The sequence below is a fragment of the Aegilops tauschii genome, chromosome 3, assembly GCF_002575655.3.
Source record: "Aegilops tauschii subsp. strangulata cultivar AL8/78 chromosome 3, Aet v6.0, whole genome shotgun sequence".
Lineage (NCBI taxonomy): Eukaryota > Viridiplantae > Streptophyta > Magnoliopsida > Poales > Poaceae > Aegilops > Aegilops tauschii.
Genome location: NC_053037.3, coordinates 547,623,523 through 547,695,611, shown reverse-complemented (window position 1 = coordinate 547,695,611; position 72,089 = coordinate 547,623,523).

Genomic DNA, 72,089 nt, shown 5'->3' with positions numbered 1-72,089 from the left:
CAAACTGGCCACGCCAACAGCTGCATCTGGAAGGGACCACAACGTTAATTGCCTTTGAGTAGTACATGTCTCCCATTTTTCTATTTCAAACTTTGAAATCAACTGTACTTTTCCTTTTCTTTTTGTTGTTGAGGGGGGTACTTTTCCTTTCTTGGAACTGAACATATATAAAGAATTGAAGAGCAAAAACATATAAAAAAGGGAGAGCCACCACAGAGCATATAAATTGTACTCCTATGCGCAAATGACTCCAATCCGGAAGCAGTGAAAAACCGAGTTACTGAGACGAAGGGAGAGACGCGAGAGTACTGTTTTGATCCGAATAAATAATAAAAATAAAAAAGTCTGATATTTTTAAACATTGATGAATGCTTTGACTGCATGCCCATTTTTTTGACGAAATGACATTCGTAGTGGTCTAGGCATGAAAATAAAATAAATTGATGCTTGAAAATGCTTTCAACAATAGTGTTTTGGGAGCATCAATTTTTTTTTACCCAGGCCTCCACAAATGTCATCTCATCAAAAAATATTGCACCCAGTTGAAACGTTCGCCAATGTTTACCACAAGAAAAACAGAAGTTTTTGTTTTTTTAATTTTTAATCAAGTTTACTGTTTATCAGGGAGCATGTGAGCTTGGGGTTAAGGGGGTGTTTGGTTCAGGGACTTTTTAGTCCCAGAGACTAGAAAAAGTTCTTAAAAAGTCCCTAGGAACCAAATGGGAGGGACTTTTTCTACAGGGACTAGAAAAAGACTCTACTAGAGAGTCTTTTTTGATTAGTCCCTGGGACTAGAAAAAGTCCTAGGACTTCTGAACCAAACACCCCCTAAGAAACTCCACGTCCGGAGACGGAGGTCATGTGCTTGGTTGTATAATGACCAATTCAGCTGAGGTGAAGGCACGGTTGCGTTGGGGTGCAGAGTTTGCCGGATGCAGTTGGAGTCTGGCCAACTTTTCCGCGCACAGTACTAATTATTCATGTCGCTGAACTACCAATGCCGGCTTAGTTTAGCGGTCCAGGGCTGTACCATACTGTATGTGTGGTCCAATTAGCGTACGTTGCTGAGTAATGAACCTTAATAACTTGATCTACTCCTATAGTATCTGTCTCTACTACCACCTTCGTGTGGTCCGCCCTTCCGGTAACCTAGTACGCGTGCACTCACTAACACGAGATTATTGAACGTATGTCAAGGGACCAGTAGCCCTGGCACATATGCTCGCTCCATGGACCATGGACCAGGCATGCCACCTTGCATGTTGTATATACTGTTAATCAACTTGGCGAAACGAATTAGATACTCGTGCATGGCAGTACGTACGTATACTTATCTAATTAGATACGTTGGATCCTTGTTTGTTAATTGTGTTGACGATATGTTTATGCCAGGCCTAGTGTACTTGATTATTGTACTTAGCTAGCAACGTGCGACTGAGTCCCAAAGTACAGCTGCCGTTTTGGTTTTGTTTAACTCCTGGCCGCACCTTGGTTCGCACTGATCATCTTGTTTTATACGCGTTGCTTACGAATCAAGGCTAATTTGCTCCTTGCTGGATTACTTCACTAGTAGAAAAAGGGCCTATTGTCCCGGTTCGTAAGACCCTTCTGTCTCGATTTTTGAACCGGGACTAAAGGGTCGTTACTAATATCCTAGGCCTTTAGTCCCGGTTCTTACACAAACCGGGACAGATGGGACTTCACGTGGCCGATGCAGCGAGCCCAGGCAGGAGGGCCTTTAGTCCCGGTTGGTGGCACCAACCGGGACCAATAGGCATCCACGCGTCAACAGGTGGCAGGAGCTGAGGTTTTTGTTTTTTTTTCTGAAAGGGGGTGGTTTAGGGGGTAATTTAGGGTGTGTAAGCTAGTTAACAGAGAGAAGTGTCCTCTCTTATTTCCGTGCTTGGTTTACCAACGCTACTGCTATGCCTAAACATGGCTTAGATTAAAGTGAAGGCAACATGTGGTGCATGTCGAAAGTAATATTAATCATAACTTGATCAAGTTTGGATTAGTACTACTTTCGACATGCACCACATGCTTGTTGCCTTCACTTCAATCCAATCCATGTTCATTTCACCCACTGATATATAATAACTCTTCATGCCCGCATCATGCATCATCATAATAATAAGTCCTACTAATCATCATCATACAACTTCTACTCGTTATTAATAAAAAGTCATACGATCATCATCCTCATAATCATCGAACCAACCCTACTTACTTATTCTAGGCACATGATCATCAGTATTAGGTAGGACCTAAATACTCTCTTTAAGGTAAAATAGCATAAAACAATATAGACCCTGACTCTCCATTATGAAGAATGGAGATCATTCTGTCTCCAATTCTTGCGCTTCGCTTCCTTTTGCTTCCAAGAACCTCCTTACGACTGTCCATACATTTTTTCCATTCCTTGATTTTCATGTCTCCACTTCTTTTAGAAATCCGGTATGGACAGTTGAGATTCGTAGGATGACCTGGACGTATGTTCAAAATATCAAGGCGACCACTCTGATACATCAGATGAGGCACACAATCCTCTGGGATTATCTGTTGAAAAACATAGCAATAACTTCATAGTTAGCAATGATGTACTAGTTTTAGAAGTATGCAAAAGATGCACGGATATCGTAATAGTAAAAAATCTTACAAGGGTATCTCCATAGTAGTTACCGTAGTTCAACACGTGCACTAGTGGCACGTATTGACCATAATGTGGAGGAGTTTTACAATAGATATTGTAATTCTCAAGATCAGTACAAAATCCGACCAGATGAGTTTTCCCCTTATAAGTTAACTAAGAGCCATCGGTGTAGTAGGTTCTGTCTACCATGTTCCGCACATTGTTTGAACAATCAAAATAAGCGATGAATGGAAATAAGCTGTCAACTATTTTGAAATGAACAATATAGATTAGCTAATAACTATGTTTGAGAAACTCACATAGCGATGGAATTGGAGGCGTATCAACAAGGACCCAAATGTCCATATTGTCTTGCTCGATGTCAGGATCACCAAGATCTATGGTGACAAGCATACCCTCATCAAAACCATACATCTTGCAAAATGCTTCCCAATTTTTGCAACCAAAATGGGTTACGCTCTCAGAATTATATAACTTTACTTCAAAATCCATATCATGATGGGTCCTTAGGTGAATTTTCTTTGTTTCCATACTTTCATGGTCTTCAAAACCCATCCTCTCCAAGACGTAGCGTCTTGCATGGCATGGGATAAGCTAGTCGAATTGTAAAAGATGAAAAGTACACGTTGAAATAGTGCTTAATTATGAAAAAATAACACTTGTCGTCGTTGTGTACCGTTTCAACATCGAAGGTCTCCTCCATCTTAATGCTGAAGCGCCGATCTTCGTCCAGGTGAGGCCTGTCGCACAGACCTCGGTCGTCGTGGCACCAGTCGCACTCCCCCGGGAGACTTTCATTGTCCGAGTACGACATTTCCTATGTTCATAATTCAAATATTAAACGTCTATAATTAAATATATGTACTAAAAAACCTAACTTAGATCATTATTATTCATCACGGGTCGACTATCGGTCTGTCGAGTCTTTTCTTGAAAACACTCATCTCACGTGGTGTACATATTCGACCGTCAGTGATGGTAGCTCCTCCTTTCATCCCCGAGTGCATTACACCAAGTTGTCTAGCACACGGGAATGAAGGAGAAGCTACCCCCACGACAACAGTCGGGATTCTTCGTCCTCTCATATATATATATGGTTGGAGACTCTCCCTCACTGATTCCTCTCTGACATTTGCGACTGTCGGTGATGGTAGCTCCTCCTTTCGTTCCCGAGTGCATTACACCAAATTGTCTAGCACACGGGAACGAAGGAGAAACTACCCCCACGACAACAGTCGGGATTCTTCGTCCTCTCATATATGGTGGAGACTCGACAGACTTAAAGTCAACCCGAGGACTCATATTATAGGACTCATATTGACATGGAGATTTGGCTGGTCTCACCTCGAGGTCGGAGGGGGGTCGGTGACGGGGACGACGGCGCGGATGATGGAGGGGGCTCCTAGATTTCTGTAAAAACAAAAACCCTATAAGCTATCAAGTAATCAAATGCATACGCCTTGCATAGTGCTCTCCAATTTTAGCATTCAAAGTAGGAGTACTTTTCCAATTTGAGCATTCAATAAGCAAAACCAAATCATAAAATAAAGTACTATTCATATCGTAAAACCAAATCTCTTGCGTCTGTACATCGTCGAATATTATCACTAATACTCCTCGAATACTATCATACATATAGCATCGCTAATATAGCTAGAACCATAGGGCCCGACGGGTATCGGCGCGGGCGGTGGACACCCAAAGAGAAGGAATCATCACAGGATCATAGCTCCAGTGAGATCCCTGAAGAACCTGCCAGGTATTGTCGAACCTGCCCTCCAACGCAACCCTGTAGCGACGGACGTGCTCGTCCTCCTCGCTGACACGGTGACGTACCACCTCCGCGGTGTCCGGAAGCCTCGGCACCGTCACTGGCCCACGCGACCGCCACCAAACAAGGATCGGGTCAACGACGGGCTGGCTCCTCACCAACCTACGCCCCCGGAAGGTAGCACCTCCCAATACCAGCCCGGCGGAGCCCAGTCCCGGACATGGCCCCTCTGATCAAGCCGGCCTCCTCCGCCGAGTCGACGACGAGGATGTGGGATAGGCATCGTCGACGCCGATGCGGGAATAATTGCTTGAACTAAAAAAATAAACTAGTTCTATTAATTTTCTTGCTAAAAATAAACTACTTCTATAGTAAAATAAAGTAGTTTTATTAAATCAACTAGTTCAACTACAAAGCACTTACTATAAATAAAATAAAATAGTACTTACTAAAAATAAACTACTTCTATAGTAAAATAAAGTAGTTTTTATTAAATCAACTAGTTCAACTACAAAGCACTTACTATAAATAAAATAAAATAGTACTTACTAAAAATAAACTACTTCTATAGTAAAATAAAGTAGTTTTACTAAATCAACTAGTTCAACTACTTAGCACTTATTATAAATAAAATAAAGTAGTACTTACTAAAAATAAACTACTTCTGTATATAGTAAAATAAAGTAGTTTTATTAAATCAACTAGTTCAACTACTAAGCACTTACTATAAATAAAATAAAGTAGTACTTACTAATTAAAAATAAACTAGTTTAACTAGTTCTATTATTTTTCTAACTAATTATATTAAACACTTTCTCTTCTTATTTTCCTCTCCTGCTTTTTCTTCTAAATATGAACATATACATAAATGACTTTGATCATACACAATTTTCCTATACATACACAATATGAACATATACATAAATTGACAAAGAAAATTCTATGAACAAAAAAAATCATTAAAATTCTATGAACAAAATTATAACAGAAAAAATCATTAAAATTCTATGAACAAAATAAAAATTCTATGAACAAAATTACAACAGAAAAAAACATAAAAAATCTATGAAAAAATTGACATATTCTTTGCATATATATGAACATACAAATATTTGCATATTCAACAATAATATCACCCAAAAAAAATCTATGAACAGAAAAAAATTCTAACTTTTGCATATTCATTTATGAACAAATTACAAGAACTCAATTAACTACACATCTAAACTACACATCTAAATTAGGAAAATTCATATGAGCTCACTGCGCAAGGGGGCGGCGATCGACGAGGAGGCAGGGCACGGGGGCGACGAGGGGCGCGGCGACGGTGAGGGGCGCGGCGACGGGCGACGAGGAAGCAGGGCGCGGCGACGGCGAGGAGGCAGGGCCGGCGGCGTCGGGGCAGGGGCGCGGGGCAGCGATGGCGTCTGGGCGGCGCGGGACGGCGTCGGGGCGGCGCGGGACGGCGTCGGAGGCAGGGGCGACGACGGCGACGGCGAGGCGCAGAGGGGCAGCCTGGCGGCGTCGTCGGGGCGGGGAAGACGAACTGAATGAAAAATTTCACAAGTGCTAGTTATATAGACGAAGCATTGGTCCCGGTTCGTGACAGCAACCGGGACGAATGGAACCTTTAGTACCGCTTGTTGCCAGCAACCGGTACCAAAGGCCTCTTTTCAGCAGCCCAAAGGGCGGGAAGCAGAGGCCTTTGGTACCGGTTGGCGGCAACAACCGGGACTAAAGGGTGTCATTGGTCCCGGTTGGTTCCACGAACCGGTACCAATGCACCCCTTTAGTCCCGGTTGGTACCACCAATCGGGACCAAAGGCCTTGCACAACGGCGTGGTGGTGGGAGTTTAGTCCCACCTCGCTAGTTGAGAGGGGCGCACAGTGGTTTATAAGCCCCACTGCCGCACCCCTCTCGAGCTCCTCTACATTGCAGGCTTACGGGCCTAATTGTCATTGCTATGCCAGATGGGCCTACTCGGCCTTCTGCGGGCCTGAATCCTGGCCCATGGATGGGTTTCTAGTCGTATTCAGGCAGTGGTGGCCCAGTAGGTGGCATATTTTTTATTTTTTCCTTTTTTGTTTTCTTTTTTGCTTTATTTATTTTGTTTTGTTTTTACTTACAACAAAAAACTTATTTATTTTATTTTATTTTGTTTCTAATTACTTATTTATTTTACTTTATGATAATTCTTTTTGCTATTAAAGTTTCTAACAAAAAAAGTTCTTTATGAAAATTATTTTTGCTTTTAATGATTTTGAACAGAAAATACTTTGATAATTTTAGTTGCAATTATTTTATATAATACTAGAGGTTTATCTTCAGTGTTCAAAATGCACCATTCAAAGCCATATCATCAATTTTCAACCCTTTCTGACTTCATTTGTTATTTTTCATGCATTTACTGATTTTTTTGTGCTATAAAACCCTGAAATTGAAAAACATTTCAAATGAACTCTGAAAAGGTTGAAAGTTGGCATGGTATCATCATTTCATCCACATAGCATGTGCAAGAAAGTTGAGAGGGTTACGGCAAAAACTGGATGCACTTCGTGTACAAAACGGACAATCTCTTTCGAAGTATCAGGATTTCATATGGAAACTCGTCTGTTACAAAGGGATTTCATTTTTTAAAACTTATTTGAACTCCTGACTTTTTGTGTGTTCAAAATGCACCATTCAAAGCCATATCATCAATTTTCGACCCTTTCTGACTTCATTTGTTATTTTTCATGCATTTACTGATTATTTTGAGCTATAAGACCCTGAAATTGAAAAGCATTTCAAATGAACTCTGAAAAGGTTGAAAGTTGGCATGGTATCATCATTTCATCCACATAGCATGTGCAAGAAAGTTGAGAGGGTTACGGCAAAAACTGGATACACTTCGTGTACAAAACGGACAATCTCTTTCGAAGTATCAGGATTTCATACGGAAACTTGTCTGTTACAAAGGGATTTCATTTTTTTAAACTTATTTGAACTCCTGACTTTTTGTGTGTTCAAAATGCACCATTCAAAGCCACATCATCAATTTTCAACCCTTTCTGACTTCATTTGTTATTTTTCATGCATTTACTGATTATTTTGAGCTATAAGACCCTGAAATTGAAAAGCATTTCAAATGAACTCTGAAAAGGTTGAAAGTTGGCATGGTATCGTCATTTCATCCACATAGCATGTGCAAGAAAGTTGAGAGGGTTACGGCAAAAACTGGATGCACTTCGTGTACAAAACGAACAATCTCTTTCGAAGTATCAGGATTTCATACGGAAACTTGTCTGTTACAACATGCATTTCAAATGAACTACGAAAAGGTTGAAAGTTAGCATGGTATCATTATAATGGTTGTGGAGAGAAAGTCTTCACTTTTTCTTTGCTTGTGTCCTTTCCTTATTGCGCCGTAACCATGGATAATCTTCATCATTTATCAGGATGCTTGGGTCAGCCTTGACTTTGAAGGGAGGAATTTCATGAAACTTTTCATAATCTTCGGACATGTCTGTCTTGCCCTCCACTCCCACGATGTCCCTTTTTCCTGAAAGAACTATGTGGCGCTTTGGCTCATCATATGATGTATTCGCTTCCTTATCTTTTCTTTTTCTCGGTTTGGTAGACATGTCCTTCACATAGATAACCTGTGCCACATCATTGGCTAGGACGAATAGTTCGTCAGTGTACCCAAGATAGTTCAGATCCACTGTTGTCATTCCGTACTGTGGGTCTACCTCTACCCCGCCTCCTGACAGATTGACCCATTTGCACTTAAACAAAGGGACCTTAAAATCATATCCATAGTCAAGTTCCCATATGTCCGCTATGTAACCATAATATGTGTCCTTTCCCCTCTCGGTTGCTGCATCAAAGCGGGCACCGCTGTTTTGGTTGGTGCTCTTTTGATCTTGGGCGATCGTGTAAAATGTATTCCCATTTATCTCGTATCCTTTGTAAGTCAATACAGTCGAAGATGGTCCCCTGGACAACGAGTACAGCTCATCACAAACAGTGTTGTCACCTCTGAGACGTGTTTCCAACCAACTGCTGAAAGTCCTGATGTGTTCACATGTAATCCAGTCGTCGCACTGCTCCGGGTGTTTGGAGCGCAGACTGTTCTTGTGTTCATCGACATACGGGGTCACCAAGGTAGAGTTCTGTAGAACTGTGTAGTGTGCTTGAGACCAAGAATATCCGTCCCTGCATATTATTGAGTCCCCTCCAAGCGTGCCTTTTCCAGTCAGTCTCCCCTCATACCGCGATTTAGGGAGACCTATCTTCTTAAGGCCAGCAATGAAGTCAACACAAAACCCAATGACATCCTCTGTTTGATGGCCCATGGAGATGCTTCCTTCTGGCCTAGCGCGGTTACGGACATATTTCTTTAGGACTCCCATGAACCTCTCAAAGGGGTACATATTGTGTAGAAATACGGGGCCCAGAATGACAATCTCGTCAACTAGATGAGCTAGGACATGCGTCATGATATTGAAGAAGGATGGTGGGAACACCAGCTCGAAACTGACAAGACATTGCACCACATCACTCCTTAGCCTTGGTATGATTTCTGGATCGATCACCTTCTGAGAGATTGCATTCAGGAATGCACATAGCTTCACAATGGCTAATCGGATGTTTTCCGGTAGAAGCCCCCTCAATGCAACCGGAAGCAGTTGCATCATAATCACGTGGCAGTCATGAGACTTTAGGTTCTGGAAATTTTTCTCTGGCATATTTATTATTCCCTTTATATTCGACGAGAAGCCAGTCGGGACCTTCATACTAAGCAGGCATTCAAAGAAGATTTCCTTCTCTTCTTTGGTAAGAGCGTAGCTGGCAGGACCTTCATACTGCTTTGGAGGCATGCCGTATTTTTCGTGCAAACGTTGCAGGTCCTCCCGTGCCTCAGTTGTATCTTTTGTCTTCCGATACACGCCCAAGAAGCCTAGCAGGTTCACGCAAAGGTTCTTTGTCACGTGCATCACGTCGATCGAAGAGCGGACCTCTAGGTCTTTCCAGTAGGGTAGGTCCCAAAATATAGATTTCTTCTTCCACATGGGTGCGCGTCCCTTAGCGTCATTCGGAACAGCTACTCCGCCGGGACCCTTTCCAAAGATTACATGTAAATAATTGACCATAGCAAGTACGTGATCAACGGTACGCATGGCGGGCTTCTTCCAGTGATCTGCCTCGCCTTTGAAATGCTTGCCTTTCTTTCGACATTGATGGTAGGTCGGAAGAAATCGACGATGGCCCAGGTACACATTCTTCCTGCATTTGTCCAGGTATATACTTTCGGTGTCAGCTAAACAATGCGTGCATGCGTGGTATCCCTTGTTTGTCTGTCCTAAAAGGTTACTGAGAGCGGGCCAATCGTTGATGGTTACAAACAGCAACGCGTGCAGGTTAAATTCCTCCTGTATGTGCTCATCCCACACACGTACACCGTTTCCATTCCACAGCTGTAAAAGTTCTTCAACTAATGGCCTTAGGTACACATCAATGTCGTTGCCGGGTTGCTTAGGGCCTTGGATGAGAACTGGCATTATAATGAACTTCCGCTTCATGCACATCCAAGGAGGAAGGTTATACATACATAGAGTCACGGGCCAGGTGCTGTGATTGCTGCTCTGCTCCCCGAAAGGATTAATGCCATCCGTGCTTAAAGCAAACCATACGTTCCTTGGGTCACCTGCAAACTGAGCCCAATACTTTCTCTCGATTTTTCTCCATTGCGACCCGTCAGCGGGTGCTCTCAACTTCCCGTCTTTTTTACTTCCTCACTGTGCCATCGCATCAACTTAGCATGCTCTTTGTTTCCGAACAGTCGTTTCAACCGTGGTATTATAGGAGCATACCACATCACCTTCGCAGGAACCCTCTTCCCGCGGGGCTCGCCGTCAACATCATCAGGGTCATCTCGTCTGATCTTATACCGCAATGCACCGCATACCGGGCATGCGTTCAAATCCTTGTACGCACCGCGGTAGAGGATGCAGTCATTAGGGCATGCATGTATCTTCTGCACCTCCAATCCTAGAGGGAATATGACCTTCTTTGCTGCGTATGTACTGTCGGGCAATTCGTTATCCTTTGGAAGCTTCTTCTTCAATATTTTCAGTAGCTTCTCAAATCGTTTGTCAGGCACAGCATTCTCTGCCTTCCAGTGCAGCAATTCCAATACGGTACCGAGCTTTGTGTTGCCATCTTCGCAATTGGGGTACAACCCTTTTTTGTGATCCTCTAACATGCGATCGAACTTCAGCTTCTCCTTTTGACTTTCGCATTGCGTCCTTGCATCGACAATGACCCGGCGGAGATCATCATCATCAGGCACATCGTCTGGTTCCTCTTGATCTTCAGTAGCTTCCCCCGTTGCAGCATCATCAGGCACATCGTCTAGTTCCTCTTGATCTTCAGCAGCTCCCCCCGTTGCAGCATCACCGTATTCAGGGGGCACATAGTTGTCATCGTCCTCTTCTTCTTCGCCGTCTTCCATCATAACCCCTATTTCTCCGTGCCTCGTCCAAACATTACAGTGTGGCATGAAACCCTTGTAAAGCAGGTGGGTGTGAAGGATTTTCCAGTCAGAGTAAGACTTCGTATTCCCACATTTAGGGCATGGACAACACATAAAGCCATTCTGCTTGTTTGCCTCAGCCACTTCGAGAAAATCATGCACGCCCTTAATGTACTCGGAGGTGTGTCTGTCACCGTACATCCATTGCCGGTTCATCTGCGTGCATTATATATAATTATGTGTGTCAAAAGTAAGAAAATTAGACAAGTATCTATGCAAAGTAAGATTTTTTTCTTTCAGAAAGAAGATAAGAACAAGAGGCTCACCATGGTGGTGCTGGCGACGAGATCGGCGCGGGCGATCGACGGTGGTGAAGACGGGGACGGGGCGTGACGGACCGCTAATATAAACCTAGACAAATATCGGGAAAAATGGAGCTCGGAGGTCGAGCTTCGAGAGGAGAAAGCTTAACCAGTGTGGCTCGGGCATTTCATCGAACACCTCATGTGCATAGGAGGTGAGCTAGAGCAGCCAATGCCCCCCCTCGCCGGCCAGCAAAAAGCAGAGCACTGTGGAGTGCTCTGCTGCGGCGATGGGGTATATATAGGCAACTCATTTGTCCCGGTTTGTGGCTAGAACCGGGACTAAAGCTCCCCTTTCTGTCCCGGTTCGAGCTAAGAACCGGGACCAATGGTTGTGGGCCAGGAGCGATGCCCATTGGTCCCGGTTCGTGCCTAGAACCGGGACAAATGGGTCGACACGAACCGGGACTAATGCCCACGAGGCCCCGCCCGGCCCCCTGGGCTCACGAACTGGATCGAATGCCCCCATGGGTCCCGGTTCGTGGCCGAACCGGGACTAATGGGCTGGCCAGGCCCGAACGAAAGCCCTATTTTCTACTAGTGCTTTGAGACACGCGTAATTGCCCGTCGATCCGGGACCATGCAATGCATGCATATTTTTTCATGGGCGCACGCCACACATGTATGTACAATTTATATACTGCAAAACGATGGTACTTGTAACCTGGTCTCCGACTAATTTACTTGTCTTAAAAAAGAGAGTAGACATGCAGTTGTAAACTACTCCCTCTTTTTCGGTTTACGGGCTCAAATCTGAAATCTTATCCACCAAGGCAGATGATAAGTGGAGAAATATATCTCGTAATTTACAAAACTATCCAAATTAAACTAATGCATTAATGTGGATTACTTGAGTGCATGCATGCTTGGACACTACTCCCTCCTTTCCGGTTTATAAGGCTTATCTCAAATTTTTCGTTTTCCCGATTTAAAGGGCTCATCTCCAACTCCTATTGAGATTCTGAGGCACATTAAATCTTTGCATGCAATAATTCAAAAGGAACTCACCAATGCATGCAATGTTCCTAGAGGGTGCTTGGATACGTTTTAGTCTCATGACTAAAAGTAGTGGGACTAAAACTTGCTAGCCTCACCCATGCTTGGATCCAAATACTAAAGAGACTAAAATCAAGTTAATGAGCATTTATTATCCTCCAAACCCTCCAATCCAGAACTCGCATGTGTTAAAGGAGAGGAGTTAAATGAATAGAGAGAGGACTAATTCACATTTTAGTAGGGGTATCCCTGACTAAAATTTTTTAGTCTCAAGACTGGTTTTAGCCCCTCTTTTCTCTGGGGTGCTTGGAACTTTAGCCTCTTAAAGAGACTATTTTTAGTCAGACTAAAATAAGTCCCTTGAATCCAAGCACCCTCCTACTCATCTAGTGGCCAAGCATGCATGTAATGTAATTAATCCACATTAATGCATTAGTTTAATTTGGGTAGTTTTATAAAGTATGAGATATATTCCTCCACTCATCATCTTCCTTGATAGATGAGATTTCAGATTTGAGCCCTTTAAACTGAAAAGGAGGGAGTACTCCCTCAGTAGCAGAATATTTGTCGCCGAGCCAGTTCAACATCTTTGAAGTTCATTTTTTGTTCACTTTCCAATTTTGCCCCTTTGCTCGCTCACTGTCTCCGCCCTCTCCTCTCCTCTCTGTCGCCGCCCTCCCCCTCTCCTCTCTGTCGCCGCAGCTGCCTCTCTACCTCGCCGCAGCTCCTTAGCCCCACCACGTACGGCCACCTGGATGACCTCGCTGCGCTCGAGCTCGCGACCCTCTCTTCCCGCGTCGCTGCCTATCCAAGGGGCCGCAGCCGGCCCACCGCAAGTACATCTACGCCACCACCTCCCCGGGGGCCGCAAGGTGAAGTGGACAGCCGAGGAGAAGGCGCGCGGCGGGGGCTGGGCACTCAAGTGAGAGGCGGAGCTCACCTCCCCAACGAAGACGGCTTCGACCTCAAGTGGAAGGCCAAGTCCAAGCCCGGCGCAGCTGCTACTTGTGAGCTGCGTTGGGATTTCCTCGAAGAGGATAGGATGATGTAGTACAGTAGAGATAAATATTTCCCTTAGTTAAGAACCAGGGTTATCAATCCAGTAGGAGAACCACGTGAAACCTCGTGAACAACACCTACACACAAAAGAGCAAATATATACTTGCACCCAACGCGGTCAAGGGGGTTGTCAATCCCCTCGGCGGTTATTTGCAAGGATCAAATCTGATAATGGTAGATAGATAAATAAAAACACAAAATAAAAGAATGGTAAATAAATTGTAGCACGGTATTTTTTGGATCTTAATATATGATAAAGGTAAACCCGGGGGCCATAGTTTTCACTAGAGGCTTCTCTCTTGAACAAAAAGTATACGGTGGGTAAACAAACTACTATTGGGCAAGTGAAAGAAAAATGCATAGTTATGACGATATTCAAGTCAATGATCATGTATATAGGCATCACGTGCGAGACAAGTAGACCGACTCCTGCCTGCATCTACTACTATTACTCCACACATCGACCGCTATCCAGCATGCATCTAGAGTATTGAGTTCATAAAGAACGGAGTAACGTCTTAAGCAAGATGACATGATGTAGACAAAGTAAACTCAATCAATATGAATAAACCCCGTTGTTTTCCCCTTAATTGCAACAATACAAATACGTGTCTTGTCCCTTTCTGTCACTGGGATATAGAGCACCGCAAGATTGAACCCATTACAAAGCACCTCTCCCATTGCAAGATAAATCAATCTAGTTGGCCAAACCAAACTGATAGATCGAAGAGAAATACAAAGCTATAACAATCATGCTTATAAGGATTCAGAAAAGACTATACTCATGAATAATCTGATAATAAACCCACAATTCATCGGATCCCAACAAACACACCGCAAAAGAAGATTACATTGAATAGATCTCAAAGAACATCGAGGAGAACATTGTATTGAAGATCAAAGAGAGAGAAGAAGCCATCTAGCTACTAGCTATGGACCCGTAGGTCTGTGGTAAACTACTCACACAACATCGGAAGGGCGGCAAGGTTGATGTAGAGGCTCTCCGTGATCGATTCCCCCTCTAGAAGAGTACCGGAAAAGCCTCCAGATGGGATCGCGGAAGAACAGAAACTTGCGGCGGCGGAAAAAGTATTTTGGGTGGCTATCTGTTGATTTACCGATTTTAGAGAATTTATAGAGCTGTATTTAGGTCCGACGGAGCCTCGTGGGACCCACAAGGTACTAGGGCACATCCTAGTGCCTTGTCGTCTACTCGTTCGCCTTCTGGTCTCCTCCCGAGTTTCGAGGGTCTCTTTTGTCCAGAAAAAGTTGTCAGAAAGTTTCGTGGCATTTGGGCTTCGTTTGGTACTGATTTTCCGGAATACCAAAAACTAGCAAAAAAACAGCAACTAGCACTTGGTAATAGGTTAATAGGTTTGTCCCAAAAAATGATATATAATTGCATATACTTGTAGATAAAACATCCAAGATTGAAAGTATAATAGCATGGAACAATAAAAAATCATAGATACGTTGGAGACGTATCAGTTGCCTGCAAGGCCAAGACCAAGTGGGGCGCCGAGATCAAGACCAAGCTCGAGGAAGCCAACGAGGATCACAAGAGAAGTCGGCGAGGAAGCGCGTCCAGATCGACACCATCCGCAAAAAGAACAGGGTAATTCCATCTTGTGTATCTCCATTAGTAGAAAATATGAGATTTTTGTGGGGGTTTGGCTTCTATGGCCCCCGGGGATCCATGAGTGGAAATCCTTGCTTAGTGTTGTTTTGGAATTGGGGGATTTCCAGTACATTTCAGACAAATCCCATTTTTATCTGAATGAAATGTAGTATTCTAGTAGATTTCCGACAGATCCATGAGTAGATTTAAGAGAAAGATTGCAGTAGCTTAAAATGAAACTTCACTATTTTGGAATTTCGAGTAGCTTAAAGATTCCAGTAGATTTTGACTAGTGCAGTACCAAGTTTCAGTATTAGTAGCCGAGTGTTGGTTGAAGTGACTGTTCAATTGTTCAATGTTCGTTTTGTTATCTTCATTTCAGAAATTTATCTTTCCATTCCTTCTTACCTATCCTTCATGTAGAGACTATACTTCTTTACTTCAGATAAGTTTTCTTTAAAACCAAATGAATTAAGACTTGCATTTTTTAATTTAGTGTTTATGCGCCTAATTTAAAGTTTATTTTTCCAATAGATTTTTAATGTCTTTTCTCCGCTCTCTACCAGAAAACACACTAGTTTTGTTGTTAAGCTTATCTGGTGATCACAATATATAAATCCACTATTACCAGTACCATTAGTACCAATGTCAATGGAATAGCACTCAACACTATCAATAGCACCGGTTGTGGTACATGGAAGAGGATGGGTAGCTAGCTCATGGCCCAGGCCTTATCACTTTGGAAGCTAATGACAGACAATAACTCAAATCTTTCTTGGCTGGGGAGTCCATTCAGCTTTAGCTTCACGTGGATCTTGATCAAGTAGATGTAGTAGTAACTTGTCAAGTGATCAAATCAAAATGAACAAATGGAGTACAAAACCATTTGAAAATGATCAAAATGTACTCCTTTAAGTTAATGTAGAGTACTGAAACTGAAAATGTGCATGCTGAAATTGAAAATGATCAAATGGAGTAGAAAGCCATTTAAAATGATCAAGATGATCAAAACAATCAAATGGAGTACTCCTTTTCAGTTAATGTACAATACTTACAGTAATTATCTTATCTTCTTGCCCTCTTTAATTGTCACTCAACTGTCACTAATTGAGTGTTTTTTACTCCAACAATTACCTTATCTTTAATTTTCACTCCTACAAGCACCTCTTTCTCTTCTCTATCTGGCTTATCACTCCACACAATTTAAGTGATCATTCAAGTTCCTTTTGCTCATTCAAGTTTTTGTAATGAACTTCTTATAAGATGGAGTATGTTCCTTTTGCCTCCCTTGTTTATAAGTAGTAGTTGCTCTGGGTTAATCTAGCCATGGACACGCTGGGGAACATGTAGGCTAAAACATTCACCAAGACTACAAGATCGCAGTGGTTTCATTCATTATTGGCTCCTCACTGCTCAATTCCTCATCCGTCGTGAGTACATATTTGTTTTGAGCTACTGAGAATATATCTTTATCACTGAATGTCTTGCATTCTACAGCTGAGTGCCAAAATACTCCTTTTCATGGAGCTGCTTGTAGGAGTTACAAAATTCAGTTTACAAAATTTAGCAAATTCTGCAATTTTACACATGAAGCTTTAGTAATTTAGTGTAAGTTTCAATTAATTAACTGGATTTTTTAGTTACAGTAGGACTTCTCTTCTCTTTTCTCTCTTCTTCTCTCTTCTCTTTGTCTTCTCTTTATCTTTTTGAACTGTAGTTTAGTGTAGGGTTTAGTGTAGGACTTGCAAGTACTCCCCTTGTGCCCTTCATTCTCTTATCTTCTTTTCTTTGAATGCATTCCTTTCCCCTCCACAAATGGAGCAAAATTCAAATGGAGGACTTATCAGCCTCATCACAAAATAGACATATGGAGTAAAATTCAAATGGAGTACTTATCAGCCTCATCACAAAATAGACATATGGAGTACTTATCAGTCTCATCACAAAATAAACATATGGAGTAAAATTCAAATGGAGTACTTATCAACCTCATCAAAAAATTCAAATGAACATATGGAGTAAAAATAATGAGAAAATGGAGTACAACCTCATCACAAGCATCAAAAATGGAATTATTACAGACATCACAAAATGGAGTCACAGCCTCATCACAAGCATCACAATCATCATAGCCTCATCACAATCATCATAGCCTCATCAAAAGCATCACAAGTAGCACAACCTCATCACAAGCATCACAAGCGGCACATCCTCATCACAATCATCACAAGCAGCACAACCTCATCACAAGTATCATAGCCTCATCTTTCATTATCAAACCCTCTCCATTAGCCCTATGTTGTGTAGGGCATTTGCATAAACCTCTTGATGGCATGATGGTCTTGGAGGTAGCTTCCCAGACTCTCAAGCCTTTCCTTGTTCACATGGGGTGTTTTATACTGATTGCACCCTGCATGGTTCAGGATCTCAATCATGCAAGCCAATAGAGTTAGGAAAATTACGTTCAGCTTGTATACCTCACAGCCATCAAATTCCTCCAACACACCCGTAATAAGGTCTTGTGGTGTTTTAGGGCTCAGACAATATGTCAGGGATTGCAACGAGTTGAAAAAACACAAGGTCAAGCACATTCAAATCAGGACTATTGACAGGTGGTTGTATTATTGTGATGTCAAATCCAGTTTTGGCGACAGCCGCTAAAAATTCCGGGTCATCGGGCAAGATATGGGACTTAGCTTTATCTTGTTGTATGTAGATGGTCTCCCCAGCATCACTTTCAGGCCAAATAGCTTGTATCGCTGGCAAGACCTTCTCTACCAGGAACTCCCTCATCACTTTTCAATTGACTTTGTCTCTATTGTACCTCTGGGCCTGTTGCCACTTCTCCTCTGAACAGGAACTTCTTTCACAAAGGGCGAAATACCGATGTTTCCAAAAGGTCACATTTCCTTCACTATCCCACCTAGCAGCAGCCGTCAAGGACATCACCTTACCAATACAGTTGCCATGTATAGGCCTCGTAGACTGGTCCTCCCCATCCAACAGATAATAGGTTCTATTCTTCTTGGTCATGTTAAACCACTTCTCATCAGTATGCACAACATTATTGATAGTCTTGAACTTAGGCCTTGCAGTTTTTGTTGTTGCCTCATCAAGAATTGACAAGAAAATTTTCATCCTATCCTTCTTATTCTTTTCCTTTAGAGCTGGCTTCACACAGTTTGTATGCCTCCTTATCAACTTCAGCATGAACTTTCAATGGAGTGTGGTAGACTACATCCCGATTGACAAGCTAGTGACCTAATAGTAGACCTCTTATTTAGTGGGATTGTTAGGATTTGTTCTAGGTTAATGTCCTTAGGCTTTCTTCCACAATTTCATTTTTTCTGATTGGAAACATCCACCTCCTAACCTTGTTTAATTTGCAAAATTGCTTTCTTCCAAATTCTTTGTATATTCCGAACACCTACTCCAAAAAAATTGCAATGTCTTGCTTATGAGTTCTCTTAAAATTGCCTCCTCTACTCATACAGTGTATGCAATGCTACATAAGCAACAAATCTTTGCTGGTCATTGAGGTTTTTTTAGCAACTTGCTCAACATCTGCATCAAGAAATACACCAAAAAATGATCAAGTGATGAAATGATGGAATGATCAACTGATGAAATGATCAACTGTAACCGTACCTAGATTTTGAACAATTTCATCTCCTTCCATTCCATCTCCTACATCTCCTTCAATTTCATTTTCTACATGTTCATCCATTTCATCCACATCTTCTGCAGGTGGAGTATAGTTGAGGTCTGGGAGATCCATGTTCTCCTGAAGATATGAATATGCAAGATGAAGAAGAAGAACAAGTACAAGCAGAAGTAGAATATGTGAAGAATCATACTCATTTCCTCTGGCAGAGCCTCCTTGAACTCCCCGGTACCCTAGGGTTGAAGACGAGTTGTGCATGAAAGAGTTTTTGAGCGGGCGAAAGAGATGGTGGAAGGGCTGCGGTTGAAGAGGAAAGGGCGCATGAAGGACTTCAGTTGGGTGCCAATTTTCTTATTTTTGAAGCATCTTTTTGAGAGTTTAATTACTAATTCAAAGGATTCTCATATATTATGTGAACTAAGTACTGGTATATACACGTTGCTTTTTGTCTGACTTAAGTACGACATAGTAGATTGGATCATCGATTCTGTTGACAAAGCATATCATGCCGACACAATAACCACCATATTTACAACAAAAATGTTGTACTCATAGCACTTCTTTTGAGTTACTGACACTATACAATGAAAATGTTGTATACTTCGTTGGGCGTCCATTTGTATATACTCGCGTTGTGTGTGTGCTAACCATGAAATCCTCGTCGTATAGGTTTCCACTTATGTTGCGATATATGTAGGGTTAATCATAGCAATTGAATCTTTGCATGCTGTGTCGTGCTTCAATTTATGATTTGCTGCAATTTGCTCTATTCTTTATTTCTTTTGTTTTGGCTGCATATTTGCATATTTTTAATTTTTTCATGTTATCATTTTTGTCTTTTGTGTTGACTCTATTTCTTTTGTTTTGGTTGCATATTTGCATATTTTTAATTTTTTCATGTTATCATTTTTGTCTTTTGTGTTGACTCCCTATTATCACATTTCTTCCTCCCTTGTGTGCAGTTTTTTGCAACTAGGTTGAAACTTCAATTGTTTTGTTTTGCTCATTGGCTTCACTATGCTTTTTTAATGTTTCCTATTTTTTTAGTGTTCATCCATGCATACCGCTCTCTATATTTTTTCCTTCTCAGTTACTTGGCATCCATGACTGGAGATTGCGACCCCAATTGCTTGCCTGCATTAGAATTTTGTTATGCATGTGTTGTTCATTTAACCTAATTAGATTTTGCATCATAAATAAAACATAGGAGCTACTTATAATTTACTTTAATTACGGTGAACATTAGAATTAGAATATATGTGTTTATATAGTGTCATGTTTTTCGTATATGCAATTTAGAAAATAGAAAAAGGGTATTGAAGTAAGAGTATTGGTATACACATGACGTTATTCGTCCAACTTCAGTATATCTAGGTATGTATTTTCTCCCTTGTGTGCGCTATGTATATATGTTAGTCCAACATCGTCTAATCTTTATCTTGATTGAACTATGGAGCGTGTTGGTCACAGATAAACACCAAATTCAACTTCAGTTGAAACCATCATTTTTTTCTTCTTCTTGAGACTTACAACCGGACAATGTGCAGTAACATGGAGTTTGAATTATTCCTGACGTGTATGTCTCCTTAAATTATGCAACATGCATGCATGTTTCGTTTAGTAGCTCACCATAGACTATATTTCCTTCCTTTTGGCATGGTATTACGTGTCTTATTTATATCAAAAGGATCATACTACAAGCCACGTACGAACCCACCTGACAAAACTGAAAAGACAGCGGAAAGCTTGCCTTTGCATAAAGGAATGATACGTCTCTAACGTATCTACTTTTTCTCACGCTTTTCCTGTTGTTTTGGACTCTAATTTGCATGATTTGAATGAAACTAACCCCGGACTGACACTGTTTTCCACAGAACTACCATGGTGTTGTTTTTGTGCAAAAATAAAAGTTCTCGGAATGGAACGAAACTTTGCGAGGATTTTTTATACCAATAATAAGAATTTCTGGACCCAAGACTCACCAGAGAGGGGCCCCTGGTTGGGCACAACCCACCAGGGCGCACCCCTCTCCTGGCACTCCCAGGTGGGTTGTACCCACCTAGTGGCCCCGCTGATGACCCCCCAGATACTATAAAATCACATTATTCCAGAAAAAATCAGGGAGAAAGAATTATCACGATCCACGAGACGGAGCCGCCGCCAAGCCCTGTTCTTCCTCGGGATGGCAGATCTGGAGTCCGTTTGGGGCTCCGGAGTGGGGGATCTTCGTTCTTCGTCATCACCAACCAAACTCCATTGCCAATTCCATGATGCTCCCCCACCGGGAGTGAGTAATTCCTTCGTAGGCTCGCTGGTCGGTGAGGAGTTGGATGAGATTCATCATGTAATCCAGTTAGTTTTGTTAGTGCCCGATACCTACTATCCACTATGTTCTTAGATTGATGTTGCTATGACTTTGCTATGCTTAATGCTTGTCACTTTGGGCCCGGGTGCCATGAACTCAGATCTGAACCGTTTATGAATTCATCATTATATCCATGTTTTAGATCCGATCTTGCAAGTTATAGTCACCTACTACGGTTATGATCCGACAACCTCGGAGTGACAACAACCGGGCCCACTCCCGGTGATGACCATGGTTTGAGGAGTTCATGTATTCACTATGTGTTAATGCTTTGTTCCGGTTCTCTATTAAAAGGAGGCCTTCATATCCCTTAGTTTCCAATATGGACCCCGCTGCCACGGGAGGGTAGGACAAAAGATGTCATGCAAGTTCTTTTAATAAAGCATGTATGCCTATTTATGGAATACATGCCTACATTATATCGATGAACTGGAGCTAGTGCCGTACCGCCCTAGGTTATAACTGTCACATGATGAATATCATCCAACGAGTCACCGATCCAATGCCTATGAATTTATTTATATTGTTTCTTGCCGCGTTACTATTGCTATCATCACTGTTACACTTGCTACAAAGTACTGCTATCACTGTTACCGTTAGCGTTGCTGCTGTCACCACTATCAAAACTATCATATTACTATGCTACTGATTACTTGCTGCAGATAATTAATCTCCAGGTGTGGTTGAATTGACAACTCAGCTGCTAATACGTTCAAATATTCTTTGTCTCCCCTTGTGTTGAATCTATAATTTTGGGTTGAATACTCTACCCTCGTAAACTGTTGCGATCCCCTATACTTGTGGGTTATCAAGACCTTTTTCTGGCGCCGTTGCCGGGGAGCATAGCTATATTTGTTAAGTCACTTGGGATTATTATCGTATTATCACTATGAAGAATCTGAAGGATCCAAAGACTAAGATATTTCCCTCAAAGACGAGGGGAGGTAAGGAACTGCCATCCAGCTCTGCTTTAGATTCACCTTCTGTTATGAGTAAACTTGCAACACCACCACATGCTATCAATTCTAATATGTCGCAAGTTATTGATGATGCTACTTCTGCTATGGATAATTCTTATGATGATACTAGTACCTTGCTTGATAATGATGATGTGCCACTTGGTGATTTTCTTGATAACAAACTGCTAGAGTTATACAACATGATGTTTGTCGGGTGGTTGGTGCGACATATGCCAACGGATGGCTTATCTGTGTGGGTGCCAATAAGACGTCGCCGGTGCCTGGAAACGGGATGAGGCGAAGACATGCACGCCGGCGGATCTTACCCAGGTTCGGGGCTCTTCGAGGAGATAACACCCCTAGTCCTGCTCTGCGGGGTCTCCGCATGATCACTAGATCAAGGAAAGGTAGCTACAATCGCTCCTAGAGCTGTTTTGGGGTTCAAGGGAGAAGAAGAACAAGGCTAGCTCTAACTTCTCTCTATCTATGGTGTGTGTGCTATGCTTAGAAGCCAACCCTTTGCATGGGTGCTCCGGGGGGTTTATATAGGCCTACCCCTCGGGGGTACAATGGTAATCCGACTGGGCGCTGGTCCCAGCCGTCAGTGTCTACGCTCGCCGGCTTCGCCGTCGGCTGTTGGGTCCCGCCGACTGGTGGGTCCCGCCGGCTGCCGGCTTCTTGGTCGACAGGCCGGCCCCACCGCCTAGGGTCTTGTCGGCGGCTGCTTACTATAGCCTCGCCTCTGATGACGAGGGCTTTGTCGAGGTAAGCGTGGCTACAGTGGGCCGCCTCGGGGGCTCTCACTGTAGCCTTACCTCGTCTTGTCTCCTTAATGGGGCTCCTGCTTCGAGGAAGGGAGTAGCCGGCTTCTGGGGACCGGCTACGCCCTTGGCCGACTGGGAAAGGACGGTCCGCCTTCACGCCTCTCTCTGGCTGAAGGGGCCCGCCGCCCGTGGGCCGTACGGGAGTCTGTCGTGGATGACGTTGAGGCTAGCATGGCTACAGTGCCGAGCCGCACGGGAGACGGCCGTCCCGTACGGCCTCCTGTAGCCATGCTCGCCTCGGGCTTCGGGGGTAGTGGGCCGCACTGTGGCCACACCCCGTCTTGTCACCGTTATGTGGGAGTAGCTTTGGTGGTTGTGGTCTCGGCCGGCTCCTTGGAGTCGGCGTTCTTCTTGGCCGGTTTCTTGGAGTCGGCTACCCCGTAGTCGTCCCGGGGAGAGGTTGCTGAGGCTGGGTCGCCTTCCGGGAGTCGGCTTCAGAGGTAGCCGGCCAGGGAAGGCGGCCCAATGCTTGGAGTGCTTGGAGGCCCGAAGGCCTGATAATTTTTCTGAAGAACCAGGGGTAGCCGGTTAGGCTACCCGTGGCCATTTACTCCGACAGTAGTCCCCGAAGCTGATTGGGCTTCGAGGTTGAGTAGGAGTTGAGAAGCTCGGTCAGCTTCCCATCTTAGCAAGCCGGCAGCTGGGAGCCGGCCTTGGTAAGGCGCGCCGCCTGAGTCGAAATCTTCCGGAGTCGGAGGGCGGGAGCCCGCTAGTGCGTGCACCGGGCCGCGGGCCGGCCACTGGCCGTCTGCGAACCACGTGGCCTGGCTTGGCCGGAAAGCCTGCCAGCCCACGCGCGTGACGGGACGTCGCCGCAGGGAGGGGGCCCGCCACGTCCGCGCCCTGGCCCAGGCGTGGATTGTCTACATCCCGAAACCGCCCGCACGTCCCGTGCGGCAGTTTCGGCTCGCATTTATGCGCAATAATTGCGAGGCGTGGGGGGAGTGGGTGCAGTTGATCCCATGAGTCCCCCCACGTTCGGCTTCCCCGGTCCTGCCTCGCGAAGCTATAAGTAGGGGGAGGTGGAGGGCGGCAGGCCCTCGCACGCTCCTCCTACTTCCACCATCTTTTTCGCTCGCCGTTCTTGCGACAGCGCCTCGCCGCCGCGCTCTTCCGCTACGCATTCCTCTGCCGCCGCGCTTGTTTTCGCCATGCCTCCCGCCACGGAGTAGCATGGCGGGGATTGGGATGGCTCCAACGTGCACGAAGACCACGTCGATTTCCTACGCAAAACTCGGCGGCTGCCGGCCGCGGACAAGGTGGAGGTCCGCCTTGCGCTGGCAAGGGAAATCACGCCGGAGCCGCAGGAGGGCGAGCGGGTGGTCTTCCGCTCGCACTTCTTGTACGGCATCGGCCTTCCGGTGAGCGCCTTCTTCCGCTCCTGGCTCGAATTCTATCAGGTCCAGCCGCGCCACCTCACCCCGAATGCGGTGGTGCTGCTGTCGGCCTTCGTCACCCTGTGCGAGGGCTACCTTGGCGTCCTCCCCACCCTCGAGCTCTGGGGGGAGTTCTTCCAGACCAAGCTGGGCACGCGCAGGCAGGGCGTGCCGGCTGAGACTGGCGCCTTGTAACACCCCGCATGTAACTTGCCATATTTGTAACTCCGACTCTTGCCATTTCCGGCTATGTGATATGTTTTTCCCTCCGTTGTCGGGTTTTGTCTTTCGTTTTGTATTTTGTCATGTCATGCATTTTCATATCATGTCATCATGTGCATTGCATTTGCATACGTGTTCGTCTCATGCATCCGAGCATTTTCCGCGTTGTCCGTTTCCCAATCCGGCGCTCCTATCTCCTCCGGTGCACCCCTCTTGTTTTCTTTCGTGTGCGTGTGTCAAACTTTCTCGGAATGGACCGAGGCTTGTCAAGTGGTCTTAATATACCACCCGGAGACTGCCGGTCAAGTTTCGTTCCATTCGGAAGTCGTTTGGTACTCCAACGGTTAACCGGGCATCCGCAAAGTCCATTTGAGTGTCCAGCAAAACCCCCCTCCAAAATCAGCTCAAAACCCACCAAACTCTCTCCCATGCTCTAGGTCGTTCGATCACGATCATGTGGGCGAAAACCGCACCTCATTTGGAGCCTCCTAGCTCCCTCTACCTATAAATAGGTGGGCATCCCGAATTACAACTGCAGACGAAACCCTAACCCTATCCCTCCGCGCCGCCGGACGCGTCCGTACCCCGCCGGACACGTCCGCCGCCGCGCCCCGTCCAATCCCGTGGTGACACGTGTCATCGCCGGCCTCCCACCGCCGCGGCCCGCCAGGCCCGCCGCCGACCCGCGGGCCCGCGCGCCCCCGCGCGCCCGCCGCCGTCCTCCTCCCTGCGCGCGCGCCTCCGCGCCCGTCACCGCCGGTCGCGCCGCCGCCGGTCTTCCTCGCCGCCGCCGCCGCCCTCGGGTGCTCCGCCGCCGGCCGGCCCCGCCGCCGCGCCTCCGCTGGCGCCGCCGCTCCCCCGCGCCTCTCCTCCTCCGGCCGCCTCCCCGTTGCCCCTCATCCTCATCGCCGGCCGCCGCCATCGACCGAGCACGAGCTCCGGTGAGCTTCGATCCGATCTGGATCCGTACCCGCGACCGTTGACTTCTTCCCGAGCCCCCCTCTTTTTTTCCCGCAAGTCTTGGATATTTTTCAGCATGTGCCTAAGTTCGTGATGCCATAACTTCTTGCATGTAGCTCCGATTCTCGCGTGTAATATGTCAGATTGTTCGTCTCGTGATGCTCTTCATTTTGTTCAATTGCACCATGTTCATTAGGGGTCATATTGACGCCCAAATCTTCGTTGGAAGAGGGCTAGTTGCTGTTAATCTCTGGTTCTTAGCAGAACTTGGAGATTTGTCATTTTTGTATCATTTAATCTGTGCATCTTTTGAGCATGAGCTCTACATGTGTTTTGAAGTATACCATTCCATCTTTCCATTGGTATATTCCGTGTATTTTTGTGATCTCTGTGGTGACTAGCACAAGCATGCAAAGTAGGCCCCGTAATATTTCTGATTTCAGGGACTTGGTGATTTCTCCAAGTCCTTGTCTGCTGTAATTTTGTTGCCATGTAAACTTGATGCTACAGAGAGATCCATGCATATTTTGGAGATGTTCAGTAAGGATGTTTTGTAGATATAGTTGTAGTTGATTCATTCCGGCAATTGTTTGCAATTATGGAGTGCTATAGCATGACTCAAGCTTGCTCTACTTTTGCTATAAAATATTTCTGGCAGATTCTTAACATGACATGCATTTTTGCCAAGCTTATTGTAGCTGATCCATACATGCTATGCTATTGTTCTTGCCATGGTTAGCTTCATAATGATGCCATATTGCTGTAGGTGTGCTTGGTTTGTCATGAATTGCTCTGTAGTGAGTGCTTCGAGCTCACAAAGAGGCCTACATATTAATATTTCTGCCATGCTCTGTTTTCTGCCAAGTCTGGAACCTGATAACGAAACTTGCTATGTTTACATGCTTGCCATCATATCTTCTCGTCCTTTTTGGCTTATGGTCAGTAAGGGACTTTTGTCATGTGCATTTAGTAGAACACTGCCATGCATTGTTTTGCTATGTTAAGTTCTTGTAGCATGTTGATTTCATACTCTAAACATTGCTATCTGATGCTGATTTCTGCCATGTCCAGTTTTTCACTAAGTCTGTGAACCTGTAATCTTTTGCACTTTTGCCATGCTTGTTTGAGCTTGATATGTTCTGAACTAGCCGTAGCTCAGTGTTCATCTTTTGTCAAGAATCTCCTGCAGATTACTGCCATGTGCCTTGTTGCTATGTTGGGGTGCTGTAGCATTGTTACTTGTTGCATTTTAAGTGCTATCTTGCTGTTAATCGCAGATCCGTGTCATTCTTGTTTTGCTTGCCATTTGCAAACCGTGCATCCGATTCCGGTGATCTTTATATCGATTTCGACCGAAATCATCTCATCTTTCCAGTGGTATGCTTGGTTTTCCAAGTTACTGCCATGTTCATCATTTTCCTTCCGGAGCACGCATATGCATCGCATATCATATCTTGCATATCATACATGTTTTGCTTCATGTTGCTTGCGCATTTCTCGTTGTTGATTGTGGTTCCATTTGTTTGTGTTCTTGTCTTGGGTAGAGCCGGGAGACGAGTTCGTGAATGAGGAACCTGTCGAGTACGCTTACGAGGATCAAGCTTTCGACAACTCTGAGAATCTTGCAGGCAAGATGACCACCCCTCGAAATCACTTCTATCTTTGCTATGCTAGTTGTTCGCTCTATTGCCATGCTCCGCTACCTATCACTTGCTATATCATGTCTCCCATTTTAGCCATGTCAGCCCTAACCATCCTTTCCTAGCAAACCGTTGTTTGGCTATGTTACCGCTTTTGCTCAGCCCTTCTTATAACGTTGCTAGTTGCAGGTGAAGTTGAAGTTTGTTCCATGTCGGAACATGGACATGTTGGGATATCACAATATCTCTTATTTATTTAATGCATCTATATATATTTGGTAAAGGGTGGAAGGCTCGGCCTTATGCCTGGTGTTTTGTTCCACTCTTGCCGCCCTAGTTACTGTTATACCGGGATTATGTTCCTTGAGTTTGCGTTCCTTACACGGTCGGGTGATTTATGGGACCCCCTTGACAGTTCGCCTTGAATAAAACTCCTCCAGCAAGGCCCAACTTTGGTTTTACCATTCGCCGCCTAAGCCTTTTTCCCCCGGGTTTTCGCGAGCCCGAGGGTCATCTTATTTCAACCCCCGGACCAGTGTTCCTTCGAATGCTGGACCAAACTGGGCGATGTCCGGCGCCCCCTGGGCAACCAGGGTCTATGCCAACCCGACGTCTTGCCCATCCGGTGTGCCCTGAGAACGAGATATGTGCAGCTCCTATCGGGATTTGTCGGCACATTCAGGCGGCTTTGCTGGTCTTGTTTTACCATTGTCGAGATGTCTTGTAAACCGGGATTCCGAGACTGATCGGGTTTTTCCGGGAGAAGGTTTATCCTTCGTTGACCGTGAGAGCTTATGATGGGCTAAGTTGGGACACCCCTGCAGGGTATTATCTTTCGAAAGCCGTGCCCGCGGTTATGAGGCAGATGGGAATTTGTTAATGTCCGGTTGTAGATAACTTGTCACTTGACCCAAGTAAAATACATCAACTGCGTGTGTAGCCATGATGGTCTCTTCTCGGCGGAGTCCGGGAAGTGAACACGGTCTGTGTTATGTATGACGTAAGTAGGTGTTCAGGATCACTTCTTGGTCATTGCTAGATGACGTCCGTTCCGTTGCTTCTCTTCTCGCTCTTATTTGCGCAAGTTAGCCACCATATATGCTTTTGCCGCTGCAGCTTCACCTCTTTGCGCCATCCTTTCCTATAAGCTTAAATAGTCTTGATCTCGCGGGTGTGAGATTGCTGAGTCCCCGTGACTCACAGATTCTACCCAACAGTTGCAGGTGCCGACGATGCCAGTGCAGATGATGGCGTCGATCTCAAGTGGGAGTTCGACGAGGAACGTGGCCGTTACTACGTGTCTTTTCCTGATGATCAGTAGTGGAGCCCAGTTGGGACAATCGGGGATCTAGCATTTGGGGTTATCTTATTTTCATCTGGATTTTGACCGTAGTCGGTCTATATGTTTGTATTTTGGATGATGTATGATATTTATTCATGTATTGTGTGAAGTGGCGGTTGTAAGCCAACTCTTTATCCCATTCTTGTTCATTACATGGGATTGTGTGAAGATGACCCTTCTTGCGACAAAACCACTATGCGGTTATGCCTCTAAGTCGTGCCTCGACACGTGGGAGATATAGCCGCATCGTGGGCGTTACAAGTTGGTAATCAGAGCCATCCCCGACTTAGGAGCCCCCTGCTTGATCGAATCGCTGGCGTTGTTGTGTCTAGAACAAAAATCTTTCGAGTCTTAGGATTATATATATCGGAGAGTAGGATTCTTTTTACTCCTCAGTCCCTTCGTCGCTCTGGTGAGGTCTCCTGACGTAGAAGTTTTGACTACTCTCTCCTCAAATTTCACTAAATTTTTTTTAGGATCACGCGGGTATCTTGGAATCGTTCCGATCGATTCGTGACGAGAACATTGTTCTTGGTGCCTCCTGACATTTAGGGGTTGTGGCAGTGTCCCGGGGAGTTGAGCTCCGAGGTGTTGTCGTCACAATTTTATCGTTGTAGTTCTGGAATACCTGAGTTTCGCGGACATCGAAATCTCTTTTATGCAGTTGTTGGTGAGATCACCTCGACGCCACCCAGTACTGGGGAGGGAGTTCGGGAGTATTGCCATAACTTGTATAACGGATGTTTTTCGAAGGTTGAGGTAAACGATTTCCGAAGGTTTCTTGGTTATGTGTTGACGGATGGATACAGTTGGATCTAGGGATTGTTAGTTTGGGTGATATATTTTGTGTCCCTTGTATCCCCTACACCAGATTGCATAACCAAAAGGTTTCAGGAGTTTATAAGTGGGAATTCAAGTAGCCTTAGGATTTCTTTCCGACAGACGCATGATATGAGATTGGGGTTCGACGCCTAGTGGTCCGCCTGTATATGGTTGATTTTACAGTGGTCTCGTTGTGTCTTAAAGAGTCCATGGCTTTGTCGACTCGGGGACACTTCGTATGTCATGTGCACAACCTTGTACATGATGGTGCTGTACGATTGAGCCCGTGTGGGCCCCACCACGAAAACTTCGGACGAAACCTCTATCATATGTCTGTTCCGGCTTATGCTGCAAGCCAATACTTTGTTTTATTTTGTATTGTGGTATTCGAGTTTCTTCGAATTCATATGTTCATTCCATATCTTTTTCAAGTGGCTTCTCAACTTATGGAAGTGTGATGTTTTACTACGGAATTCATTCGTTCATCTTCGTTCGAATGTTTATTGTGAAGACTATATGTTGCAATTTCTATCCATTGATTCTACTTATCTATTTGTCTATCAAGATGCTAACGGATGTCACCCTCTTCAGGATGGCTCCGCCAACGCGTCAGAATCCGGATCGCAATGAAGGGAGTCAAGCGAACCCTCCGCCACCACCTCCACCTCCGGAGGCATGGCAAGCAATCATGGCAGCCACCAAGGCCAATGCTCAGATGATTCTGCAACTCTTGCAAGAACGTACTCAAGGGCAAGGCAATCAAGGCAATCAAGGTCAAGGCAACAATCAGTTTCACTTTGCCACTCTAAGCCAGTTTCTCGCAAATCAGCCCAAGTCTTTCAGCTACTGTGCCGAGGCCACGGATACCGATGATTGGCTCGTGGACATCAACAAGCATTTTGAATGTAGCAATGTCAGGCCTGAGGACTTTGTCAAGTTCGCTTCTTTCCAGCTCAAGGACCAAGCTGCTGATTGGTTTCAGCAATACAAAGATTCCAGAGGAGGTCGTGTGATCACTTGGACTGACTTCTGTCGGGACTTCAAAGCGCACCACATTCCACAAAGTGTTGTTGAGAGCAAGCGTGAGGAGTTCCGCAATCTCAAGCAAGGCAACATGTCGGTGTATCAATACAACATTCAGTTTCAGAAACTTGCTCGCTTCGCTAAACAAGACGTTCCTGATGAGAAGAGCATGATCTATCACTTCAGAGGTGGCCTTAAAGAGGATCTGTAGTTAGCTCTCGTTCTTGTTGAGCCTACTCAGTTTGATCAATTCTACAATATGGCACTGAAGCAAGAGGCTGCTCAGCTCAAGTGTGAGGCTTCTAAGAAGAGAGTCAGAGACGCAGTTCAGTCTTCTTCTTCCTCACTTGTGACAGCTAAGCAACAGAAGTTTTGGTTGCCTCCTCCTCCTCCGTTTCGTCAGCCTTACCAGCAGAAGAACAAAGGTGGCCATAGTTCTTCCAACTCTGGCTATCAGAACAAGTCTCAGAATCAAGCTCCAAAGTCCAATGCTCCTTATCACCGTCCACTCTCAGAGGTGACTTGCAACAAATGTCAGCAGAAAGGTCACTATGCTAACATGTGCTTCAACCAGAGGCGTCTTCCTCCTCCTCCTCCTGTCAGATCTTCCAGCAATGCAGTGGTCAAGCATAATCCAAAGTCTGCAAAGGTGAACATGATGAATGCAGCCCAAGCGGAGGAATCTACTGATGTGATAATGGGTAATCTTCCTGTTAATGATATTCCTGCAAAAGTTCTTTTTGATACTGGTGCATCTATTTCTTTCATATCAAGACCTTTTGCATCCATGAACAATTTGCATACTGTTGATCTGCCTAAGCCGATAGCGGTTTCCTCTCCGGGATTATTCATGAATACCAAAATGATAGCTCCCGATGTTTCTATCAAGATGGGCAATTATAAATTCCGGTCTTCTCCAATGGTCCTTGGTGACTCGGATATTGATCTAATTCTCGGGATGGACTGGCTTTCTAAGCACAAGGCTCAACTTGATTGTGCTGCCAGGGAAATTCAATTGACACACTCGTCTGAGGATGTGATTATTTTTGCTGCTCGTGATGAAACCATTCGGTTTTTCTCTCTCTCAATGAGAAGGGCGAATTGAATGCCATCTCTCAAATTCCAGTCGTTTGCGAGTATCAAGATGTCTTTCCAGAAGAGCTTCCGTGTATGCCTCCTCATCGGCCAGTTGAGTTCGTTATCGAACTAGAGCCAGGCACTGAACCCGTTTGCAAGCGTCCATACAAGCTTGGACCAAACGAGCTGAAGGAATTGAAGAAACAGCTCGATGAACAAGAGCGTCTGGGTTTGATCAGATCGAGTTCTTCTCCATGGGGTTGTGGTGTTCTTTTTGTCAAGAAGAAGGATGACACGGACCGACTTTGTGTCGACTACCGTCCATTGAACAAGAAGACAATCAAGAACAAGTATCCACTTCCCAACATCAATGAGCTATTTGAGCAACTCAAAGGCGCTAAAGTATTCTCGAAGCTCGACCTTCGTATGGGTTATCATCAGATTCGCATTCGTGAAGAAGATATTCCCAAGACAGCATTCAGAACGAGCTTTGGTTCTTATGAATATACTGTCGTGTCTTTCGGCCTTGTCAATGCTCCTCCGGTGTTCTCTCGGATGATGAATTTCATCTTCAACCCCTATACCAATGAATTCGTTCTGGTGTATCTCGATGATATCTTGGTCTTCTCCAAGAATAAGCAGGATCATGCCAAACATTTGCGATTGGTGCTCGACAAGCTCAGGGAGTATCAATTCTATGCGAAGTTCTCCAAATGTGAGTTTTGGCTCGATGAAGTTCTTTTCCTTGGTCACATCATCTCTGCCAAGGGCATCGCTGTTAACCCCGAGAAGGTGTCCGCAGTTCTGGATTGGGAACCTCCTCAAAATGTCAAGCAGCTCCGCAGTTTTCTAGGTCTTGCAAGCTATTGCTGAAGATTCGTTGAGAATTTTTCCAAGATTGCAAAGCCTCTTTCCAACCTCCTACAGAAGCATGTGAAGTATGTCTGGTCTCCTGAGTGTGACCTTGCTTTCAACACTCTCAAAGAGAAACTAGTCACAGCTCCTGTCTTGACTCCTCCTGATGAATCCAAGCCGTATGAAGTTTTCTGTGATGCTTCTCTCCAAGGTCTCGGTGCTGTGTTAATGCAAGAGAAGAAAGTTGTGGCCTATACCTCTCGGCAGTTGAAGCCCAACAAGAAGAACTACCCCACTCACGATCTTGAGTTGGCGGCAGTTGTCCATGCATTGATTACGTGGAGACATCTCTTGTTGGGAAGACAAGTGGACATTTTCACTGATCACAAGAGTCTCAAGTATATCTTCACTCAGCCCAACCTAAACCTCAGGCAGACTCGATGGGTCGAAATGATTCAAGAGTACAATCCGAGTATTGAATATACTCCAGGCAAGGCCAATGTCATTGCAGATGCTTTAAGCAGGAAGGCTTATTGCAACAGCTTAATCCTCAAGCCTTTCCAACCGGATCTTTGTGAAGTTTTCCGCAAGCTGAATCTCCAAGTTGTTCCTCAAGGCTTTCTTGCCAACCTCATAGTCTCTCCTACTTTGGAAGATCAAATTCGTGAGGCACAACTCCTTGATGCCATGGTGAAGAAGGTGAAACGTGGTATCGACAAGGGTCTTTCCAAATACAAGTGCTATCGCATTGATGACAGAGACACTTTGTTCTTCGAGGACCGGATTGTGGTTCCTAAAGGTGATCTACGGAAAGTCATAATGAACGAGGCGCACAATTATCTCCTGTCCATTTATCCTAGAAGTACGAAGATGTATCATGACCTCAAGCAGTCGTATTGGTGGACTCGAATGAAGCAAGAAATTGCTCAATTCGTGAATGAATGTGATGTCTGCAGAAGGGTGAAAGCAGAACACCAACGACCAGCCGGTCTCCTCCAACCGCTTGCTATTCCGGAATGGAAGTTTGATCATATCGAAATGGACTTCGTGACTGGATTTCCCAAGTCCAAGCGCGGAAATGATGCTATCTTCGTTGTCATCGACAAGCTTTCTAAAGTGGCTCATTTCCTTCCTATCAAAGAATCCATCACAGCAGCTCAGCTGGCAGAGCTCTACACCTCCAGAATTGTCTCTTTGCACGGCATTCCACAATTGATTTCCTCAGATCGTGGAAGCATCTTCACCTCTAAGTTCTGGGACTCCTTCCAGAAGGCCATGGGCACAAACATTCGCTTCAGCACAGCTTTCCATCCTCAAACTAGTGGCCAAGTCGAGCGAGTCAATCAAATTCTTGAAGATATGCTCAGGGCTTGTGTCGCATGAAATGGGAAGATTGTCTTCCTTATGCTGAATTCTCCTACAACAACAGCTTCCAAGCGAGTTCGGGCAAGGCCCCATTCGAGATTCTGTATGGCAGAAAGTGCCGTACTCCAATCAATTGGTCAGAGACTGGTGAACGCCAACTTCTTGGCAATGACTTAATCACTGAAGCTGAAGAAATGTGTAAAGTCATCCGTGATAATCTCAAAGCCGCGCAATCGCGCCAGAAGAGTTACTATGATAGTAAGCACCGTGATTTGGCTTTCGAGATCGGAGACCATGTCTACCTCCGCGTCTCTCCAATGAAAGGCACTCGTCGCTTAGGTATCAAAGGGAAGCTTGCCCCTAGATACGTGGGTCCTTTCGAGATCATTGGCAAAAGAGGCGACCTCGCCTATCAACTTGAGCTTCCTTCCAACTTCGCGAACGTGCACGATGTGTTCCATGTGTCACAGCTCCGCAAGTGCTTCAAGACGCCTGAGCACACTATCAATTTCGAAGAGATTGACCTCCAAGAAGATTTGTCTTATCATGAGCACCCCGTTGCTATTCTTGAAGAAACTGAGCGCAAGACTCGCACCAAGTCTATCAAATTCCTGAAAGTGAAGTGGTCGCACCATTCCGACCGGGAAGCCACCTGGGAACGCGAGGACCATCTCCGTTCCGAATATCCGGAGTTCTTTCAGTCCTAAACTTCTGCACATCTCGCAGCTTGGTGGGAATCTCCATCCTCTCGATGGCCTTGATCTTGACGGGGTTGCATTCGATGCCGCGCTCGGAGACCAGGAAGCCCAGCAGCTGGCCGGCTGGCACTCCGAACACGCACGTCTCGGGATTGAGCTTGATTTGGAATCGGCGCAAGTTGGCGAATGTTTCTTTCAGGTCTTCCAGCAAGGTACCGCGCTTCTCTGTCTTCACCACAATGTCGTCTACATAGACGTGGGAATTTCTGCCGAGTTGTTTCAAGAGGCATTTCTGCATGCAACGCTGAAAAGTGGCACCGGCTAGGGAAAATCTGGCAGCTCATGGCTGAGGCGTCTCATGGAGGCTATCTTCTGGCCCTCCGCGATGAGGGCGAGGCGGCGTGCCTCCAGGGTCTCGGCGTCGGCCGGGATGGGGACGGAGAGGTCGTGCATCGCCGCTTGCAGGGCGTCGTGGGCGTTCCCGCCCGAGTTGGCGACGTGGCTGATGACCAGCACTTCGGTGACAGCGCTGCTGCCGCTGTCAGCTCGAGGGAGGGGGTCGTCGAAGACCACCATGTCGGAGGGGTAGGCGTCAAGCGATGCTGTGTCGGAGTCGATGAGCATCGGGTCGGTGGAGCCGACCGACTCCATGTCTGCAGCAGGCTCGCTGGAGACGTGAAGCTGGTCGAGGAGGCTGACGAGGCGGCTCTCGGGGTAGTTGGTGCCTGCGTCGGACGCAGGCTCGTCGGAGATGCGAGTCTCGCCGAGCAGATCGGCGAGGCGGCTCGCTGCGCAGGCGTCGTCGACGCCTTGCAGCGCGTCGAGGCAAACGCCATCGGGCGCAGCAGGCTGGCTGCGCTCGCGGGGGAGGAAGACGGTTCCCGTCCAGAACAGGTCTCCGGACGACGGTGCACCTGGCCCCACGGTGGGCGCCAAATGTCGGGTGGTTGGTGCGACATATGCCAACGGATGGCTTATCTGTGTGGGTGCCAATAAGACGTCGCCGGTGCCTGGAAACGGGATGAGGCGAAGACATGCACGCCGGCGGATCTTACCCAGGTTCGGGGCTCTCCGAGGAGATAACACCCCTAGTCCTGCTCTGCGGGGTCTCCACATGATCACTAGATCAAGGAAAGGTAGCTACAATCGCTCCTAGAGCTGTTTTGGGGTTCAAGGGAGAAGAAGAACAAGGCTAGCTCTAACTTCTCTCTATCTATGGTGTGTGTGCTATGCTTAGAAGCCAACCCTTTGCATGGTTGCTCCGGGGGGTTTATATAGGCCTACCCCCCGGGGGTACAATGGTAATCCGACTGGGCGCTGGTCCCAGCCGTCAGTGTCTACGCTCGCCGGCTTCTCCGCCGGCTGTTGGGTCCCGCCGACTGGTGGGTCCCGCCGGCTGCCGGCTTCTTGGTCGACAGGCCGGCCCCACCGCCTAGGGTCTTGTCGGCGGCTGCTTACTGTAGCCTCGCCTCTGATGACGAGGGCTTTGTCGAGGTAAGCGTGGCTACAGTGGGCCGCCTCGGGGGCTCTCACTGTAGCCTTACCTCGTCTTGCCTCCTTAATGGGGCTCCTGCTTCGAGGAAGGGAGTAGCCGGCTTCTGGGGACCGGCTACGCCCTTGGCCGACTGGGAAAGGCCGGGCCGCCTTCACGCCTCTCTCTGGCTGAAGGGGCCCGCCGCCCGTGGGCCGTACGGGAGTCTGTCGTGGATGACGTTGAGGCTAGCATGGCTACAGTGCCGAGCCGCACGGGAGACGGCCGTCTCGTACGGCCTCCTGTAGCCATGCTCGCCTCGGGCTTCGGGGGTAGTGGGCCGCACTGTGGCCACACCCCGTCTTGTCACCGTTATATGGGAGTAGCTTTGGTGGTTGTGGTCTCGGCCGGCTCCTTGGAGTCGGCGTTCTTCTTGGCCGGTTTCTTGGAGTCGGCTACCCCGTAGTCGTCCCGGGGAGAGGTTGCTGAGGCTGGGTCGCCTTCCGGGAGTCGGCTTCAGAGGTAGCCGGCCAGGGAAGGCGGCCCAATGCTTGGAGTGCTTGGAGGCCCGAAGGCCTGATAATTTTTCTGAAGAACCAGGGGTAGTCGGTTAGGCTACCCGTGGCCATTTACTCCGACAATGTTGTTGAATCTGATGATGAGATGGAAACTGAAACTCCTGAAACACCTGCTAGAACCAGCCTTCCTAGATATGAATTGCCTAATGTACCGGAAGGTTATGTTATGAGTGAAGAAGCAACTAGAGATATTCTTGCTTGTAAGGATAGAGATGATCTAGAGAAATTTCTATGCAAGTATAAAGAAAAATCTCTGAATGCTAGAATGAAATGTGATCCTAAGTTTGCTACTTCACCTATCTGTATTGCTGATAAGGATTATGAATTCTCCGTCGACCCAGAGTTAATTACTAAGCTTGAATCTGATCCTTTCCATGGTTATGAAACTGAAACTGTTGTGGCACATCTTACTAAGTTGAATGATATAGCCACCCTTTTTACTCATGATGAGAAAACTCGCTATTACTTTATTCTCTATTTTTTTCCTTTCTCATTAAACAGTGATGCTAAAGCTTGGTACAATACTATTACTCCTGGTTGTGTGCATAGTCCCCAGGATATGATTTATTACTTCTCTGAAAAATATTTTCCTGCTCATAAGAAATAAGATGCCTTACAAGAAATATTTAACTTCGTGCAAATTAAAGAAGAGAGTCTCCCACAAGCTTGGGGGAGGCTTTGCCAGTTACTCAATGTTTTTCCTGATCATCCTCTTAAGAAAAATGAAATACTTGATATCTCCTATAATGGACTAACCGATGCTTCTAGGGACTTCCTAGATAGTTGTGCTCGTTGAGTTTTCAGGGAACGAACTATTGCTCAAGCTGAAGAATTATTGAATAACATATTGGAAAATTATGATGATTGGACTATCCCTGAACCACTGGCTAAACCCACTCTGAAGAAGAGGGGTATATTATATCTCAGTCCCGTAGATATGCAAGAGGCAAAGAAATCTATGATGGAAAAAGGTATTAAAGCCGAGGATGTTAAAAATTTACCTCCTATTGAAGAAATACATGGGCTTAATACACCACCACTGCCTAATGTGGTAGAGGTAAATTCTCTTATGAAATTCAATGAAAATGATAATCCTCACAATATGCATCCTAGTCAATGCCTTTATGAGTTTGAAAACTATATTAGAAATCAAGATCACTTCAATGCAAATGTTATGAAACAATTGAAATATAATACTGATATGATTGCTCGCTTGAGTGACTTGTTATTTAGAATATCAAATGATGTTAGAGGTGTTGGAAAACATGCTTCTATGGTTCAAACTTAGTTAGAACAAGTTGCTAAATCACAAAGATAATTACTTGATGAAATGAATCATAATATGCATGACTTTGATGTTAGAGTTGCAACTAGAGGAGGTAAAATGACTCAGGAACCACTTTATCCTAAGGGACACCCAAAAAGAATAGAACAAGACTCACAAAAAATAACACTAGTGCACCTAGTCCTTCTAGAAAGAAAAAGAAGAAGAAAAATGACAGGACTTTGCATACTTCTAGTGAACCTGAAATAGAAAAACCCCCTGATAATGAAAATGAAACTTCTATCTCTGATGCTGAAACTCAATCTGGTAATGAACACTCACCTAGTGATAATGAAAAATACAATGATGAGGTTCATGAAGACACTCAACCAAATAATGATAAAGAACCAGATAATGATGTTGAAATAGAACCACCTGTTGATCTTGATAACCCACAACCTAAGAATAAAATATATGATAAAAGATACTTCATTGCTAGAAAACACGGTAAAGAAAGAGAACCGTGGGTTCAAAAACCTATGCCTTTTCCACCCAAGTCAACTAAAAAGAATGATGATGAAGAATTTGAACGCTTTGCTAAAATGTTGAGGCCAGTCTTTTTGCGTACTCGCTTGACTGATATCTTGAAAATGCCTCCTTATGGAAAGTATATGAAAGACATCATCACAAATAAGAGAAAAATACCGGAAGCTGAAATCTCCACTATGCTTGCTAATTACACTTTTAAAGATGGAGTACCTAAAAAACTTGGAGATCCGGGAATACCAACTTTACCTTGCTCCATTAAAAATAATTATGGGAAAACTGCTTTGTATGATTTAGGAGCTGGTGTTAGTGTTATGCCTTTCTCTTTATATAAAAGACTTGACTTGAATAAACTCACACCTACTGAAATATCTTTGCAAATGGCTGACAAGTCAACTTCCATACCAATCAGTATCTGTGAGGATGTGCCCGTTGTTTTTGCTAATGTTACTATTTTGACTGACTTTGTTATACTTGAGATGCGCGAGGACGACAACATGTCTATTATCCTTGGTAGACCCTTCTTGAATACTGCAGGGGCTGTTATTGATTGCAATAAAAGCAAGGTCACTTTTCATATTAATGGTAATGAGCATACGGTGCACTTTCCGAAGAAACAATTCCAAGTGAATGGTATTAATGTTATTGAAAAATCTCCGACAATCACTATTGGAAGTTTTCAAATACCTCTACCTGCTGTAAAAAAGAAATATGAAATGCTTATTGTTGGGGAAATTCATATCCCCATTGAGGTAACTTAGTGATTTACGAGAGTTCTTCGGGTTCATGCTAATCAAAAGTGGTTGTTAATAAGACCTGATCAACCTTATTAATAAATCATTTTTGAACGGTATGAAGTTGATGAATTTAGTAAGCACTACCTTCTGTCCCTACTTTTTATTCTCTAGTTTTATTAGTTAAAATAAAATGCCATGTTTTATCTGTTTTCTGAATTTCCCGTGCAATAAAAAATGATCCAAAAATAAAAGTTCTCATAATGCCTTGTAAATTTTATACGATTTTTTTTCTGAATATTTAAGAATTTTGGTGCAAATAATACCAGAGGGAGGTGCACTAGGTGGGCACAACCCACCTGGGCGCACCAAGACCCCCAGGCGCGCCCTGGTGGGTTGTGGTCCCCATGTGGGCCCCCTCACTTATCTCTTTAGCCCACATCATCACTCACCTCCAGAAAAATCCCCATTGCTCTCTCTCCCGTGTTCTGAGCTCAAACCCGCGGATTTCGATCTCTTTGCTCGAAGCTCCGTTTCCGAAACTGTTTCGGAGGATTGTTGCTTGGTATGTGACTCCACCATTTGTCCAATTAATTTTTGTTTCAGTTGTTTATACTTTGAATAAATAGCTACTCTTGGTGCTGCTGTAGATGTGCTTGCATGTTCAATTCTTAGTGTTCTAAGTGGTGTGAATGCTTGCTATGGCCTCTATGTATCCCTATGAGTAGTTGCTATTAGATTTGTGAAGTTTTGTTGGAAAAATTTTGTGGACTAAAAATTCAGATTTTTGTTCATAGGAAAAATTGTACGCGGACATGGATATCTTCAGGAAATTTGGCTCTAAGAAGAAGTCCAAGGGTGTTATTGGGGAGTCTTCTGGCAGTGATCTCCGCCCTCGGAGGTTGGCGGAGGTACGGCCGTGCGAATGGCCGCACATCCCGTTCCTTCAGCAGGCTGGAATTCATGAGGAGTTCATGAAATTTATTGCTAATGACGGCCTCACTGACTTCATCGCAGATGAGTGTGAACAACACCAAATCCTCACAAACATGTTTGTCGAAAGTTTTACTTTCCTGCCTAGAAATAATCCTCCTGAAGTGAGCTTTGATTTATATGCTGAAAACCACCAGATACCACTTACTGAATTTTGTGACATATGCATGATCCCGTCTGATGGGAGCTTGGCTGAGCCTAGGCTGGCTGAGTTTGAGGATTTCTGTCGCACTTTGATAGTGGGTGATGAGAGGAGAGTGTCAGCCATCACTACCGGTGGCATACATTTTCCTGCTGTTCGTTACTTTGCATATTTCATTACCAAATGCTTGCTTGCTAGGGAGAAAGTGGGTGCACTTAGTTCACCAGACCTTGCTGTTTTACGTCGTGCAATAGAGGGCAACAACCCTTATAGCTTGGGAGCTATTGTGGCTCGGCGCCTCCATCTTAATAAATCTCAGGGTAAAATACATGGTGGGATTTTTGCTACTCGGTTGGCGGCTCACTTTGAGGTTGAGTTACGCCCTCATGATTACCCTCTGACCAAGATTTATCTAGACCATGCAGCCATGGATCACCACCACTTTCTTGCACATGATCATCCTAATGTTGCTATTCCTTATAACTTGGTCTATAGCGCTGACACTCGTGATGTTATCCCCTTGCCTGGTCCTGCTTTGTTTGATTCTGTTTCCAGGGGCGGATACCGGATTATGCCTGCAGATATCCTCGCCTACTGGAACGCTCACACTGCTGCAGAGGCTGCACAGGCACCTCAGCAGTGGGATGTGTGGATGCCCGCTCCTCAGGATCCCTACTACCCTCCAGGCTACTGATTTATTACCAACTTAGGCCAAAAGCCTAAGCTTGGGGGAGTACGTGTTTCTCACCGACATTACATTCATGCTCACATATCATCCTATCTGTCGGTGTTCACACTTTTTCATTGTATCATCCATGCTTAGATTTATTTTCTTGCTTTCTTCTTGTGTGTTTTAAAAACTTTAGAAAAACCAAAAAAAATTAATTGTAGTAATTTACTTTCCATGCATGCTTAGTAGTAGTATTAAAAAGAAACTCCAAAAAGATTTCCTTGTTCTTCTTTTGCTTCTTGGGAGCTTTCCCGTGTAAATAGTTTTTCTCGTTTTGCTTTTTATTTGCTTGTTGAAGAAAACCAAAAACTCCAAAAATATTTCAGTGTGTTTCTCTGAATTTCTTTTCTTTTTATTCGAGTTGTACCGAGGAGAAGACCACGATGAAAATGTTGAGTGGCTCTCATATGAATAACTGCTGAACTAATAAAGAGCCCATTTTACCTTGTCTTCTCCTGTTGAATAAAATGTTTGCAGATTCCAGCTTAGTCCACGGCACTCTTGCACTATTATTATTATTTTCATATCAGTCGATCGTGCAAGTGAAAGGCAATAACGACGATATTTGATGAGCTGGCTGTGGCAAAGAGAAACTGGTATGAACTCGACTTGTTCTGTCTGTGTAAATATGTTTAACCTAGTATCCAGGCTTCAGCCCGTTATGATTAAACATGTTTGCAATGACAATTAGAGATTATAGTTTCTCATGCCATGCATAAGTAGCTGGGAGTTGATAATGATTTATCTTGGATATCAACATAGTTAAAATGATTGTGATGTAGTATGATGATATGGTATCCTCCTCTGAATGTTCGAGTGGCTTGACTTGGTACATGTTCACGCATGTAGTTGAATCAAAACCAACATAGCCTCTATAATATTTATGTTCATGGTGTTCATATCCTACTCATGCTAGTGTCCAATGTTACTTATGCATAATGCCTGGTCATGGTCGTTGATGCTCTCTAGCTGGCCGCTTCTCAATCTTAATTGCTAGCCTTCGCCTGTACTAAGCGGGAATTCTGCTTGTACATCAAAAACCATGAACCCAAAGTTATTCCAGATGAGTCCACCATACCTCTCTATACACTGTATTACCCTGCCGTCCTAAGTAAATTTGCATGTGCCACCTGTAAAAACTTCTAAAAAAATTATCCGTTTTGTGTGCCTGGATCGTTCATGGAACGACAGGAGGTGGTCGATATCTTCTGTGCTAAGCGGGTTATCCTCAGGTCAAGTTTTTATTCACTCGCCATCGCACGAGGAAATGGGCGGTAATAGGGATTCCCAGTCTCGAACTGAAAAATGCAAATAATTAAACAAAACTCCCCCGGGACTGATGTTGGTATGGACGACACCCGTTATTTCGGACAAGCCATGGAGTGTGATTGATGGTGGAGGGGGAGTAAACCTTTACTTTTATCCCTTGGGAAGCGCCACTAGCATGCTTAGCATGGAAGATGTTGATAACTGATGGTCGTGAAGTGAATGAGAAGGGTGCATGTCTCAAAATATCATTTACCTCTGTTTTAAAAATTGAGCTCTGGCACCTCTGCAAATCACTGCTTCCCTCTGCGAAGGGACTTTCTATTTACTTTTATGTTGTGTCATCACCTTCTAAAAACAAGCGCCAGAAACTGAGTAGAGCACAGCTGTCATGATTTATGCATTATGTATAGCTAATGTTGGGTGCATCATGACTGGATCTTTTCTACCATGAATTACAATGTTTAGTCGCTGCTTGAACTTTGGAGGTGCTCTGCATTTATGTTTTGCGGTCTCAGAAAGGGCTAGTGAGATACCATTATTGTCATATCATATCATGGTTGTTTCGACAATGTGCTGCAGTTTGAGATATCTTATTATCGCTCGCTAGCTGATTATGTCATTGATATGAGTTAATATAATCTTTAAGTGTTATTGACGACATGGTTAGTTATAATGTTGGCTGAAAACGTGGGTGCTCTTTAAGCTTATTTATGCAAACAAGAGCAAAAGAGTTCGTAAAAGTTTTTCTTTCTCACTTTCAGTTTATCAACTGAGTTGCTTGAGGACAAGCAAAGGTTTAAGCTTGGGGGAGTTGATACGTCTCCAACGTATCTACGTTTTCTCACGCTTTTCCTCTTGTTTTGGACTCTAATTTGCATGATTTGAATGACACTAACCCCGAAATGACGTTGTTTTCAGCAGAACTACCATGGTGTTGTTTTTGTGCAGAAATAAAAGTTCTCGGAATGGAACGAAACTTTGCGAGGATTTTTTGTACCAACAATAAGAATTTCTGGAGCCAAGACCCACCAGAGAGGGACCCCTGGTTGGGCACAACCCACCAGGGCGCCCCCCTCTCCTGGCACTCCCTGGTGGGTTGTACCCACCTGGTGGCCCCACTGACGACCCCCTGATACTATAAAATCACATTATTCCAGAAAAAAATCAGGGAGAAAGAATTATCACGATCCACGAGACGGAGCCGCCACCAAGCCCTGTTCTTCCTTGGGAGGGCAGATCTGGAGTCCGTTTGGGGCTCCGGAGAGGGGGATCTTCGTTCTTCGTCATCACCAACCAAACATCGCCATGATGCTCCCCACCGGGAGTGAGTAATTCCTTCGTAGGCTCGCTGGTCGGTGAGGAGTTGGATGAGATTCATCATGTAATCGAGTTAGTTTTGTTAGGGCCCGGTCCCTAGTATCCACTATGTTCTTAGATTGATGTTGCTATGACTTTGCTATGCTTAATGCTTGTCACTTTGGGCCCGGGTGCCATGAACTAAGATCTGAACCGTTTATGAATTCATCATTATATCCATGTTTTAGATCCGATCTTGCAAGTTATAGTCACCTACTACGTGTTATGATCCGGCAACCCTGGAGTGACAACAACCGGGCCCACTCCCGGTGATGACCGTGGTTTGAGGAGTTCATGTATTCACTATGTGTTAATGCTTTGTTTTGATTCTCTATTAAAAGGACGCCTTAATATCCCTTAGTTTCCAATATGGACCCCACTGCACGGGAGGGTAGGACAAAAGATGCCATGCATGTTCTTTTAATAAAGCACGTATGACTATTTACAGAATACATGCCTACATTATATCGATGAACTGGAGCTAGTGCCGTATCACCCTAGGTTATAACTGTCACATGATGTATATCATCCAACAAGTCACTGATCCAATGGCTACAAATTTATTTATATTGTTTCTTGCTGCGTTACTATTGCTATCATCACTGTTACACTTGCTACAAATTACTGCTATCACTGTTACCGTTACCGTTGCCGCTGTCACCACTATCAAAACTATCATATTACTGTGCTACTGATTACTTGCTGCAGATAATTAATCTATAGGTGTGGTTGAATTGACAACTCAACTGCTAATACCTTCAAATATTCTTGGGCTCCCCTTGTGTCGAATTTATAAATTTGGGTTGAAGACTCTACCCTCGAAAACTGTTGCGATCCCCTATACTTGTGGGTTATCAAGGAACACCCGCCAATAAAGAAAATACAATCTAGACCAAAGAATGCCCTGAGCTTAATACCAACACCCGTCACCTGCCTCCATCACCACCACAGGAGCCACCAAAGTAAAAAAAGACGGATCACCTTCTCACTCAAGTTCCACGTGGCTCCATCTCTGATATGCAGCTTTGCGCACCTCCAATGTGGCTCACCCAAGGTGAAGCCGTTGCCGTTAAACAAATCAGGCTTGGGCAACACGCCGGACACACCATCGAACTCCAGATCTAGCACCCCACATGACTAAGGCGTCGGAGGAGGAAACTATACAAGCCAGCCACAAACCACGGACCCAGCACACGATCCACCATTTTCCAGGTGTCGTTGATGCAGACCACAATCTGCATCCGCTCCTGGACTGCCTCCCAAGCTCCGCGCCGTCGCTGGAACAAAGGTTGTCACAACGACGTAGCCTGAGGACACAAGTCCACCACAAGGATGTCGCCGTCGCCACACCTTCCTTGCTTGAATAGACTGGTTTCCAAATCCATCCACAACCCTAGGACCAATTGCCTCGTTGGGGAAGGATATTAAGATTCTTTGTTCAGGACCGCCATCGCCGCCGCCAAAGCAAAGACGATGAACCACCAAAAAGCTAAGCTACTAGGGCCTAATCTAAAGCTACATGATCCACACGTGTGAATCCTGTGACCTCCCTCACCATCGATGACCGATGTCGTCGGTGGAGGGGAGCCGCCGGAGGAAGGCGGTGGTAGGAACTCGCTGGCGGCGGCTAGGGTTTTCTAGTCGCCTCCCCATTTACTTCCTTATTCCTATTCGTTGTCACCTCGTGTGCTTCTCTAATTACTCCTTATATTATCCATAACGCGTGCATGTTTCGTTTAGTAGCCCAACAGAGACTCTAGTGCTTCTTTTTGCTTGCACCTCTTGTGTCTGTTTAATAAGCCAACGACATATACAGAATGTTAATTAGCCTCGCTTTCCTTCCTTATTGTTTTGTCATGATGATCTCTATCATGCCTTCTCGATTCCCAGAAAACTCAAAGCCATACAAAAAATAAGTAGATTGGATATAAGGAAGCGATGTGGGACTATTTAAAATTAGGATCAACCTTTTCTTTCTACAAATGACACAAGCTAGCACAGTTGGTCAAGCACGTTATGTGCTGGGCATTCGAGTCCTCTCACCTGCATGTATTTTTGCCTCGAGCGGGATTGGTGGGCTGGATTCACTGGGCCACCACGCACGGGCCTTTTCACTCGGTTGGCCTCGCTCGGACGAACAAAACTGACAGACCAAGGAAGGACGGACGAAACGATCCTAACATAGGAATGCCGGACGGACAAAAAAATAGAAAGGAACGGGCGAAAATTAGGGAGGAAGAAATGTTTGTCTCTTTATTGGTAGGTATAGATATAGATTGAGGGATTAGACCCCAGCTGGCATATATACCACCTAAACAGTACTGCATCAATTCTTTTTGACTTCTATCACTCAAGAATCTCCTCCACTTAACTAAATTTAGGGACAAGGGAGACAACCGTGTAGCCCATAGCCACTGCCATCGTCGTGCACCTCACCATCGGCCACCCCCCCGACCGACCCTGCCGCCCGTGGCACCTCCCGACCCCACCGTCTCAAGGGAAATTCTAATGGACTTGTTTCTTCATTTGTTTGGTATTTCTTGTCATCTCTGGCCGCAAAGACGCTTCTCCCCAACAAGCCCTGTACGGTGGCACTCCACACTATTCATCCTTGACAACGAGCAAAGTTGCACTGCAACAGATGAGCACCTACAGATGAAAATCTCACCTGCATTACATAGAACCATGACCGTTGGCTGGCCATCACCAATTTTGATGATTTGTTGCGTTTCGGGCCCTGACATCATGCAACTAGAAGAAAGAAGAGGAGAAGAGCCCATTCAAACAAAGCAGTTCCCAAAACACGCCCCGTGGAGGATGAATTTCTCGACTTATTCACAACGCGTGTATGTCGCACTAGGTAATTATCTATGAAGTTACTTTTGTGGATCATCTATCCTAGGCCCTAGCTAGCTCATGGGCACCATCTAGTGGCGAGCAATCATCGTTGCCCGTGTGAAAGGAAGAAGAAAGAAGGTTGAAGAAGATGATGAGATGCTTCCTTGTGGGGTCGAGTTGGTTTGAGGGATTAAGATTCGGGCATCAGCTAGCTGAGAAAAAGTTTAATCCCTCAAAAAAATGAATTTTTGGATAGGGACAAGGTTTTAGGAATTAGTTTTAGGGGGTCTGATACGTCTCCAACATATCTACTTTTCCAAACTCTTTTGCCCTTGTTTTGGACTCTAACTTGCATGATTTGATTGGAACTAACCCGGACTGACGCTGTTTCAGCAGAATTGCCATGGTGTTATTTTTGTGCAGAATAAAAAGTTCTTGAAATGACCTGAAAATCAACAGAGATTATTTTTGGAATTAACAAAAAATATTGGCGAAAGAATCAGCAGCAGAGGGCCCACACCCTATCCACAAGGGTGGGGGCGTGCACACCCCCCGGGACGCGCCCTCCGACCTTATGGCCCCACTGGACCTCCACCGACCTCAACTCCAACTCCATACATTCACTTCCGGGGAGAAAAAAATCAGAGAGAAGGATTCATCACGTTTTACGATACGGAGCCGCCGCCAAGCCCTGTTGTTCCTTGGGACGGCAGATCTGGAGTCTATTTAGGTCTCCGGAGAGGGGAATCCATCGCCATCGTTGATAACCCACAAGTATAGGGGATCGCAACAACTTTCAGGGGTAGAGTATGCAACCCCAATTTATAGATTCGACACAAGGGGAGCCAAAGAATATTTGAAGGTATTAGCAGCTGAGTTGTCAATTCAACCACACCTGGAGATTAACTTGTGAGTCCAAAACAGCATCACTTTGCTGCAGATAATTAATCTCCAGGTGTGGTTGAATTGACAACTCAGCTGCTAATACCTTCAAATATTCTTTGGCTCCCCTTGTGCCGAATCTATAAATTTGGGTTGAATACTCTACCCTCGAAAACTGTTGCGATTCAATATACTTGTGGGTTATCAAGACCTTTTTCTGGCGTCGTTGCCGGGGAGCATAGCTATATTTGTTGAGTCACTTGGGATTATTATCATATTATCACTATGAAGAATCCTAAGGATCCTAAAACGAAGATATTTCCCTCAAGTACGAGGGGAGGTAAGAAACTGCCATCCAGTTCTGCTTTAGATTCACCTTCTGTTATGTGTAAACTTGCAACACCACCACATGCTATGAATTCTAATATGTCGCAAGTTATTGATGATGCTACTTCTGCTATGAATGATGCTAGTACCTTGCTTGATAATCATGATGTGCCACTTGGTGATTTTCTTGATGCACAAATTGCTAGAGTAATACAACATGACGTTGTTGAATCTGATGATGAGCTTGAAACTGAAACTCCTGAAACACCTGCTAGAACTAGCCTTCCTAGATATGAATTTCCTAAGGTACTGAAAGGTTATGTTATGAGTGAAGAAGCAACTAGAGATATTCTTCCTTGCAATGATCGAGACGATCTAGAGAAATTACTATGCAACTACAAAGAAAAATCTCTGAATGCTAGAATGAAATGTGATCCTAAGTTTGTACTTCACCTATCTTTATTGCTGATAAGGATTATGAATTCTCTGTCGACCCAGAGTTAATTACTTTGGTTGAATCTGGCCCAGAGTTAATTATTTCCTTTCTCATTAAAGGGTGATGCTAAAGCTTGGTACAATACTCTTGCTCCTGGTTGTGTGCGTAGTCCCCAGGATATGATTTATTACTTCTCTTAAAAATATTTTCCTGTTCATATGAAACAAGCTGCCTTACAGGAAATATTTAAGTTTGTGCAAACTAAAGAAGAGAGTCTCCCACAAGCTTGGGGGAGGCTTTGCCAGTTACTTAATGCTTTGCCAGATCATCCTCTTAAGAAAAATGAAATACTTGACATCTTCTATAATGGACTAACTGATGCTTCTAGGGACTTCCTAGATAGTTGTGCTGGTTGTGTTTTCAGGGAACGAACTGTTGGACAAGCTGAAGAATTATTGAATAACATATTGAAAAATTATGATGAGTGGACTATTCCAGAACCACCGCCTAAACCTACTCCGAAGAAGAGGGGTATATTATATCTCAGTCCTGAAGATATGCAAGAGGCAAAGAAATCTATGAAGGAAAAAGGTATTAAAGCTGAGGATGTTAAAAATTTACCTCCTATTGAAGAAATACATGGGCTTAATACGCCACCACTGCCTAAGGAGGTAGAGGTAAATTCTCTTATGAAGTTCAGTGATAATGATAATCCTCACAATATGCATCCAAGTCAATGCCTTTATGAGTTTGAAACTACATTAGAAAACAAGATCACTTCAATGCAAATGTTATGAAACAATTGAAATATAAATTTGATATGATTGCTCGCTTGAGTGACTTGTTATTTAGAATATCAAATGATGTTAGAGGTGTTGGAAAACATGCTTCTATGGTTCAAACTCAACTAGAACAAGTTGCTAAATCACAAAGAGAATTGCTTGATGAAATGAATCATAATATGCATGACTTTGCTGACAGAGTTGCAACCAGAGGAGGTAAAATGACTTAGGAATCACTTTATCCTGAGGGACACCCAAAAAGAATTGAACAAGATTCACAAAGAGCTAACACTAGTGCACCTAGTCCTTCTAGAAAGAAAAAGAAGAAGAAAAATGATAGGACTTTGCACACTTCTAGTGAACCTGAAATAGAGAAACCTCTTGATAATGAAAATGAAACTTCTATCTCAGATGCTGAAACTCAGTCTGGTAATGAACATTCACCTAGTGATAATTAAAAAGATAATGCTGACACTACAAAAAAAGACACATCCATGACATTTTGGGCCGATCGATTTTTTTTTTCTGTCATGCTTATGACACTTCTATGACGATAATTTTGACAAAACCCGGTATCATCATAGATGTGGTGGGCTCCTACTTCTATGACAGAAAATGGGCTTTTCGTCCTGGGCGGGTCGGAGAGGCAGCTGCATGACATTCTTTGGGCCGTCCATGATGGAGAAAACCGTGGTAGAAGCGAGGGCAAGGAAAATATCGGGGAGTTCCCGGTTACGGTGGGTGGTCGGGGGCCGAGCGATGTGCATTTCTCTTGTACATGGCGCGTGGGTGTGAGGCGTTGGGCTTTAACTGAACCCGAGCGATTGCACTGCAGGCTACGCGTTATTGAACCCGAGCGATCAAGCGATCCCTTGCTATTAACTGAACCCGAGTGATTCCTTCGCTACTGCAGCTAACTGAAGCCGATCGATGCTGCCTCTGGATGAACAGTGAGTGTTGTTGGGGGGGTTTGGAAGAACAGTTCCCAGTGGGGGGTTGGATGAAAAGGACCCCATGGTAGTAGAGGTCGTTGCCGCTTGATGAACAATACCCCAATCGATCGAGCCGGTGGATGAATAGGACCCCGTGGAGGGCTGAATGAACAGGACCCCGTGGAGGGCTGGATGAACAGTAGCCGGTGGAGGGCTGGTTGAACAGTAGCCGGTGGAGGGCTGGATGAACAGTAGCCCGTGGAGGGGTGGTTGAACAGGACCCCGTGGAGAGGGATGGTTGAACAGTAGCCGTTGGAGGAGCGCGCGGTGGAGGCTGGATGAACAGGAGCCCGTGGATGAACAGTCGCAGGTGGAGGCTGGAGGAGGTCGACGATGGATGAACAGTAGCCCGTGGAGGCTAGAGGAGGTCGACGGTGGAGATGAACAGTATCTCGTGGAGTCCTGTTTTGCGGTACGCCACACCCCTCCCGATGTACAGGACCCCTGTTTCAACCGTAGCGCTCCAACACAAGTCCGTTTCCTCCATTTTGCGGTACGCCACACCCCTCCCGATCAACAGGACCCCGTTTCGACCGTAGGCGGTCTGTTTCCTCCGTTTTGCGGTACGCCAGACCCCTCCCGATGAACAGGATTCCGTTTCGACCGTGGTCGATCGAACTCAAGGCCGTTTCCTCTGTTCTGCGGTACGCCAGGCCTCGTTTCCATCGGCTGTTCCGTCCATGCCGGTTGGCTCCCGATGAACAGCACGCGTTCCGTTGCCTCTAGATGAACACGACGCATTCCGTTGCCTCCCCATGAACACGATGACGACGCAATTTCTCCGTTCCGACCCAGCCATGTACATGAGACCTGGCCGTACGTATGCGCGAGTAGGCATTCGAGACCCCGCCCATATGTACATATGTGGCCGTATTTACTTTCTTGCACCCTGGCCACTGTACGTACGTGTACATGCTACGTGCGCGCCTCTACTATGACACGTGCCCTTCCTTACACGGCCACTGTTCATCGCTGTAGCCTGCAGACAGACCGATCATATGTACGTACATGTTCACGACCAGAATGACAACGCTACGTACACTTCGACCAGGTGGGTCCCGACTATCGGGCACTTTCTTGCATGCGAAGATGTAGCTGGTGGGTCCCAGCAGTCAGGGGGCGAATCATTTTTTTTCATGAAATACGGTGGCCCGTCCGGTGGGTCCCTGCTGTCAGGTGGAGGAATAATTATTTTGCGCATAATAAGGACGCACTTCCTTGCCGCGGCCGTGGACCCAGCTGTCAACCTCTCCATGTACAGTACTCTTCCGATCGAAGTCGTTCGTTGACCACGTTGACCACGCCGCGCCGAGAGCAACAGGGAGGTGGATGACGGCGAGGCCTAGGAAGGGGACGACGTGGAGCCAGGGAAGACGTGGCAGTGGGATGCCCACGTGGAGGGGAGTATGTGGGTTGACTGCATCAGCTGCGGTGTGAGGCTGCAGTCGCCGGAGAATAACAGGAGGTGTGGGTGAGTATAGAGGGATGGCATGGCCAGCGGTGGTAGCACAGCAGGACACAGGAGGCAGGAGCAGGCGGCACGGCCGACGCTTGTTTGGGCGGCTGGAGCAAGAAGACCAGAGGTTGAAGAAGCACTACGGCCGTTGGATGGACATCGTACGGTCACTGGAGCTAGAATCGTTCATATTGACTAAGTTGACAAAGCCCTCCACCCCGTCATCTTAGTAGGCCCACAACCCAGCCTCCCACAATGGTGGGTCCCAGCTAGCAGGGGAGTGTTCATTTTTTGTGCGTAATAAGGAGGCACTTCCTTGCCTGCGAAGATATAGCCGGTGGGTCCGAGCTGACAGCGGGGGAGGGGGGAACATTTTTTTAAGAAATACAGAGGCATTTCCGGTGGGTTCCAGCTGTCAGGTGAAGGAATCATTATTTTGCGCATAATAAGGAGGCATTTCCTTGTGTGGACCCCTACTGTCAGCCTCTTCCGATGGCTGTTGTTTGTTGACCATGTTGACCTCGCCGCGCCGGGAGCACAAACGTGGTGGACGAGGGCGAGGCCCAGGAAGGGAACGACCCGGAGCCGGCGAAGCCACCGCAGCGGATTCCCACACTGAGGGGAGTACGAGCGCTGACTGGTCGGCTGCGGGATGAGGCTGACGTCGCCGGAAAATAATAGGATGTGCGAGTGGGTAGAGGGATGGCCTGGCGGTAGCACAGCCAGCCACAGGAGGAGGGAGCAGGCAGTCCCGCCGGTGCTGGTTTGGGTGGCTGGAGGAGGAAGATCAGAGACTGAAGAAGCACGGCGGCCGTTGGATGGACATCCAATAGTTACTGCTCTGTGTTGACTAAGTTGACAAAGCCTTGCGTACGCGTCAAATTTTTTTTAGGACAGCGTCATCGTCAACCTAGTAGGCCCAAAAGTCAGCCTCCAAATCTCTGGAAAACAACATACAACCCATTAGCCATTATTTTCAATAATTTATAGCCCATTTTCTAATTCTTAAGGATATTTGAAGCCCATATTCTTTTTATTAGCATTACAGACCATATATTCTGGGCACTGCTAAAAAATCAATGAAATTTTGCATATTTCAGTGGGGTCCGAACTCTTTTAATCACGAAATTTCGAGTCAAGTTAAATTTTTTTTAAAAAAAGTTATATCAAAATAAAATTCAAAAAATAATTCTCCGCAAAAAAATGAATGAAATTTAAAATCTTAACTAGCAAGATGCCCGTGCGTTGCACGGAACACGAAGATGCATTTGTATGAGTAGTTTATCTTGTGGGGGAAAATACAATATTTTAATGTAATTGCCAGTTGGCTTTGGTTTTTATAAGAGTAGAGAGTAGAGAAATCCAGAAAAAATGATACTTTAATGTAATTGCCGGTTGGCTTTGGTTTAAAAATTTACAGCCCATTTCTTACAACTTATAATCCATTTTCTAGGGAAGCCCATTTCTTACTACTTACATCCCTCCTTGTCTTCAAAGATTTGCAGCCCAGCAGGGCTGAGAAAAGCAAGTAGACCTCGGTTTTGGTATTCTCAAAAAAAAAAGAACTGGGCTAGCCATTTTTAGAAAGAAAATATATATCATCTGGGCTCGTCATGTGCTTAAATAAAAGTGTAAGCATGGGCTAGACGCGCCACAGCCCCCGCACAGCGCGCAGTTCAGCTCCGTCTCTTAAACTAAAAAACAAATGGGCGAGCTGCTGGGTCCCCGGTGTTATCCGCTCATTGTGTAATTTTCTCGTTTATTGACTACATTGACAATGGTGTGGGACCTAGTTGTCAAACAATTAGGAGGAAGTATTTTTTGGCTTGTAATAATGAGGCACCTGCTTGCGTAATGCAATGACCCTGGTGGTTCCCTACTGTCAGCCTCTCCACGTACAGTCATCTCCTGATTCCTCTTGGTTGTTGACCATGTTGACAACGCCAGACGGCAGCGGGCACAGCGAGCGAACCAAGGCGTAGAACGACGGCGAGGCCTTGGACGGGAACGAACAGCAGCCATGGAAGATGCGGCAGTGTAGTGGTAGGTGGAGGGGAGTACGAGGGCAATAACTTGGAACTCAAGCTTACAAACGGTACAAAAAGCCCAAGGATTAATTGTTCATCAAATTTTTAGACAAAACCCAGATTGAACATGGCAGTAACATCTAACCCAACCACTCTTTTTCGCAGTCACAAAGAAATGGATCGGTCTGATCCATAAAATCAACATCCCGTGCCAAACAATTTATTTCAGGATGGCTACAACTTGTTGTAAATAGAAGCCGAGCAAGTTTAGAAGCTCATTTGTCCACCTGAAACTTCTTTTTTTGCTCTTCAACGTGTCCATACGTGAGAAATCTCTTGCGGTAAAACTTAAGCCTCATGGACAATAGTAACCTCGCATTCAATAGGAAGAATGTGACAAAGCTTCAGTTTACCTGGTTGGATGCATATCCTTCCATCGTTATTGTGCTCAGACGAATGTCATGAGAACTGAGAAAATCCTGGTGCTTATTACGCCACCGATTGGTTATACGTTTTTCTCCATGTGATTGCAGTACCTAAGTAGACATGAAGATTTGAAAACAGTTACGGTCTGAAAAAAGAGTACGTCGAAAGAGCAACAGCTGAACGGCTAATTCCAGTACAATATATACGATCTTTCAATGTGCATGAAATCATCACCTTTATACACTACTAGGAAAAGGGCTATAGACAATAGGCACACCAATGGCGCACCAGACATGTGGTGCGCCACTACTATATAGCAGTGGCGCACCGTGTGCTGGTGCGCCATTAGTGTGATAGACACTAATGGCGCACCACAACTATGGTGCGCCACTACTAACAACTTTTTTCTTTTTTCCAAAAATACTAATGGCGCACCGTGTGCTGGTGCGCCATTAGTGTCTATCACACTAATGGCGCACCACAACCATGGTGCGCCACTACTAATTTTTTTCTTTTTTCCAAAAATACTAATGGCGCACCGGGGCTTAGTGCGCCATTACTAGTTTTAACTAGTAATGGCGCACCAGTCACCCCGTGCGCCACTACTATCATTTTTCTGCAAAACTACTAATGGCGCACCGCCAGTCCAAAATATCTAGCTGGTCCCAGGTTACTAATGGCGCACCACCAACAAATGCGCCATTAGTAACCCTAGTTACTAATGGCGAACCGCCAGGTGGTGCGCCATTAGTAACTAGGGTTACTAATGGCGCATTTGTTGGTGGTGCGCCATTAGTAACCTGGGACCAGCTAGATATTTTGGACAGCCACCTACACACTCACTTTCCCCACTTCATTCTCTCCACCTCCTCCTCCAAGCTTGTCTCGGGTGCCTCCTCCTCCTCACCTCATTTGCACCATAGATTCATCCATATTAAGTCGTTGAATTACCTTTTTTGATAGGTAAGTAAGGGGAAAGCTTTCTTTATGTTGTAGATCTACTTTTTTCTCCCTCCAACAACGTGCACATGCACTTTTTATGGCCTAGCTAGATCTATGTATGTTTGTGGTGTTGCATATGTTTGTGGTGTTGCATATATGTTTGTGTTTGCAGGTACCGGTATTTGAAATGCGATAGTTGCCAACATTTTTCCGGAATGTTGATTCATTTCCGTTTCGGCGAGAATTTTGGCACTATGTATTCTTTTTGGTCCTATTTTTTGGCAAAGTCATGCCAAATTTTTTCTTGGTTCTAAAATATTGTTTTGCTCTACCTCGCAGGCGACCATGGTCCGCACGATGACCGAAGGCATCGTGAATAGGTTTTTGAGCTCTGCGAAGGCCGAGATGCTTCAAAATAACGAGACAGAGATAAGATGTCCGTGTCGAAGATGCAAGCTGAGGAGCCTTATGGACCCGGATTCCGTACCAGGTGCGGGACCACCTGCTCTTGCGTGGTTTCATGGATGGCTATCGGTGGCAAGGTGATGAAGATGATTATGAAGTCGTCCATGGGGGCCGGCAAGAAATGAGGAAGGGCAGCAAGACAACCGCGGCGAGGGTGGGCGAGAAGACGAAGAATCTCCAGGACATGATCACGAAGTAGATGCAGTACACAGTCATCATGTAGAAGATGCCGGACATGATGATGAGGAAGATGCCGGAGCAGACGAAGGGCATGATCATGAAGATGAAGATGCCGGAGCAGACGACGATGGACCATCGATGGGCTAGGTGCAGGACCCTCATATTCAAGAGCTGCTTCTCAAGCAGACGGATAACGCAAGAGCTGCCGCCCGAGAGAAAGCCAAGCTGGATCAACTGGAGATAGACGCGGTTACTCCATTGTATGAAGGGTGCAGGCCCGAGCATACCCGCCTGAAAGTAACGCTCATGGCTCTGGATATGAAGGTAAAACACAAAATGACCGACGTATGCTTTGACGAGAACATGTCATTCTGGCACGAACATCTTCCCAAGGGGAACAAGTGCCCGACCAGTTTCGAGGAGGCAAAGAAAATCGTGTGTCCTCTGGATTTACCGCACGTGAAATACCATGTGTGCATGAACAATTGCATCATTTATCGGGACGAGCACGCGGAGTCTACCATATGTCCGGTGTGCGGCGTCACTCGATACAAGAAGAGGAAGAAAGCTCCGTGAAAAGTGGTGTGGTACTTTCCGATCACTCCTCGTCTGCAGCGGTATTTCGCGGACCCTAAGGTAGCAAAGCTCTTGCGTTGGCACGCGGATAGGGAGGAGAAGAAGCGAGAAGATGACGCAAATGATCCGGAGATAAATAAAAAAGGCAAGATGCTGAGTCACCCTAAGGATGGGAGCCAGTGGCAAGCGTTGAACTTCGAACACCCAGAATTTGGGAACGTTCCAAGGAACATCGTGCTGGGCACGAGCACCGATGGAGTCAATCCGTTTGGCAGCCAGAGAAGCACACATAGCACCTGGCCTGTGTCTGTGTGGATGTACAACCTTCCCCCCTGGTTGTGCATGAAGAGGAAGTACATTCACATGAGTATGCTAATTGAAGGGCCGAAACAACCAGGGAACGACATCAATCTGTATCTGGGGCTGCTGAAAGAGGAGCTAGACACACTGTGGAAAACGCCAGCCAATACGTGGGACGCCGCAGAGAAAGAATATTTCCCTATGAGAGCCGCACTGCTCACAACGGTGCACGACTATCTCAGTTACGGATATTTGACGGGGCAGGTGGTCCACGGATTTTCTGGATGCGTCAGGCGCATGGATGACACAACGTATCACCAGCCAGATAGAGATCCCAGGTCTTCGAAAACCGTGTTCATGGGACATCGAAGGTGGTTTCGCGACGATGACCCATGGAGAAAACGCAAGGATCTATTCGATGGTGAAACCGAACCCCGAAGACGCCCGCGTACGAGGAGCGGCGAGGAAATAGACGAGCTGTTGAAAAATTGGAAAGATTGCCCACTGCCGGGAAAGAAGCAAAAGGCGCCAGAGCCGGGAAAGAAGCAAAAGGCGCAAGAGCCACTGCTGAAGGTATGGAAAACGAGGTCTGTTTTCTGGGACTTGCCGTATTGGAAGATTCACCGTGTGCCCCACAGCCTTGATGTCATGCATATCACGAAGAACGTGTGCGAGAGTCTGCTTGGTACCCTGCTCAACATGCCGGAGAGGAACAAAGATGGGCCGAAAGCAAGGGCAGACTTGAAATCAATGGGCATTAGGGAGGAGCTTCACGCTAATGATGATGATGATGAGGCGAAACAGGACACAGAAAGTCGCCGCAAAGGCAAAAAGGCCAAGAAGACCGGAAATGACTTCCCTCCCGCGTGCTTCACTCTAAGTCAGGAGGAGATCGATCAGTTTTTACCTGCCCCGTAGGAGTAAAACTTCCTTACGGTTACGCGGGGAAGATAAGCAGATACCTAGACTCAGCGAAGCAGAAGTTCAGCGGGATGAAGTCTCACGACTGTCACGTGCTGATGATGCAGATACTTCCAGTTGCAATCCGCGGGATCATGGACGCGCACGTCCGTGAAATGCTATTTGGCCTATGCAACTTTTTCGACGTCATCTCTCGGAAGTCGGTTGGCGTGAGGCAACTCAGAAGGCTACAGGAAGAGATCGTGGTGATACTATGCGAGCTTGAGATGTACTTCCCGCCCGCATTCTTCGACGTTATGGTGCATCTGCTGGTCCATATCGTGGAGGATATCATCCAACTCGGGCCGACGTTCCTGCACATCACGATGTCGTTCGAAAGGATGAATGGTGTCAATAATGGATACGTTCGCAACATGTCACATCCAGAGGGAAGCATAGCCAGGGGCTTTCTGACCGAAGAGTGCATCTCTTACTGCACGAATTATCTAGGCATCGAGAACCCCATTGGTCTGCCCGTCAACACGCACCTCGGCAGGCTCGCTGGATGGGGTCATCGTGAGGGTCGCCGCGAAATGCATGTCTCGAGGGTCGACTTGCCGACTTTGAAAGAGAAAACCTAGTCGCGTTACAACACATAGACGTGGTTGATCCTTGGGTGGTAGAGCACAAAACCTTTATTGAGAAGACGTACAATGACCGAGGCCAACAAAGGACGGACGGAGATATAATCAAAGAGCACAACTCATGTTTCACGCGTTGGTTCAAGCAGAAGCTTCTGTCGTACCCTTTACTTGAGGATTCTTCCGCGGAAGAACAACTCATATTCGCCTTATCACAGGGCGCCGAGCACAACCTGATGACGTATGAGGCATACGATATCAACGGCTACACATTCTACACCGAGGGAAAGGACATGAAGAGTGATGGTTATCAGAACTTCGGGGTAACGATGCAATCCTACACCGGTAACGATAAGGACAGATACTACGGAAGGATCGAGGAGATCTGGGAGCTGAGCTACGCTGGAGAGAAGGTCCCGATGTTCCATGTCAGATGGGGCAAGAGCGTCCTAAAAGAAGACCGGTATTTCACCACCATGGTTATACCCGAAGCCAAATCCAAGACCGCGGGCGCAAACGTCACCGCGAAAAATGAGCCATGGGTACTGGCTTCCCAAGTGGACTAGTGCTTCTTCATTACCGACCCGTCAAAGCCCAGTCGTGTTGTCGTGATGAGAGGCAAAAGGAAGATCATCGGAATGGATGGATTCGCCAATGAGCAAGACTTCGAGAAGTACGGCGACCCGAAGATGGAACATGACGACGACGATGAAGTACCAGCATACACCACAAGAAGAAGCAAGACCACCCTACCTAAAGGACGTCCGTTCAAGAGAAGAACTCCATTTACGAAAAATAATGGCAAGAAGATTGTGAACAGATAGCTAGCTAAGATCGATTGTATTTAAATTGTAGCCTTCATTTCTCGATTGTATTTCTACATATTGAAATGATATTTCTTCTGTTCTAGTGTCCTCATGAATATTTATTTATGTTTATTATGGTATTGAATTTCTAACTCACAAAAAGTATTGAATTTGTTAATATTTTTTGAACTCATGAATATTTTTAAATTTCATGGGCACTTGTTGAATTCATGAATATTTTTTCAAATTTGATGATGTTTTTTCATATTCAATATGAAAAAATATTGAATATTCATGAGGACACTCGATCTCGATCCCCCTCCATCTCGATCGCTATCCCCCCTCGCCAGATCCCCCTCGCTGCCGAGCACCCCCCACCCTCCCCCGCTCCACCGCCGCCGCCGACCCCCCGCACCCTTCCCCGCTCCATCGCCGCCAAGCACCCACCGCACCGTCCCCCGCTCCACCGGCGCCGCCGACCCCCGACCCGCACCCTTGCCCGCTCCACCGCCGCCGAGCACCCACCGCACCCTCCCCCGCTCTACCGCCGTCGCCGACCCCCGGCCCGCACCCTTCCCCGCTCCACCGCCGCCGAGCACCCACCGCACCCTCCCCCGCTCCACCGCCGCCGCCGACCCCCCGCACGCTCCCCGCTCCACCGCCACCGCCGACCCCCCGCATCCTCCCCTGTCTCCTCGCTCGGTACCCCGCCCTCCCCCCCGAGCGCCATTGCTATACAAAAAAAAGATTACTAATGGCGCACCTCTCTGGGGTGCGCCATTGGTATTAAAAAACAGATTACTAATGGCGCACCTCTCTGGGATGCGCCATTGCTATACAAAAAAAGATTTCTAATGGCGCACCGCGTGTGGATGCGCCATTGCTATAAAAAAATTCTAATGGCACACCGCTCGGGGGTGCTCCATTGCTAACCCTCCCCCCACTAAAAAAATTTCTATCTTCCCTATCTCTCTCACCCGCCCACAGCTGCCCCGACCCACTGCGCCGCCGCCGCCGCCACTGCCCCGACCCACTGCGCCGCCGTCGCCCCCAACGCCCCCGGCGCCTCGCCTCCCATCGCCCCGGCGCCTCGCTGCCCGTCGCCCCACCGCCCCCAACGCCGACCCCCACCGCCCCCACCGCACCCGACAACCACCGCCCGACGCCGCCCGGCGCCTCGCCTCCTTTCGCCGCTCCGTCGACGCCGTCATAGCACGACCTCGTCATAGTAGCCCAGGGTACGCCCTCCTCCTCATCCACTCATGTGCGCCAACTCCATCTCCTTCCTCTCATGTGTTGCTGCTTCCTTGGTGCTGCAGATCCCATCTCTTCCTTCCGTCTTGGCGCCACCACCACCACCACGGCAACGGCAGGGGCAAGGGGAAGGCCACGACGTGCTCCGGCCCCCTTCGGCGACTAGTTCAGTACCTCGACCCACCCCACCGACATCAGCAGCCCACTAATTTTCATTAGTGAGCTAAATAAAGCACACTAGGTCTGCTGTGAACTGCAACTCCTTTTGAAACAGACTCAATTTCCAGACTAATGCTCATTTACCATCAAATGTACACCCTGCATCTGAAACTGCAGCTTTCTGCTAGCCATCACACCTGAACAAGTTCAGAGCATTTTTTAGAGCAGGTTCAGAGTTTTATTTTTTCTGAAACTGAACAAGTTCAGAGTCTTTTAGTTGGCTAGGAGAAATGGTAACTCTAACTTGTATTGTAGCTTATGTATGAATTTTACCAAATCATGGGTAAGATGGAAATAGGATAGAAGAAACATCAAGTAGTCTGGTTTGTAGTTCAATATTTGCTCGACAGGTTGCTTCTCAGTCTTAGGTTTAATGCAATAGTACTGGTGATTAAATCTTTTCTTTAAGCATCTCGAAGCACCAGCAACACATGCATATATAATGCAATAGTGAGCTAAACAAAGTACATGATAAGGCTAGTAAACTTTTCTTGCATGAGCTGAAGTACTGAATGCAGCAGGTCCAACCAGCAACCGTCAACTACATTGTTTGTTTTTTGGAAGGAAAAAAATGAAAACAATCCATGCTGTCAGTGAGATAACATGATTTAGTTCTTGTTTTTTCCTCTTGAAACTCAGGTGACATAGCTGAAGCACGTGTTACACAAAATCTACTGCACTTTGCTTGTTGCAGATGGCAGAGTTTCACTGAACTGAGTCTGAACTGTCTCCCGAGAAACTTGGAACTGCAACTTGTTCAATGATTTTGCAGGTACCCCGAGAGGCCCTTGAGTTTGCCGGAATGTTGATTAACTTCCGTTCCGGCAAATTCGGGTACTCCATATGTCCTATTTTCAGCAAAGGTCATGCTGAAATTTTCCGTGAATTTTAGCATGACTTTACTAAAAATAGGACATATGCGGTACGTGCGACTAATGCATGGGCCGGGGTATCTTAGTAGCTTAGCTTTTAGGATGCCTCGGTGTCGACAAACCCTAAATGACGAGACCATGATAATTCCTCACAAACCAACCCTTAAATAACACTAAGCCATTATGCCGTCACCCTTGAAGCCTTGCGGGCATTTGCAGCCCTTAGCTTGTTCATTCTGTAGATTTCCAAAATTCAGTTTTGTACCGCACACCGAAGCCCCAAGAAAGAAAACTGCAATCTAAAACAGATGATCAATTTTCAGCCCTTGGATTAGTTTAGTATTTTTTCACACACTCAGACACCCTTTCTTGCCATGTGTGTGAGAGAGATAGTGAGAGGAGACAAGAAGAAGGGGGTTAGGAAGGGACTTGGACCTTAGCAACAACACACTAACAACGAATTCCTCGAGAATTAGGTTATTTGGTCAACTTAGAGATCTTGTTCCTTGACAATAACCAACTTTTTGACCAAACGTTTTTCCTATTTAGAGCAAAACATGGCCCACAACGATGAGGCCGGCGGTTCGGGCGGCAAGGCATTCTGGGAGCTGTCCCAGGAGATGGAGGAAGAACCTCACCGCTATGAGGACGCCGCGGAAGACACCGATCCTGACTACACAACCCCTAGTGGCGTTCACCCTAAAAAAACCCCTAGTGGCATCGGGGATGACACCACTGATGGTGCCGCCGAGGATGCCACCACTGATGGTGGCAGCGCACGCACAGATGGCAGCCAACCGAAGAGGCAACGGAAGGACCAGCGCCCGAACATGCTCGGCACCGTCAAGGAGGAATTTACTGAAGTGAACTGCAACGGGGATCCAACGGCGCCCAAAGAATTAGTCAAGGGGTACTCGGTTTAGCTCGGGTGCATTCTCCGGAGCACCGTCTCGATCAACACCGAGAACCTAAGGCATAAGGACCGAGGGAATTTGCGCAACCTCCTCTTCACGAAGCTGCACGAACGATACAAGTTCCCCGCTGAGTTTGCAAACACACACCTCTCAGGGAATAAAGTGAACAGTGCCGCCCTCACGAAGATGAGCACGACCCTGTCTACTTGGAGAAGCGCGGTGAAGAGAATGATTAACAAAGGTGAAAGTTATGAGAAGATCAAGGCGAAAAATCCTTCGATCAGCGAAGATGACTACAAGGAGTTCAAGATCAAGTGCGAGAGCGGCACATCCGAGGAATCAAGTCAGTGGGGGAAAGAGATGCGGGACTTGAACTTAGCGATCCAGAAACTCGGTCCCGGCGGTTACAGAGTGGCGGAACCTATATGGGACAAGGAGGACGCGGAGCGTGCCGAGCAAGGCCTACCGCCCCGCTTCGAGAAATACCGTGAGAAGCAGACCAGGAACTATGTCAGGGCCCAGTACAAGGAGGACCCGGTAACAAAGGAGCTTACCACGGATCCGAAGACCAAGGCGCTTGAGAAAGTGCTGGTAAGGAATACACCCCCGCGTAATTAGCTACATATATGGTTGCATTCTAGTTAATGAAGCCAAATTTCTAAATGGTTCACATTCCTTCCGTAGGAGACTGAAAGCAGTAGCGCGGGGTCGTCTCAGAGCTCCCCAGCTTGGGACAACACTCTAAATAGGGCGTTGAACATAATGAAAAACAAGGATAAGCTCAGTAAGCCGTCGTCAGCTGGTCGTCTGGCCGGCAAAGGCTTGTCCACAAAATGGTCGTCATACTATAACATTGGTGGGCGAAAGCAGAAAAAGACCAGCTCGGAAAGCCAGTCGCGCGAGGTTCAAGAACTCAAGGCACAAGTGGCGCGGATTCCGGAGATTGTCCAAGAGCAAGTGCAACAACAACTGGGAACGACGCTCACCGCCATTGTGCCTAGCTTGATTGAGGGGCTGCAGGCGTGGATTGCGGGCGGCCAACAGGGGCCGCCCCCGGTTCCCAGCTTCACGGCCAGCAACTCGCACAACGCGGAAGCGGCGCCATTGGTGTCTCCGGTGGAGGCGGTATTGGTGTCTCCGGCGCCGGCACGGGCATTGGAGCTTAATGCACCCGGGTGTACGCCGACCGACACCTCGGCAGCAAGCGGCCCCTCCGTTAGTTGCACGCCCGCCGTTGGCGGTGCCTCGACATTAGCCGAGCTCGACGCCATCACGGTAACTAAGCATCTCGGCCGATGACTTCATCTCCTTGCCTTTGACTGGGCATCCCTGACGCCCTACATGTTTTCGCAGGGCGCCGCCGACGTTCCATGCACTCTCCTGCACTTCGTGGGCGGCGAGTTGATCGATGTCGCCAAGGGCAGAATCGTTCAACCGGGCAACCCCGTGTTCCACGGTAATCCGATGCCACCCACCGTGTATAGGGTTCAACTGGTTCGGGTGCTGCCAGGCTGCGACGAGTTGTTACCTCCGATTCGACCCGCTGGGGCCGACGAAGATGATGTGATGACCCTCAGCGCCTGCGTAAGCTGGCCCCTGCTTTGGCTGAAGAGCCAAATTCGTTTGGGGGCGGGGGACACCACCACACAGACAACACCGCCAGTCGTGCCGGCGCCAAGCCATGGCAAGACCGCCGCAACGCTACCGGACATGCCGGACATCCCTATGGCACAGGATCCAGACATGCATATGGCACAGGATCCGGACAACGACGACAACGACGATGGTACATTTACCAACGTCGATAAGTACTTTGCCGAACGTGGGTACGGTGACGAATTCTTCAGGCCTCCTTCTCAAGAACCCAACCCTGAAAAAGACGACCGCGATCAAGCTGGTACCACGGAGAAACCCAATTGCAACAGGCGTCGTCTGGCGTTCAGTTCTCAGGAGACGCCTCCAGCTGCCGCCTTCACCGAGCCTCAGATAGCCGAGGTGCGGAATATTATCAGCCCCAACACACTCAAGAAGGTGGTCTGTGAGCAGAACTCGATCCCATTACAGGAGATGAGGAAGAAGGGACGGAAACGAAAGAATAACAAGGGCGGTGCGAGCCAGCCGGCACCGAGTACGATCCGTGCTCAGGACGGGCCACCTTCACCTAAGGATATCTCGAGGAGGGTGCATGTGGCGGGTAGGCCGATGCTACCGACTAATCTGCTCAATGCTGCAACCGGTGCTATGCGGAGTCTGCATGACAGTGTTCTTTCTTTGGAGAAGCGGCGTCTCTCCGAGAATGATGTGGCATACCCGGTTTTCGTGGCCAAGGTGCCAGAGGGCAAGGGCTTTGTGGATAGCGCCATCGGGGGTACAATCGTCCTGCGGTTTGATGACATCTTCTCTATGTTGAACCTTCATCCGCTGCACTACACCTTCGTTCGGCTATTTTCGCTGAGTATGGAGATGCGGATCATTAGAGACAAGACCCCGGACATCGTGATAGTCGACCCCTTCTACATGCGTGCCAAGATCTTGGGCAGCACTGGGGACTGGCAAGTCGCGAGTTCATGCCTCGAAGGCGTCATTCTGGCAAACCCAGATAAGGATAACTTCCTCGTGCCTTACTTTCCCGAGTAAGTCATCCCCTCACCGCCCCGTAACATATGATTTCTTATATTTCGATCGTTCTTTTTTTTCTTCTAACATTCCGTGTTTTGTGCAGTGACACACATTGCACACTCATCTTCTTAACCCCGAAATATTTCATGGCCACGTATTTCGACCCGGACCATCAGTCGAAGATATACTACACAAATATCAAGAAAGTTCTTGATGATGTTCTCCCCGGCTACGCCAGATCTGGAGGCACCTTCAGCAGGCCAGTTCGTAAGTATGGCAAGCACATCTTCAGCCACAATACGATGTTCTCCTGCGTCAAGCAGCCGCCTGGCGGTCTGAAGGATGCCTACTACGCCCTCCATCACATGCGGGCGATCGTACGGGACCATAATCACCTTCTGCTACCAAATAATCTCAAAGATTGGGCCGCACGCTTCTCGGCAATCGAGGACGCGGACATCAGACAATAATTCTTTCGCATCCAGTCGGAGTTTGCGGAAATCATCCATCAAGATGTCCTTCGTACCTCGGGGCAGTTCTATCTCAGACATCAACCGTCCAACAGTGAGATAGAAACAACGCTACAAATGCAGGCTGACAACGCCGACGATTTCATGACAATCACGAAAGACGGCGGCTTCATCCACGCTACGATCCCTGAGTGGAGTCGAAAGTAGTGATGCTATGTAGTTCTGAAATGTCGATTGGCTCATGTTGTAATATTAAACTTTAATGAACTTGTATGTCTCTTTGGTTTGAACAGTCGTTCAACTTATATGTAATCGATGCTATTTATTGTAGCGACCAGACCTCAAGCAGTCTGATCTACCGTGCACCAGTGTCATCCCTGGATCAGTAATGCTGACACGCACAGTACAAATGGAGTATTTATAACAGAGTAGCAATCACACACTTATTACAACGAGTATCTCAAGAGAGAAATAAGTATGACAAATATGGCTTAAGGCCATCTAAAAACGATAACAGCGAAAGACTTGGAAGATAAGTGAGTCCATCAACTCCAACGGCATCACTGAGTATAAGACCACGACCTAAGGCAACTTACTCGTCGTCTGAAAAGTCTGCAACATGAAACGTTGCAGCCCGAAAACGGGTCAGCACATGGAATATGCTGGCAATGTAACACATAGAGAGTAATGAACATAATAATGCTATACTACATGCATATATGGCTGGTAGAAGGCCCTATGGTTACAGTTTTGCAAAAAGCCAATTTTTCCCTACTGCAAAGGAATAAATTTTATTTAACTATCATGGTGGTTGTTAAACATTGAGAATGGTTGATAGCATCCTCAATCCCAATTAAGTATCATCATTAACACAACAAAATTAATTAAAGTAACATGATGAGATTCACATGATAATCCAAGTACTAGATACTCAAGATGTCCATAACCGGGGACACGGCTAACCATGATTAGTTTATACACTCTGCAGAGGTTTGTGCACTTTTCCCCACAAGACTCGATCTCCTCCGTTGGGATTCTCGCACTTCATGGTGTTTGAGAAACGGATGACCGAGACACAGTCTTTCAGAAGCGTTAACTCTCTACTCCGGGTAGACAGTACCACCTACATCCCCTACATCTGCTAGTCTACCTCTTCAAGAGCTCACACAACCTACTCAACTATGCTAGAGCCCATAATAGCTTACGGCTGCACACGGAAGTTTCTAGCATGAATAATCTCATGATCCCTTTGAACCTGGGTGGCGGTCCAAAAGAAAACAGGCAATCCTGGAATACCAAGGTACCTCAATCCACCCAGATGTGAGTTTTAGTTGCCACCTTAAGGGTAACCATTAATTAGCAATCTCACATCTGTCATGGTAACACTCAAACCCAATCCACGTCTACTAGCATAGCATAGCAATATGAGCAAACGTAGAAGTAACTCCCAAAGTTTGATAATAAACAGGGCAATAGGTACTACCTCATCTACTTCCCAATACCCACAATTTAATTAGATCCTAATCATGCAATGTTTGAGGATTGGTCTAATGCAATAAAACTGGGTAGTAAAAGAGGTATGATCAAAGTGTTACTTGCCTTGCCGAGGATCCGTGAAACTTAGAGATTCGAAGTAGCAAGCGGCGCACTCCGGGTACTCTATCGCAAACAAACAAGCATACAATAAGCACTCATCTAATGCACAGGTAAAACTCAAATAATGATCTAACCAGAAAGTTCAACTTAAGAACTTCGGTTTGCAAAAAGAATCGAATCAAACGAAGCAACGAAAGTCAAACGGCGAAAGAAACAAGCTTTGTTTACTAATCAGGATCTAAGTCAAATTTTACAGTAGCAAAAACTTGTTTGAATAGGTTAAACGGAAAGAGAATTTCGAGACGAAACTCTAGGCGCTTGAATCGCCTGATTCCGATAAACGAGCTAAAAGATAAACCAGGACGAAAATCTGATCAGAAATCGCGATCTGGGAAATCGCGGAAAATCCGACGAAAAAGAAAACTGACGAACAATTAAACGAACGGACGTTCGTTAACTGCGACTAACCGGCGAACACGTTCGTTCAAACGAATGGATCGGTGAACGTTCACTAAGTAACTAAACCGAAGAAAAAAATAAACCGATCTATATAAAAAAAATAAATCTAGGGTTTTGGAAAAAAAATAAACCGAACGGTTTAAAAAAAACCGGCATGGCGGCGGCGGCTCGGCTATCTCAGTCCGGCGGAACTCCGGCGGGGTTGGGACGGGGCTCCGGCGGGTTCGGGAGAGGGCGGCGAGGGGCGACGAGGGCGGCGGCGTACGGGGCTTCCCGAGGCGGCGGCATCGGCTCCTGCTCCGGCGGGTCCTCTCGGCGGCGGGGCGGCTTCGGGTCGGGGCGGGGTGAGGAGAGGGGCGGTGGGGAGAGTATTTAAGGAGGGGGGTGCTGTCTTGGGGGAGGGGGCAAGGGGCGGCGGCGAGCGGGACTCGGGGCGGCGGTGGTCTCCGTCTTGGTCTCCAGGAGGGAGACGAGGCGCGGGGCTGGGCTGGGCCGTCGGCTGGGTTTCGGCCCAGTCGGCGCTCGCGAGTTTTTTTTAAATAATTTCGCCGAACCTAAAAAGAATCATAGAAAAATAATTAAAAATCCAAAAATGCCAAAACAAATTTTCACAGTCTAATTAAAATAATTAGAACGAGATGAACATTTTCTTGGCCCAAAAATGCAGTTTTGAAAACGTGCAATTTCTAATGCAATTAAAATTGCAAATAAAATCCGAATAAAATCCAATATTTGATTTTAATATTTTTCCTCCAATATTTCAATTATTTTGGAGAAGTCATATTTTCTCCTCTCATTTATTTTGATACGAAATATTTTTCGGAGAGAAAAATAATTAAAACCAAAAATCCTCGTTTCATTATTTGATAAAAAATCAAATATGAAAACCGCGAAAAATCCCCAACTCTCTCCTAGGGTCCTTGAGTTGCTTAGGATTTCGAGGATTTGCCAAAATGCAATAAAATATGCTATGCAATGATGATCTAATGTATAACATTCCAAATTGAAAATTTGGGATGTTACATTTATTAGTAGGACCATGAATCGTGCTATTAATGTGTTGCTTTTCTCTTCCGATCCTTTTGTTGCATACTTATATATTGCTTATGTATTGTCTGTGAATTGCTACTAACGTTTTGTTTGGCTAGTGGATATATAGAGATGCCGTCGTATGTCGTGTACAAGGGTAAGGTTCCCAGAGTCTACGACGACTGGGAGGAGTGTCGGAGACTGGTTCACCGTTTCAGCGGTAACAGTTACAAAGGGTACACCACTAGGGCTGAGGCGGAATTTAGATACACGCGCTATCTAGCGGGAGAGAGGAGGGAGCGGAGGAGGAACCGGATGAAGACCAGTTTCATCGTGATGATGCTAATCGTGATGACCGCAACTCTCTTCTATGTGATGGTAGTTTAGATGATCGATATCGACTTGTAATGTGAAGACAAACTCGCTACTCGCGGTTTCGAGACTTGTAATGTTATAACTTTGTTCGGTATTTGAAATTCGGAGACTAGTATGATGAATTGTATTCGGAGACTAATCTTCTATTGTATTCGATAAATCTGCTGTTTATATGTTGTGCTCTCTATATTATGTGCAGTAATATGTTTTGTAACCTGTGCAAATATCAGAAAAGAAAAAAATAATCCCTAATATTCATACTAATGGCGCACCACTCAGCACACTAATGGCGCACCGCAGAAAGGACACTAATGGCGCATCACTCCCTAGTGCGCCATTAGTATGCCAAGGCACATGGGTAAATATGGCCCCTGGGAGGCATACTAATGGCGCACGGTGGGCTGTACTAATGGCGCACTGCGTGGTGTGCCATTAGTATACCAGATACTAATGGTGCACCAGGGGTGTGCCATTAGTATTTAATTCTAATGGTGTGGTGCTAGTGGCGCACCAGTAGTGCGCCATTAGTAGGCAAAACTGGTGCGCCACTAGCAGGCCTTTTCCTAGTAGAGATATATAAATTCTCCAGAGACCGAAAGCATCGCAGCAAGCCAATAATTATGTTCAGATCATAACTATACATTCCGATATATAAGATCTTGACAAATTCCAGCAGCATTGATAGGCTATCCATGGACGAACTCTTCATTGAGTATATAACATAATATTAGTACCCAAAGTGTACTCCAAGATGATATAAAACTTATGCGCACAAATGAAAAATGCAACTTAGGATTACAAATGTGCAGATGATAATATAAGGTACCTGAAAAAGTGAGGAGCTAAACACCAACTTGCTGTGATCATCAAACGGAGCACTAATTAGACCCAAGGTCTCCAGTTTGGGCGCAGAGACGACAGTTATTTGCGAAGGTTTATAACAATGATCAAGGAGCAACCTTTGAAGTGAAGGGGCATCTTCGATGATGAGCTGATGTCCTTCAAAACGAACTCCAATGCTTTTAAGATGAGGCGACTTTATTTGGAGACAACAAATAGGGATTTCTATTCCCAAAACAATCAGCAAGCGCTCCAGGGCAGGGCAATTAGAGTGGATGATGCTGTGCGGTGAGGCCTCCGACAGATAAACCACCACAAGCGAAAGTTTTTTTAGTAGTGGGAGTCGAAGCATTTGTACCAGATCGTCTGGTAGATGGCACCGGGTGAAGGTGGTGGTGTGGAGAGAGGAGGAAAACCGCGAGATGGACAACGGTGGTGTGGGCACGAATTCTTGGTGTGTTCCTGGTATGAAACTTCCGTGGTAATGGTAGAACTCAAACTGCTGGAGTTTTCCGAATTCAGGGGATGTCAGCCAAGCGTCCACCGTGCCGGGTATGGGCAGCAGGTAGTGTGTCGGCATGCAGAGGCGTTGAATGGGGCCCTGCTGGTGAGAGGAGACGATGGCTCTGAGGAGATCAAATTTAGGAAGGATAAATATCTGACGACAGTTGAGATTGAGGGGCGCGATGCGCCATAGAGGGCGCCACCGAGTTGTGAGGACTTGTGTGCGGCATCAATCCTTGGTGGGGAGAAGCGAGATGGTCTCCTCAAGGATGATGTCCGGGAGATCGCTGATGCGGTCCACCGGAGATTCTACCGGTTCCTGTGATCCGGGTGTGTGTGTGTGTGGGGGGGGGGGGGCTCGCCGCTTCTCCTCGCGTTGCCGGGTGCGGGATCTACAACCGGCATCGCCGCTGGCGGGAGCCTCATCTTCTTGGTGCTGGTGCCTGCCGACTCCATTTTCCTTGTGGGCGTCGCGCCGAGCTCACGGGTTTGAGCAGAGTAGCCAGAGACGAGCCTAGTGGCAGTGCGAGTGGGGAAGAAGAAGGGCTGGGGTTTTCTATAAGAGTGGAAGAAGAGGAGCATGTGTTTTCTGTACGAGTGAGGAAGAAGGTGAGCGGGTTTTTTTTGGAAGAGTGAGGAAGATGGGGAGCGGGGGGAATTGGGGCGAGACGGAAGCGTAAGTGGAAGCGAGGAGGAAGGAGGGTTTTCCTGGGATCGCCCCCTCTTCAAGAAATATGGGCTTCTCCTCGCAAAAAACCAAAAACAAATGTGCTTTAAGATGGATAGGCTTTTGTATCGGCCCAGTCAGCTGCCCGGGTTTCGTACTGGAGGGCCTTGTGCTAGAGGCAGCCCGAGACACTCTCCAGCTTATTGCCCATTCGAAAGTAAAAAAGAGACGCCTCCACCTTATGGCTACTCATCGGTAACCTTTTTCAACTTGGCATCCACCAAATTAGAGGATGCGGTACTGGATGCAGACACTCACGCTGGTCGCATAGCGCGACAACGTGAGGTGTCAAATAACAGGCCTACAACATACTTACTAGATTGTGAAGGTTCACAGGCTAGTCAACATTTACATTAAACTAAGCTTCAGAAGATACGGTATGCATACTAACATTCAGAAGAACAAAAGTTCAGCATGTTTATGCTTCTCAATGATTCACCATACTATAACCAATACAAAGCTGTGAGAAGGTGTGGAAATAAAGAAAATCGGTCGATGATTCTCTGAGCAAAGGGCCTCCCTGCGCACACATTAATTTCCCCTGGGCATGCTTGTTTCTTCTCAATGTTGCGAGCACTTTGAGCATGTTGGCAACTCCACAGCTTGCTAGCTGCCTCATCTTGCAATTGATGCTGACACATTTGCAGCAAACACATGAGGTAATAGAGATGACTCAACATGGGTCCATATTGTGCAGTTCCCCTGAAATCATCTTCATTGTCCTGAATCTGAAAAGATCGGAAAACAATAGCTATACTTAAATGGTGTTGCAAAACCATAGCACATATCAATAGCTCGGCATGACAAAACATGATCATCTGGACGAAGGGGATACTGACCCGCCTGAGGAAGATTATATATAATTTCATAAGTCCTTGGTTGATTTCCACCTTCGGCTGCACTGCTTGTTTGCTACTCCACACATGACAGGATCGTTCCGCACTGCAATCAACAAGTCAACATACGAATAAGCTTATTTATCCTTGGGGTGGTCATTGTACCTAGTAACGAATGTAGGAATACCTGGAGCACCATGAGGTTAGCTGACAACAGGTAGATGCAGCCATATAAGTTTTGTGTGGTGCTACCAAAATTGTGGTTTGTATCCCTTCCCGTTATGAGAGTTCTTCTTGAAGTTGGTAGAATGTGACGGCTTGTTCTTTGCATCAAACCTGCCTTTCCCCTGAGATTTGTTCTTGTTGTTTTGGGGCTGTTTGGTCTGGAAGTTCTTCTCGTGTACCATGTGGGCACTAGAAGCTCCCTCAGCGACCCGAGCACGTGTGTATTCTCACCTTCTCTTCAAAATGAAGAGTGCTAATGAGATCTGAAACAGAAAACTCATGTCTCTTGTTTTTCAGAGAAGTAGCAAAATCGTTCTACGAAGGTGGAAGCTTGGCAATGATGGTCCCAGCAACAAATTTGTCCGGCAACACACACTTGAAGTACTCAAGTTCCTTAGCGAGTGACTGTATTTCATGAGTCTGCTGAACAACAGAGCGCTCATCAGTCATCTTGTAGTCACAGAATTGCTCCATGACATACAACTCGTTGCCAGCGCCCGGCGCTCCAAACGTGGCCTCGAGCGCAGCCCACATGTCTTTGCCACTGTCAAACGACATATATGAATCCACAATGGAATCGTCAAGAACACTCAGCAGGGCGGCTTTTAAGAGGGTATCCATGTTCTCAAAAGCTTCCTGCTGTGTAGGATTAAGATCGCCCTCAGGCTTACCCTTAGTGGCATCATAGCAGTACATGATCTGAAACCAATATACTGCTCTTGTGCGCCACCTTTTATATTGCACCCCCTTAAAAGTAGGCGGCTTCAAAAGCGCAGCAAAACCACTCGGAGTAAATTGCCTATATTCAGGTTTTTGGATTGGATTGTTGAATATATGAGCAATTTACTATGAGATGTAATCCGAATCAACAGTAAATAGATCATGACGACAATTGCAAAGATCAAAGTAATGACGCGGACTAAAC